The 72,089-nt window shown below is 46.4% G+C and overlaps 1 long non-coding RNA gene across 1 annotated transcript; it reads right to left on the bottom strand.

The window, feature by feature from the left end:
* Positions 1 to 34,378: 34,378 nt before the first annotated feature.
* On the bottom strand, positions 34,379 to 42,905 carry LOC125942603 (uncharacterized). The gene is made up of 3 exons (XR_007465252.1): positions 42,619 to 42,905; positions 42,457 to 42,549; positions 34,379 to 34,775 (listed from the first exon to the last, which is right to left on the bottom strand). It is a non-coding gene; the product is annotated as an uncharacterized LOC125942603 (long non-coding RNA).
* Positions 42,906 to 72,089: the final 29,184 nt, after the last annotated feature.

Below are 72,089 nucleotides of genomic sequence, written 5' to 3'. Positions count from 1 at the left end.
CATGTCCACAGCTCATAAAGTGTGCAGACTCATCACGAGGCGTAGGTATAGCCCATCAAGATGTAGGCATTGTTGCATTACTGCATAAACCATATCCATATCCCATCATTACTCAATCGAGCTTGCTCAGTCATATTCACCAAAATTCTACTTATCCGAGCTTGCTCTGACTCATATTCACCAAAATTGTACTTGGCCAAGCTTGATCTGACTAATATTCACAAAGATTCTACTCAGGCAAGCTTGCACGAGTCATATTCACCAAATATCTACTTAGCCAAGCTTGCTCCGACTTATATTCATCAAAATTCTACTCGGGTGAGCTTGCACTGAGTCATATTCACCAAAAATCTACTTGCCGAGCTTCCTTTGACTCACATTCACTAAAATTATACTTGGATCAGCTTTCCCTGACTACCACATGACAATATTCATTAAAAGTTTACTCAACTGAGCTTGCTCTTACTCGTATTCACCAAAATTCTACTCAGTCAGGCTCAAACAAACTCAGACTCACGGTTAGTTCGAAGTCTTAGTGAGCCGACGTTTGAGTGAGTTCACCGTGTTATGTATACATTACATTATGTGACCTGTGCGGTGAATAAGCAAACATTGTCTATGAGTACGTGTTGCATCGGGTGAAATAAGGACAACTGTAAACACTGCAGTTAGTTTTCTAGAGTTCAACTGACCGTTGCGTGAAAGCTTCGCCTCATGTCGATTCAAGCAAGTGCATTGGATCTGCATCATATTTTTTGCCAATCCTGCTGGCTGTCCTAGTCATTACTGGGTGGCCACATTTTGTACATTTCAACACAAAGTTTAATAAATGACTGTAGTGCAATATATTAAAAAAAAGATGCTTGCGTCACTGCACGTATAACAATCAGAACATGACACAAACACATGTACATAAGATGGACACAAATGATAAATACATAAACAGATGGAATCAGCTAGCCACCACCTATTGAAAAAAAAAAGAAAAAGCACAGGACTACGTATAACCATTCCCCTTGCCAGGTACATGGGCTATAGGAGAAACGCACGTGCAACCTAGAAGTTACCTCGAGGTAGCAGCTATGGATGCTTTTGCATTCGCAGCTGGCCACTCAACCACTCAAGTGTGTTCAGTGTGCACTTGTACTTAGGCACACTTTTTATTGTCTGTATCTCAAAAATTTAATGTGGCTCCTCAAAATTTTGAGAATGTTTGGATTCTGAGGCTTGCAAAGGTAAATATTTTTATTCCATTTTCGTTCAAGGTGAAGGCTCATACAAAAGATTAGAGATATTGTCAGTGCCCCTCACTTTCTCTCAGAACATAAGTGGTCTGTTATTGAAATTCTAGCAGCTTTTCAGCAGCAAGAAAGGGAATCAGCTTCCCCTGTTTTCAGCATTGGGTTAATGCAGGCAATTCAGGGAGGCATAAAGTTTTGCTAATACAATCGGTTCGGGAATACCAGATTAGTCTGTACCTTGACACTTTCCTTGCACTTTCTTATTTTGGTCAAATAACCCAGTTTGAAATGGCTCCAGTTAGCATGCTCTAACATTGGTCTAATATAGGTTAAGTACATGACTAGCTTAACAGATTGGGATGCTGGCTTTCATTTCCAGGAAAGGAACCATAGCGCCTGCTCTAGTTGCGCATGTTTTGGTTATCCGGGGTTTTCAGCCTCTTTTAGGATAATGTGCTCAAGCAGGTAGAAGCACATGTATGCTATTAGCGAATAGTTTCGATAGCTTCTTACTTTACACTTGCCACTATGAATACAAAATTTTAGCGTTCGATTTTGTTATTAAACAAACTTACTCCTAACAAGGTATTTTAATATTAGCCGTGTGGCTACGCGGCTGCGCTACGTACTGCAGCATATTAACTTAAGCTTCTTGATACAGATTCACAGCACACTAACAGCGCAAGAACCAGGACGAGAAAATAGACGACGCCCATGTCTGCCAGAATGATAGGATACTATGTACACTGGTGACTGCAGCTCCTAAAAAAAATGTGGTGTCGGCTTTTACGCCTTTCGAAATATTCAGAGAGCACTTGTATGAATAATTACAGCACAGGCGCCGAGACGGACGAGCCAGGCTGGCGCTAAGATAAACGTTCACAACACAAATTCCATTGCACGTTCAGTAATTACACACAGATCATTTGCGGCTTTGTTCAGGGGCAGACGTGAGCTTTTGGGTTGGTGCTTGCTGCTAAGTTTGGTGCAAGAATATTGCTAGGAGCAGGAACCGCTAATGCGCAATCACGAGCAATACACACACATCCGTTTTTCAGAAGCTGACGTTAATCACGGGTAGCGCGAGGGTCTCTGCGTTGACATGACGACTCCGCTGCAGCCGAATTCCGAATACTGCATATGCGATGACAACACCTATAGGGGCTTGTTGATAGGTCCTCTTGTAACTTGTTTAACCGCAGGTAGAACGACACAGGCATAAAACACACACGAGACAGCACACAACGCTGAACGACCACCTGCGAACAGCTGTTTACGTCCGCCATTTCTCCTCGTATTGAACTTCACAAACCGCTGCTGCGTACTCCAAAACAACTAAACTTTGAAGCGTTTTTAATGTACAAGATGCACGTATTATTTGGTCCTAATAAAGAGAGGTCAATTATATTATAACGCTTATAACGCGCACGTCTTTTTCATTACATTAAACGCATTTATGCGGCGTGTGCGTCAAAATCTGGCAGCAAGCAACTCTGGGCGTCGCATAATCGCATTGTTGACCTCGCACCATGTGAAATGGCCGTTGCGGAATTTCGCATCTGCGAAAATCGCAGCTGCAAAAATCGCAGTGCAAAATCGCACCATGTGAAACAGCCTTTGGCCGCTTTGCCGATTACGAGCAACCGGCTAACGCCTCCTTTATTATACTATGCCTGTCAGTTCCAGCGGCACGCATGGGACGGCCGCGGACGCCTCGGATCACGTGCCGCTCGCATCGCGGCGCTGCTAGCTGCCACTACGCCGCCTCTCAGAATGCTGCTGAAACATACGCGCCGTGCCCCGACTTGCGCTGCTCACGTTGGTTGTCGAGTTACATATTGCACTATATTTTATTTAGTTCGTCGAGTATGTTAACGAAACGCCGCTCAGACGCTCATATCTCAAATATTTAATTAATGTGATACAAGCGATACGATTGCGTGACATAGCCGCCGCGTTAGTCGTGAGCAGTTTCGTTTGTTCGTACAGATATTCCGATGTCGACTAGCCACTAGCCAAACACTTCAATTGTCACTCACTGAGCTCGGCAAAAACGTATAGCGTAATAGCCAGAAACTGTACTTGCCCTCGATTTTGTGATTTGCCCTGCTTTTTCAAAAGCCTTTCGTTCCCACGGCCCAAATTTTCTCACAAGTCAACCACATGGAACATTTAACAATCGAACATTTTGCAGTAATCTCAACATGTCAAGAATGCAACAGTTCACATGGCATGCTACAATTTCAGCAGCTTCCGCGACAATGGCTTCTTTGCATACAATTTGGCAACTGAATTCTTATCTGTAATATTAAAAGCATGGTTAGACAGCAGTGGTTTGATGAACTTGCGACACAAGAGTTCAAGGAACATCTTCCTGCGGCCAGGCTCTTTGTTCTTGCACATCAAAATGGGGACGTCCACAAGCACATCAACAGCATGTTCCACACTGGTTTCGAGCAGTTTAGAAATTGACTTCCCTGTGAAACATTATATCGACAAACCGCTTAAGACCTATTAAGACGGACACCAACTCTTTGGTTGGATATTTCAGTCCGCCACGGTCTTGGTATGCAATGAGCCCATCAACAAGGGCATTGGCCTTCAGTTTTTCTACAAGTTGAATATACAACTCTCGCAGCTCAGCCTTTCAGACAAGACTCTGGCTAGATATCCACCAATCAGGGCAATACTAGCCACTTCGGGGTTGGGGAGCCATGGTGTAGTGCATGGGTTCTCAAAGTGGGTTCCGCGGAACCTACGGGTTCCGCAGGCCCCTGCTCGGGGTTCCGCGAGCCACTGATAAATTTTCCCTGGTCCCGCTCTCGACAAGTGTCTAAAACGGCGAACACGAGGTACGCTTGATCCAAAGAACTTCCATTACCCATGTCCGAGTGTCAAAAAGCACATCACAGGCGCGTAACAGCAACGCGCGAACTGCGTAATAAATACGCAAGCAGCTTTTAGCCACCCAACCTCTGAGAACGGGCAGCGCGCCTAAGCTTTCGCACTTGAATCTCGGAGGCCGTAGCTTGCCGCCTTTCTCCTATTTGTAGGTAGGGTAGGTGCCGATGGCGTGCGCACTGACGTATACGTTGGCGGAATAATAATAAAAAAAATCCGCGGAGCACCGCAAATGCGCGCCGCAGAAGAGCAATAACGGCGTAGCGACCAACCGAAACGAAGCGGCGCAGTCCGCATCGCCGTGGCCCTCAGCGACAATCGTACGCGGCACGTGACTGACAGCAACGCCGAAGCGCTTCGTGCCTAATTGTGCCTTTAAAGCCTTTATTCTTGCGTTTATCGCCGCGCGTAACACAGTGTTGGCGGCTAGCCGCGTGCCTCCGTAAGTGTGTAGTCGCTATCTCTGATCGCGTCGATAACCACCGCAATTTCGTCCGCAGCGGTTGCGGCAAATAGTAGTTTCGTTTTCACTCGATGCGCGCGTCGGCTGCGTGCCTTCACAACTGCGTCGTCGCCTCCCATGGCAGCGTCGATAGCGACCACAGTTTCGTCCGCACTTCTTGCAGCTAATTGTAGTTTCGTTTTGACTTGGTGCGTGCGTCAGCCGCCTGCCTTAACAGTAAAGTCGCCGTCCATGATCGAGTCGATAGCGGCCGCGGTTTCATCCGCAGCGGTTGCGGCAAGCAGTAGTTTCGCTTTTACTCAGTGCAAAGCTCTCGAAGATAAAAAGCACCGGCTACATCGCGATGGACGGACAATTTGTTGGCGAGCAGCTGAGTGGCGAAAAAATAATCGGGATGTGCGCCCGTTGGTGCAAAGCGCGTCTCAGATGAAAACGCGCGCCGCGAAGGATGTCGCGAGGCCTTCGCCGCTGCTAGCGCTAATCAGTCATGCGATGAAGAGAATTTCAGCTTCCGCACTGGTCTTGTGCTAAATAGAAACAGGATTTGACAATTCATTGAGTAAATAAAAGCGTGTTGACGTAGTGAAGCATTTGTTTATTGTTTTCTTGATACCCTCGCTAATACGACATTCGGTTAATTCGGCGGGGGGGGGGGGGTTCCTTGGCACTTTATGGAGCTTAGCAGGGTTTCCTGGGATGAACGTAGTTGAGAACCCCTGGTGTAGTGCACAGGTCCCGCAATCTGTTCTTTGCAGCTGATGGGAAAAAACCCTTGCTTGTACAGCTGTGTTTCTGAGTGTCTCCATTGGAAACTGCTGCATCAGTACGGAATGAGGTTGAGCTGTTCACATTGCTTCGAATTGATGCAGATACAATACCAGTCTTTAACATCTTCTCAAGACCGCAGAGTACAGTCTTCACGTCCATGGCATCATTGCAACCTGCTGTCTTTCGAAGGAACCCGAACAGTGCCTCAATTGGATCACTCGAGAACTTTCGAGTCAAAACAAATATGAACTTCTTTTCCTTCAGAAGAAAACGAATGCACGCTACATTCGATGTTGTCGTCAGGAACGGTGCTCGGTACGTCTCACTGGTAAAGAAATTGTCAGGGCGGCTTTCCTTTCTCAGCTTTTCGATATAGTCAAGGAAATCTGTCTCCAGCCACTGCAACCTCATGTCGTCAACATCACTGAAATGCCGGCTGTCAGGGTCATTCCTGTGGATGTGCTGCTCTGTGTTTCTGACATCCATCAGCGTAAACCACTTGTGCATCACCGACATAAATTCCACAGTTGGGCCCACTGACCTGAACTCCAAGTCACAGGTGTGGCCAGCCTGGTCTTTCAGATACCGGAGTGCAGCAGTAACTGGTGGAGAGAAGATTTGCACTGCGTGTCTCACACTCATCTTCTCAATATTTGATGGATATAGGTGTTTTCGAGTTAAATATCTTATTGGCTTCACAGTTGAGCCTCACTGCATTCTGTACAGCTCTTTCAAAGGGGCTGACGAAATTTCCTTCTTGCCACCTATGTCCTTTGCAAGAAATTGTGATCTCACATTCTTAATAATGTGGGATTGGTCAAAAGCAAGGTAAAGGAGTCTTGAAGGATCTGCTGGATGTGGAGCAGATATTTTAGCCGTTCCCTTGCTTAATATGTCCATGGCAGCGACGTTTGTTTTGTGGTTGTCAGTGACGAGACGAACTATTTCAAAACCGAGTTCCTCTGTCTTCTTGACAACGTGACGAATGGTCTGCGCGAGCTTGATTCCTGTGCAGGCCTTAGTAAAAAAGTACCCGACAGGTATTTTAAAGCGTGTGGACAGGCCACAAAGCAAGAAACAGAGCAATGAATTTGCTAGCTGGTCGCTGTCACTTGGTATTAGGTGCTCCAGATCAATGCTCATATTGACATCACCAACAAAAGCATCTCTTTGTTTATTATATTCAAGCTTTTGCTTGATAAGCATTTCATCTACTACCAAACTGCACACTTTTGACTGTGATGCTGTTAGTCCCTGAAGCTCTGTTTTGAGCCTGCAGCGAACCAGAGGGCTGCAGCCAATTTCCCCAGTTGCCGATCCAATATACTTTTGCAAAGTGTTTCTGCATGGTAAACGCAGAAGATGTTCAGTCCGCACATACTCATAGGCCTTGGTCGAGAGATTCCTCACGATCACGAAGTACCTCACGGTAGTTTCAGACCACGTTGGTCTCTTCCTACCGTAATTGATAACTTGGTCCACAATGAATACAGCATTTGCCTTATTTTGGTGCGCATCGGCTACAACGTCCACAAAGGCACTCACATTGCAGTCCTCCTTCAGCTTGCGAAGTTGTTCTTTGTAACTGTCAACTGTCTGTTGCAGACCTGACGATCTGTAACCGAAGGGCTTTCTCTTTGGCTCTCTGTTTTTGGCGATCTACGAAACTGCTTGAACTTAGGGTCCTTTCCGTCTGAGTTGAAAATGTTCGCTTCGCAAACGCCGCTGTTCTGTGAGGTAACGCTTCGGTATGCACCGCCGTTGCTACAGCACATACTGTGCCACTCAAAGTAAGAGCTGCGTTCGAGCATGCTGGCCTGTTAGTCGGCGCGAAGGCTGGTCGCGCAACAGCTACTGACGTGACGCCAGGGCAGCCAGGGCAGCCAGGGTCTTCATTCTCGTCGAAGGTAGTAGCAGTTGCTGCTTTCCGTTTTTTGCTAGCCTTCTCCTGGCCGCAGTCGAGCTGCACAGCGCGCTTTCGACTACTTGCATCACTGCGTACCTTGGCAAGTGCAGGCTTCATATATGAGGGATAGCACGTGAACACGCTGGGCACCGCTCCCTTGTTTAGTTGTCGGATTTTGGTATTCTCCCTGAAGTCCGAGGCAACGAAGTGCTTACTGCAAACGACGGAGTAATTAGATGTTGTGTTCGGCTCCCAGTTCTTTCGCGAGATCACCTTTAGCCATCGTTGGCGCAACTCGAGGTCGGCAGGAATCTCATGGAATGATACTCCGGCGTCCTTCTTTCTTGCACTTGATGTGCACATAGGCACACAGCAGTACGTACCTCATGCTGAACACTGTCCGTACACAAAACAGAAGCAAACCAAACTTCAAGGCATCTTCCTACGTACGTCGACACCAGCGAACAAAAGATTGCTTTTCGAACGAGTCCCGCAAGCCTCCGCACGGCCGAGACGGACGGGACACTAGTGTTAAAGTCCCTATATAAGAAAAGTACCGCCATCTACTCTTTCCTCCGCCGCCTCCTCTCCTAAAGCGCTCTTTACTTTTTGCTTGCGAAAGCCGAGTCGACGGTGGCGCACCTAGAAAGCCCACATTGAAGCTTTCAGGCCGGGCGCGCACCGCCGCCGGCGCCGGCGGCTGCGCAGAGGACTTTCAACATGGCTCTGAGGCGGAAAAAAAGAAAATATAAAGAAGTGAAAAGCGCGCGCTAACATCGTCCAATCATAGATACAGGAGAGAGAGAAGCGGCGTTTATCAAAGGATGGCGGTACTTTTCTTATATGGGGAGTTTAACTAGTGTTAGGGTTCCTCGATGCGTGCGCCCCCCTCCACCGCCTTGGAGGGTGGAGACAACCGCGTCGTCTGCTACGGCGTCCGCCATTACGATGCCCTCTCCGCAGGCAGCCTATAGCCAGGATAGGCAGCAAGTGGTACTTTGCGCAGCTGCACATAAAGTTCGTTATGTAAAACGTGTGGCACTTTAACGATATGACGAGAACACAAAGTTTTCGCATCGGCAGTGTGAAGGTCTCCGATTTACGTTCTGTAATATTTATTTTTAGAGCGGAATTTGCAGCCGGTCTCACTGGCAGCGGAAGGCTACCATCCAAGCCAGCTGCGTAAACACCTTAAAAACGCGTCTTGTTGGGCTATATATTGGTTAAACGTGCGAAACACACGCACGCACGCACGCACGCACACACACGCACGCACGCACGCACGCACACACGCACACACGCACACACACACACACACACACACACACACACACACACAGAGTCCCATCGCATTTCGTTGTGTCTGTGTTTTGTGCCTTCAACGAAATTGTAAAAAAAAACATTCGTGTTTTCGAATCAGTCATCACTCATCAGCTACCCCATTTACGGACTGCATGCTGCAACGCAGGGTATTCTCAATTTTTTTATTTCGTTTACCGTCCTGTAAATGTGCTGATGGGTAAAACTTGTTGAATACATGTCAGATGATGTGGTGCTCTACATATGGCTTTGGTGGCATTAAACCATGGCTCTCATGCAGACATTGACTATGAAACCTTGTTGAGCATGTTTTCCGTAGCAATAAAGCGTAAACCGGTAATTGTTATAAAGCGGCCGGTCATCGATATCTTTAATATAAAGCGGCCACACGGCTTCTCAACGTAGAGGAAACAAAATGCATTCAATACATATAGCGATTACAAAATACAAAAGCGCACAACGTAGGCGCAGATCTTTACGCACTTGCAGCTCATGCACATCAAGCGTTTAAGAACGATATAAATACTACAATACGGACAAACGCTACGGGAAATAGCGTGCAAATGAACGACTATTATACACGATGCACTGGTGATTGCGATTAAGCCCGATCGGAATCTGATTTCTCAACAATGATCGGCTTCCTTCTGCAGCTTGCGCAAGGCAGCTGATCAGGATCGAGAAATTCGATCCGGATAAGGCTCGATCGCGACCAAAAGTGCCCGTGTCACACAGCTTTAAATCCCCAAACACAGAAAGGGCATAACTTATGCTGCACAAAGAGGAACGGTCCGTGGGTTGCCACTTGTCGCTCCTGATCTTTACCAGCCACAGGAGTCGCCTCTTCGGATCTTTCGGAAATCTGAACATCTTCCAGCCATTTCGCGAATGGTTTGTGCACTGTGGCACGCAACACCCGGGCATTTTGCCCTAGAAGACGCTGCACACGTGTCTCACTCAACCAGCCGCGACAATGCGTGGGGAGCGCAATGGCGGCCGCCGGTCTAAAGGCCGCATTCACCCCTTCACAGAATGACTCCACCCTCCACGGCGGCGGAGGGGGGCGCACGCATCGAGGAACCCTAACTAGTGTCAGCCGTCAGCGCCGCGAGCGGCAAGCGCTGGCATATGGGAGAGAGCGACAGGATAGGGTGTGATTGAGCAGGAGTAAAGCCACACTCTCCTCCTCCTTGTTTCTCCTCTCTTTCGCGCTCCTTTTTCGACCGTTGCGCCGCCTACACCGCTTGAAACACGTGCGCTTGTTTTATCTTTCGCCGCTGATCAGATTCGACGATCGCCGACTGCGTTCGCCGCTTTCGTTGTGCTCCTCGCCAGTCGGTAGACGCTGGGCGAAAATGGAGCGCGATCGTAAACAAACACAGGCCCGGCGGCGCGACGGTCCACGTGATGCCATTAGGCCAATACTGACGCGGCGTCGGCCTCGGACAGGGTGTGCGAGGAGGCGGCGGCATTCATCAAAGCGTGACGCTACTTTTTATATATAGGGGTTTTAAGCAGGAGGGGCTCTTTTGACAGGCATAGTTAATAAAGGAGGCGCTGAACTGACAATGCTCCGTGCCCGTCGCATTTGCGCACACCATCACCGTTAGTCTCTCCTTGCCTTTTTTCCTGCCGGAACAATCATCGCCTTGAAAAGTGATCGTCTTGTTGGGGAGCAGTTTGTAGTGCAGGGCCGTCTCATCCGCGTTAAAGATGTCGTCAAGCGAGTAGGAGGCAAGGCAATCCTTCAGCTCCCCAGAGAGCCATTCTCTGCATGGGCTGTGTCGATGTCTGCCTTCTCGCCGCAAACAGTCTTAAAAGTGAGCCCGTGGCGTTCCTTGAATCGTGCCAGCCACCCGTCCGTTGCTGAGAAGTCTTCAACAGCCATCTTTGTGGCGAACTCCCTCGCCTTGGCTGCAGTTAACGGCCCACTATGTGGGAGGTTCTGGCTACGAACTTGTCTGATCCACATGACAAGAGCGTCTTCAAGCTGGAGATGTGCTGATGTCCGCAGCCTCTTCCTCGATGGTTTGATTAGCTGCTTTTCTTATCCAGCAATGATGGACTCCCTGTTCTTGAGGTAGGTTGACAGAGTGTTCTTCGTGATATCATATTTCTTGGCGATTTCTGTCTTGCAAAGGTTTCTCAACTTCGTGCAAAATCTCCACTTTCGTTTTAAGGTCCTTTGGTGTGCGATACGGGCCCTGGCTCGCCATAACGCCTGCAAACCAAACTATCGCGCACCTTCCGAAGCCTAGCCAACACGTCGCACCTCACAGCACAAAAAATGACACGACTGCGCCTCCGCCGTTGCTAGGGTTGCCAGATGGCCCCAACAAAAAATAGCCAAATGATCTCAAGATGTAGCCCAAAGATAGCCAGACCCGAATTTTTAGTGACCCAAAAGTAGCCAAAAAGATAGCCAAATTTTGATGATGTTCTGCAGGTGTCTTACAGATGGTGCAGATGGTTCACCGCGTGTGTCCGGCTCCAAAGTTACTTCAGCCTCATGCAACCAGCCCAACAGTGGCCTCAAGATCTGCGCAAAGAATTCTAGTGAGAGCTGCCACTCAGACGTGGATTTGGACACCACTTACTGTTATGAGGCGAAGGATTTCGTTTCCGATTGATTCATGACGTTATCAGTATTTACTGAGCCACGTTGTGAGCTAACTTTAGTTCACGCCTCGCTTTACTCAAGGGATTTGTCTGTAAGTGTCGCGCAAAATACTGCCAGCTCCAGTCTCTAGGATCAGCTTCGGCTGGTCACGATCAAGTGCCCAAGAGGCGGCCTGAGCTCAATGCATTTTCGAATAGTGATGCCTTTCCTAAGCTTGATTCATAAAAGAAGCATGTTATTTCTATCCCACTCTCTCTTTTTCTCTCTCTCAATTTTGTATTTTGTACTGAAACATAAAATGTGAAACATTCTCACATTTTCCTCGTGCGAAGAAAGGACAGTTGTGACTGCAATTCGCCTTTGAGTGCAAAAACGGAACGACCTGCTGACCCGTAGCAGAAGAGGTGAATTAAATTAAAGCTTACAGTTTCAATTGCCACCTAGATTACGGCGCTGACAATAACCCAGGTGGTATTAGTATCGAAGTGTTGAACTGTGCAATTTTTCTGCAGGGATTCCCTGGCAAGATTCGTTCAATCTGAAAACGTCTGCGTAAGTTTCTGTGAATGCAGGAACGAATGCGTGTGCTGCCAAATTTCCGAGGGAGGCTATGTACCTTACCTTCAGTGTGACTTGAAAAAAATAAAGAAATGTAATTCCACTAGGGAACACGTACGCGCGCGGCGACGCTGTTAGCGCGTTTGGACTTTAAACGCAACCTCACTGCGACGACCATGACCACGGTAGAAATGCGCTTGGAGTCCCCATATAATTTCTATTGCAATAAAAGAAAATACGTCTTGCTCAGTTACCTGTTATTTTATCATAGACAATCACTATTATTAAACGTAGTGAAAGCATTCTCACGTTCCAAAAATACTCATTTTTCGGGTGGTCAACCCGCCGGGGCAGACAACAGTAAAGGAAACGAGCCCGCGCACTCTGATAACCCGTTGTTCACGAACACAATCTGCTCGACCAGGCTGGCGTACCCTCCGTTACCGTCACTACGTCACACTAACTGAAAATGGCGCACGTGCGTTCTTGGTTCTGCAAAAAGGACACGCATTAAATATCCTATTGCGCATTCGATTATCCTTTCTTTAATAAAGCTGGTGGGCTGGCAATATCTGTGTGTTTACAAAGACTAGAACGGCAAGAGGGGACGGAACGGCAGCGCTCCTCCACGCGCACTGTGCCGTGGCTACCGATCTTGAGATAACGGCAGACGACGAGTGAGTACAAAGTGCGTCCAGCAAGTACGAAGTGCGACAGTGCGCTCGTGCCTGTGCCGAAGTTCGTGATCATGTGGGAGCCTCACGCAAGACCTTGACCTTTCCCTAAACCTTCCTCATTCTCAACTGCAATATTTTAAATTCTGAATGGCTTTAAATTTTGCAGATGCAATAGTTACCTTCCAATGCGGAATGAATTTCGGAAATTTTGTAATAGAGTAAGACATTTGCCGGATTTTCTTACTCCATTTCGAAACAACGCACCACCAGACGCTTTTAAAACCAAATATGCGCACAAAGTAAAATTTACCTTTGAAAGAGGGGTCCTTCTCCAATTCCTTCTTATATACACGTCTGCATTTCGCCTGACCATGCTTAGTTTTGAGAACGGTTTTCTTACTGAACCACGCGTGAAGCGGCAGCAGATGGCGCCGAAACCAAAACAAAAAGAGAGAATAGCCTGGAAAGACGCGTAAACACGGCAGCGACGACTTAACGCCATCCACTCAGCGCCGACATTGCCTAAAAACACAGCCTTCGAGATTGCCTAGATAACTTTTTCACAGCAATGAGCTTTGGGTTGTCATAAACTGGCGTTCCCAAATTTTGTCAGTGCTGACGTAGTCCCCGGGACCCGGAAGTCCTTAATACAAAAATAGCCCAAATATAGCCATGTAGCCAACTTGGAATTTTCGACGCCAAGCCGCGTAAAAAGTTGCTCAATTTGGCTATTAATAGCCGAATCTGGCAACTCTAGCTGTTGCTTGCTTCGCTCTGTGCTGGTACGGTGGCTAGATACATGCGTTTCGCAGCAGATCGGCTGGACCCGGTGAACAATAGATGCTCTGACGTAACACCAGATATTTCCTCCCTAGGTTGTCCCCAGAATTTTTTTCCCCTATGTGCGTTCCTCATGACGCTGTGAAGTACCTGGCGCGTCACGTGAACATGAAAACATGGCCGGCGTGCTTGGAGGGAGATCGGAAAGTTCACACGAGAGTTGAGATATGGGTCAACGGCTAAGTGCGTCAGCCATCGCCGCGTGTTTTAGAGCAAACACTTCACTCAACGCAAGAACATCTGAGATCACTGCAAGAATCATGTGGAGGGGTGACAAATGCGGCATGCGGTGACGTCCCTTCGTTGGAAAGTGTTTTGAAATTTGAGACCGAAAAAATCGCAGCGTGAAGACGTACAAGTTCCCGAGTACGTGGATTTGTCGTTAGAAAACGTGAAAGGTAAAAATTACGCTGTTTAATGGGGTTCGTTAATTGTCTTTCTTGTTTTTTCAGATATTCTACGAGAACGCACAAAACCGTGAGCCGAGGGTTTCGGCCGATGACTGTATACGAGGTGTTTAAAATCGTCTGTAATGTGAATAAATGTGTGGTGGGCGCTGTTAAACGTTTGCAGCTTCTCTTGAGTGAATTACCGTGAATTACCACTGCGGTGTTGCAGACTGTGTAGCAAACCGAAATTAACTAGTACTCGTGTTTAGTTAAATCGAATGTTGTTGCATTGAATGACAAAAATGTTGAGTGCTAAATATTTCCCGCTGATAAAATCCGAACACGGCATGCCTAAGTTTGTGCACCAGAAGTTCCCAGTGCAGCAGTGCAACCATGTTTTTGTTAATCCAAATGTTAGCATGTCCTTGGTCCTTCAGATGACTCACATTTATACCACAGCCAGTCTTGGGGATATCTGCGGAATAGTATAGATGTAGTACATTGGAGTCGGGCTAAAATTTGTCCAATATAGTGCAGTAATAGGTTAACAGGCGTCACAGTACAAAAGATTGTCAACCAGATAATGGTTACACTGAGCTGTAACACAGACGTTGCCCTTATATGGACAAGATCTCATGAGGGTGATCTCAACATCATTTGCTTTCAAAATTTGAGAGGCATTTGCAATATTCGTTAACTAATATGACTACATAGTCAGCATATACTCTTTAATTGTGCATGCTTACACCCTCACAATCAAAAACTATTTTGCTGTTTGTGGCTACCATGCAGAAAGGGCTGCTGATACTCAAGTATCTAGTAGTGCATAAAATGGAAAGCCAATTCAGTGATGTTAAAGCTCTTTTACAAACTACTTACACGAGGGGAACAAAGAGAGGTCAGGACTTTTATTCATCACATGCAGAATCCGATCTCTGGTCCTCTTAAGCTGTTGTGCTCCCCACTGAATTTTGTTGAGTAAACATTGTAAATGGCTTAAGTTCTTCATGCTTACATGCAGCACAAATGATGAGGACAAAATTACTTATTTTAATACAGCCAATGAGCTGTTTCTCAATAGAGAAGCCCTTCTTAAAAACATTTTCCTGCTGTACCTCAGTTAATCATGTCACATAGTTAGTTAGTGATAGATTTTTATGGCGCAAGGGCAACTGTGGCCAAAGAGCGCCAAACACAAGGTTGATGGTCGACTCAGGTTAGTGGGCAGTAAAAGAGAAGGATAAGAAACATTGGTGTATAGGGCCTAAAATAATTGAGTAATGGTTACATTTTATGATTATGGGCAAAGCGTATGACATTTACAAGGTCACGCAGCCTCAGCAACAGTCCTTGTCAGGACAAGGAGTGCGGAGCGCCTGACATGTGAGATAAAAAATCTCAGCCATTTCTTCAGGAATGAGACAAGGCTGAGTTCAATGGAAATATGAAATCGCACGTAGGAAGCCTACAGTCGCTAAAAACTTAAAAACTCTTTTTAATGAAAACATTTGGTAGTCGCCAAGAAAGAAGGGCGGGTGCGGAGGTATTTGGTTTCTGTACAGTTCTGGGAAGTGACGTCTCCTATCTGGTTCTAGCCTCTTGCACATGATTAGAACATGAGTGACGGACAGTCGATCACCACATTTTCGACAGTGTGGTGCTGGAGAACTGTTTAGCAGATTTGAATGTGTTGCATGTGTGTGTCCTATTCTAAGCCTGCATAGTGCAACCTTTTTATGTCTGTTGCGTTTCTCGGTAGCATATCTTCCTATTAATGGCTTTATTGTGTGCAGTTTGTTTTCAATTGCTCCATCCCATTATTCTTGCCATTGCCTACTGATTCTGTTTCTAATCTGTGGCCTGAGGTCCTCGTAGGGTATATTATCTATGTCAATAGAATTACGGAGAGCAGCTGACTGCGCAAGTCTGTCAGCTACCTCATTTCCAGCTATGTTGCAGTGCCCCGGTACCCAGCACAGTGTGATTTTAAGTTTAGATTTGTGAGCCGACATGAGACATTTTAGAAGGAAATGAGTTATTGGATTTTTATGCTTTTTACCGGATGACAACGCAGTCACTGCACTAAGGGAGTCTGTATATACGATGGAGGCTGGTTGTTTATTCTGTAGGATGTGCTTTACGGCTAGGAGGATGCCACAGCATTCTGCAGTAAATATGCTTGTATGTTCGTTCATTGTTTTCGATTCGGAGAATTGAGGGCCATGTGCGGCACATGCGACAGCTGAAGACTTAGAGGTGTCAGTGTAATACTCTGCACACCTGTATTTTGCCTGCAAGTACATAAAGTGCTGATTTATTTCGAGCGGATGCCCATGTTTGCCCACCTCAAGAAATGACATATCACAGTGAACAGCGTGTATTTCCCAGGGCGCAATGGCGTCTTTGTGGGACACCACCTGGAGGTTGGAGGCCGGTATCTGCAGGCTTTCAATGTGTTACGCGACTCTAACGGGATATGGTGGCGTTGCTGATGGTCGTCTCAAGAACAACTGGGTGTTGCTTGTGTCCCGCAAGAGTTCACCAGATGGATGCTCTGCATAAGAGAGCACCTTAGTGGCATACACTATGCTTGTGCACTGCCTTCGTCGTTCCAGTGACCATCTGTTCGCCTCAACATACAGGCTGGCTATTGGGCTAGTTCTGAAAGCACCAGTGGCCAGACGAAGCCCAAGGTGGTACACGGGGTCAAGCATCTTTAGCGCAGACTTTGATGCTGATTCGTACACTACCGAGCCATAGTCAATACGTGATAGGACAATGCTATTCAGAAGGTTCAGTAGACAGTCACGGTCTGTACCCCATGACTGATGGGAAAGGATCTTTAGTAAGTTCAATGCTTTCAAGCATTTCAATCGCAACTGCTTGATATGTGGAACAAAGGTGAGCTTTTTATCTACCACAACGCCTAGGAATTTGTGATCTTGTTTAACGGCTATGGTCTTCCCGTTCAGTGTGATGTTGGGGTCTGGCCTAATGCCACGCTGCTGAGAAAAAGGTAAACAGACGGTTTTGCCACAGTTGAATTTAAACCCATTTTCATCTGCCCAGATTGAGAGTTTATTTACCCCCAACTGAATTTGCCGTTCACAGATGGCCAAGTTGCAGGATTTGAAACTGATCTGGACATCGTCAACGTAAACAGAGTAAGAGATAGTTTTGGGCAACACACTGCTTAGAGAGTTCATTTTAACTATGAAAAGCGTGCAGCTGAGACCGACACCTTGGGGAACGCCATTCTCCTGTATGAACCGCTTCGATAGAGCATTTCCAAGACGAACCACGAAGGTGTGTTCGCAGAGGTAGCTTTCTATAGTATTGAGCATGTTTCCCGAGACTCCAAGAGAATGCAGATCACGGAGAATGCCATAACGCCAGGTCGTGTCATAAGCTTTTCCAGGTCAAAGAATACAGAAAGACAATGTTGTTTGTGGATAAAGGCATCCCTGACATAAGATTCAAATGCTACAAGCTGGTCAGTTGTCGACCGACCAGACCTGAATCCAGCTTGACGTTGGCCAAGAAGGCCGTTGTATTCAAGGAAATAAACGAGGCGGCGGTTTATCATTTTTTCAAACACCTTGCACAAGCAACTAGTCAAGGCAATGGGCCTGTAACTTGCTGCAAGCGTGGCTTCCTTTCCTTGTTTGAGGATTGGTATGATAACAGCCTCTTTCCAGGCTTTGAGTAGGCGCCCAAATGACCATATCTTATTAAACAGAAAGAGGATGCTTATAAGGGTGTGTTCATGTATGTGCTTGAGCATGCCATAAGTAATCCTGTCTGGGCCTGCTGCTGAGTTGCCACATGTTCCCAGAGCCGCCTTCAATTCCTCCATAGTGAAAGGGCTATTGTACCCTCCTGTGGATGGCCTTTTATCACGGATAGGTTTCCGCTCCTCCGCTAGCTTGTGTCGCATGAAGGAGTCTGTATAATGTGCTGAGCTGAAAATATATTCAAAATGTTGACCTATTGCATCTGTTTGGTGTTCCAGTGTATCACCAGCAGTGCTGACCAGAGGAACTGGGTGAGCACTGCGCCCTTGAAGTGCTCTAAGTCTGTTGTACACTTTATGTGTATCTGTGTAGGAGTTTACAGATGAGAGGAATGACTGCCAGCTTTCCCGTTTGGATGCACGTCGGATACGCCTGCCATTTGCTTTAGCACGCTTGAAGTCTATTAAATTGTTAACTGTAGGATACCTGCGGAATTTCGGCTTTGTTTTGGTTCTCACGGGCATTCTTGCACTCCGCATTCCACCATGGCCTACGTTTGTTTTGTGTCTTATTTGATGTCTGTGGGATTGACTTCTGTGCGGCTTCTATAATATGCAGAGTGATCATGGATTGTAATTCGTCTATCCCTAGGTCTACGATTGGAGAACTGGGCAGTTTTGAGAGTTCTCAGAACTTCTTCCAATCAGCAGCCTGTTCTTTAAATTTCCTATGATTATTTACAACCATATTTATGTTTCCTGTGTGTTTTAAGCAAACAGGAAAATGGTCGCTTCTGTACAGATTGTCGATAACAGCCCACTCAGTGGTTGCCAAGAGCACCGGAGAGCCAATAGCAAGGTCTATTGCTGTGTATGAGTTATGTGCTAAATTAAAATATGTTGGGTCTTTTTTATTAAATATACAGGAACCGGAGGACAATAGAAATTTTTCGATTAGTGCACCTCGGGAATCAACTCTTGAACATCCCCATAGTGGGTGGTGTGCATTGAAATCTCCAACCAACATGAATGGATCCGGGAGCTGGTCAATAAGTTTTTCAAATTCTTGGACGGATAGGTGATGGTCCGGAGGAATATATAGGGAGCATACAGTTATTATTCTACCAAAAGTTAGAGCCCGTATTGCCACTGCCTCTAAATCGGTAACTAGTGTGATACTCTGACAGGGAATTGTGTTCTGCACAACAATAGCGACGCCACCCGATGAGTGGGCAGTGCCTTGCCTGTCTTTCCGGTATACTGCATATTCTTTGAGAAAGTTTGTGCGTGTTGGGTTTAAGTGTGTTTCCTGTAGGCAAAGTATGTTTGGTTGGTATTGTGCAAGTATTTCATATATGTCATCCAGATTCCTGAGTAGCCCTCGGCAGTTCCAGTGTATAATGCTCTCAGCAGCCATTTTTGCGAGTGATAAGGGGACGGGTTATTCAAGTGTCACCGCCTTTGTTAGGCGGCTTGACTGGCGGATGTTTTTTCTGTTTGAGGCGGTCTAGAAAACTCCGCCTCTTTTTGGGGGACTCTCTCAGCGTCGGAGACACCGAGGATCCTGGGGTCACTTCCATTGCTTCCGGCGGAGACTCGGAAGCGGATGAGGGTTTGTCAAGAAGGGTAGACTCCCTCTCAGTTGTCTGTGTTGTTCCAGAGGAGTGTGAGAAGTTGACCTCTGGAACTTGGAAGGTTGGTGCAGCCGATGGATGCTTGCTGGGGGGCCGAGAAAGGCGCGCATCAGCAAAGCTGTACTGCGTGGCCACCGTAACTAGACGCCACCCGGCCCCCCGGCGCGCTGCGTCAACGTAGGATCTTGCGGAGAGAAGCGAGAGCTTCTTCCAGGCTTCAGGGAATGTTATGTTTTCGGTTACCTTGATGTGAATTATTTTTTTCTCATTTTGGAACATTTCACAGGTTCGCGAGTACGCAGCGTGCGGCCCATGGCAGTTGGGACATTCTGTTTGAGTGGCACTGCAACTTTCGGTTGGATGCTCGTGAGCACCACACTTTGCACAGGTGAGTTTTCCGCGACATGTGTTGGATCCGTGTCCGTACTTTTGGTACTTGAAGCATCTTCTCGGGTTTGGGCCATAGGGGCGGACTTTGCAGTGAATGAACTCTGCTTTCACAGCATCTGGTAGACGGGAACGATTAAACGCCAAGACGATATGGGGTGTCACTACATCTTCACCGTTTCGCCTTATGGTGATGCGGCGTAGGGCGATGACACCTTGATCTCTGAAACCATCGAGGAGGTCAGAGTCTGTTTCGCAGATCAGATCACGTTCTGATATGACGCCTTGAACTGTGTTTAGACTGCGATGGGGGTAACGGACACCTGTAAGTGGGCGAACTGCTTTTGCTTAAGGAGGATGTCGGAATGATCTTTCTTTGACACTTCAACAAAAGATCACCGGATGACAGTTTCTTTGCTTCATAGTTTTTGCCTATCAGCTTCTCAAGGGTTCTAGCGATAACAAAAACGGACATTGCAGCAACGGAGTCATTGTCTACAAGAGAGTGTATAATCAGGAAGCGTGTGAAGTGATCACATTGAGTTCGAGTTTTGTCTAACATGTCTTCGGTGCGGCCCCTTTTCAGGGACCGATCGGGTTTTTTGGAAGAAAAAGTACTCATGCGATATGGGTATGCCGACGGTTCCTAGAATGTCACCTGTGTTTCACCGTCTTATTCACAGGAAGGTCCCGGGGCTCGCCGCCTGGTACACAGACGAAGAGCCCATCGGCCGGACCTTGACCATAGCCCCGACTGCCACCGTTCATGGTTTCTACCCTTCACCTAAAAACCTTTCGCCACGGTGCGGATGACAGCTTCGGTATGGGGGCTAAGGGTCCGTGGTGGCGCCAAGCACCATCACCTTGATACTCAAGGTGCCCTTGCGGGGATCATGTCACATGGGTTTGATTCTTTTGAGCAACTAATGTGATCAGGATATCTTAAACTCGAATATTCTTCACTCTGTTTACAACAAAGGTCTTCATTTTTTCTTGGCTTGAATTATTCCACTGAAAAACTGGTGATAAATCCAACAGAAACCATGTGTCATAGACACCTGCAAGTTCCTTCCAGTGGCATCAGTTGGGCTACTCTCGCAGTTCCAAGAAGTTCCAGTTGCATAAGTGTCAGCATTTTCACATCTGCTAGTTAGTTTGACCTTGTACATATAACATTGCCGCAAGGCAGTTTGTATAACGATTTTTTTTGTCCTGTGCAGTGCTCTCAAAGTTGTGCATGGTATATATATATATATATATATATATATATATGCAAAGCACGCAAATATTTTCATGTTATTAGAAGAAAGTAGGGCGTGCACACACAGATAAAAGAAGATGGAGACAGACAACTCAAGTTTTGCAGGGCAGTGCGTTGGGCGAGTTGGTGCAAAGCTAAACACATGAATTGTGGTGCAAGGTTGAAAAAAAAAGTAAAGCCAAAAAGGAGACAGGATAGGGCGCCAAACTTTCAACTAGTTTTATTTCCAACACATCACCGAAATATATCTATTTCCAAAAAAATATGCGCACAAAGACATGGCGCAGCACGTGTCACAAGCTACCTCACTGCGCTATCTGAAAACGAACATTCACTTTTGTAGAAGTCAACAAAGGGCACACTGATACAACCATCACCCTTCCTCCTTATGTGATACGCCTCGAGCAATTCACGTGCTAACACTACTCTGCTTCTTCCTACCACACGTGTCGTCGAACCGTGAAGCACAGCCATGCGAGGCACAATGGAACGGCAGGTGTGAACCCACACCATTCTTAATCGATAAAACATGCTCTTTTAGGTGGTCACTAACACAGCGGCCTGTTTGGCCTATATAATACTTGCCACAGCTCAACGGAATTTCATATACGACGCCCACCATGCAACGCAGTACGGGCGGTTTTCTCGGCCCCTCATAAGTTGACTAAGCTTTGCGCCCGCATTTCTTCCCAAAAGCCCAAGCTTCCGTGCGGAAAGAAGCATGCCAGTAAGCCAGAGTAAGTAAGCTTCTTTAGTATTGCTTAAACTGGGCATTAGATGAGCTGTGGATAGGTGTAAACATCTGTGTTGCAATCTCGTATTTTCCTTGTATTCCTTTGGGTGGTTGGTTGGTTATTCACTTTCTTACTTTCTGCAATTACTCTGGGCTTCAGACCTCTGTCTTCAGTACTTCAAGTTATACTTTCATGTGGCAGGTATTCTCCATAGCTATAGCTGTTCACAACAAGGTGCTACCTATACTTGGCATGTGGCAACTGAAGATCTGACGCGTATGCTCATAAATATTTTTCTGCAATGTCCGAGTATACCTTTACTGTTTGCTAAAGTAAAGTTTAAGTGAAGTAAATGAGTAATTGGCAGACTGGAATTTGTTTTCAGTCTGTGAAGCCACTGATGGTGAGTTTTCCTACACACTTGTGAGAGAGGGGGGGGGGATGGTGACTGAAACTCTATAAACCGTTTCCCGTGGTTGAAATTGCCAATGTTAAGTCGCTGCTTGTTGCATAGAGACTCCACATAGAGATCCTAAGGATGCGACTCTTAAAAACTGCAGTCAAATTCAACAATTCGTAGCTTGGCTGTCTTGACTGTAGGTCCGACACATTAGTGGAAGCAACCATGTTCTAAATTTCTATATGGCAATACTTCTGAGTTTGTTAGACAAAAGGACTCTAGGTAGCTCTTTATTGATTACTTTTCTGCTTTGAAATTGTCATTGCCTGTCTGTTCTATGACATTGTTAATAAAGCTGTTGCGAAGCGGGCTCTTTCCTTTCAAAGGGGCAGAATTAATGTCTTGCACTTCACGAACAGCTTCACACAAGAGCAACATATTGTTGATGTCATTCATGACTTTCAAGCAGCTCGGGCTTGTCCCTGCTTTCTCCTGCATGGATTCATTTGATGAAGGCCTTGAATGCAGAATTATTGTGGTACATGATTGAAAGTGTGTCAGTTCTTCAGGTAGAGAAGCCGGTAGGTATGGCACATCCATTCCCCAAACCGGGATATGCTGGCATTCATCAGTTTTGTCCAGCATTGCCTACAGATTTTGGGGAAAATAATATGCGAGATTTCTCACTGATTTTGTTTGTATTCATAGTGCTGGGGATTTCAGTATATAACTGGTGTTGGTCTGAAGTACCGATTGACACAAATTGTGTGATTGCATTATGTGCGCTGTGGCAAATAACTAAACTGTTAATTAGTGCTTGATTAAGCACTACAAGCAAGTACTGTGCCTTGAAGTTATGATCTGCACTGAAAATTACATAGTCTGCATAACATCTACAATACCTTATGTATTATTATATTGGGAAAAACGTACTTAATCTGTTTTATGTGTAAAATGCGCATCATTTTACTTTTACTTTTTTATCATACTTCTGAGCACGAAGCGGCGGCCGCATCGCCATGGACACTAGTGAGCAAAATACGGTAATGGCGGCAACGCAACGTCGGACTGAAGTGTAAAGTGAGGTTTCTTTTCAGTGTTTTTATGCATTCTCTAAACTTGTGAACGTGTTTTAACACGTGTGCAAGTGCAGCGGCTTATTCCGCTACTGGTTTTTGTATGAATATTGCTTTGACAGGCAATGCTTGTCCACTGCGTCTGGTTTATTATTCTATGACTGGGTCAGGTAAGACATGCTCCGAGCAATCTGCAAAATTTGTGTTCTAAGCTTGTTGAATGAAGCGAGAATGCTTCGCGAAATCTGCGGATACGATAAAGTGTGGTCAAGAAAACGACTGCTTGTCGATGTATGCATTCGAGGCAATTGAAGAGGCTGATGGGCGACTGCTTTCCCGTGGACATCTGACGAGTGCTACGCTTCTGCTGCTGTTAAAAATACGACTATGCACTGTCCATGAATTTCCTCATGCGATATGAGCACCTGAGAATACGTGTCGTCAACTGACGCTTAGCCCTCCTACCGTTTTGCCTGTTGAATGGACTTCACGGAGTTTCCACACTCACGTAAGCACTTGTATCAATGGTGGGCCTACTTCGTTTGTAAACTTATGTACATAAGCTAAATGGCTGTATTCTGTTGCTACTTATGATACTGGCAGGTGCATGGAAAACTAAAAAGTCGATGATATTGCGGTCACGGATGTAATCGACATTGGGAGGCCGTAGATCTGCAGCGAATAAATTGCCAAACGTACGCGAAGAGACTTGCTTTTCAGTTTCGGTATTTCACTTTATTCCCTGGAGTACTTTCTTGGCCTTATCCAAGTCCTACCATTCGAATGTCGAGATTTTATAGAATACGTCGTTCTTCCACCAGGCCAGACTCAAGGCTGCGGTGTGCTTACAATCTCGCAGCTTTGCCCTACTGCTATCCACTTGAAACCAACACACACAATTGTCACCACACTTTTCACTAAAATTATCACCACAACCAGCTTCCGTATGTAGAATAATATTCTTTGTAATGCTGACTCGTTAAGTGTATTCAGTTGTTCATGCACTTGCACAGTAGAACCTGGCAAGTACACATTACACTAAAGCTACGTCTGCATCACATTAGCTTCTCGGGCTCCATTCTATTTGAGAGCATTCTGAAAGGCTCCAGTGCTCTATGAGAATCACTGGATAGGAAGCTTTGATGTAGATGCTTGCGCTTATGCTAAATGTGTTGTGTCATGTAATGTTGCATCGTAGATACTATTTTGTTAAGTATACGCTATGCTAATGCCAAGAATGTGTTCAAGCAATACACGATAATGAATTAAGCTTTCTTTATTTATTGATTGAAATTAAAGTCACTGCTTCACATTTGAGCATATCCATACTCGCAACTGCTTCCAACTCACTAAATACCGAGAGGTTGTTGGTGTCACAGTGCAAATAGAATTGTAAGCATGAGTGTATGTACTAAGTATGAAATGTACCGTTTGAATTTTAACATGTCGAAAACTCTTTGCATAGACACAATCGAGTCCACCTTCCAACCAAGATTTGGTAAATATCTTTTAGGGTCCCACTGACCTACAAGAATAAACTCCCATATGTTGACGTCACAGCTGTTCTTTGTGCTTGCCTTCTCTGTGCCACAGTTGTGCAAGAGATTACTTATGTCTACTTAGCACCAAACCTGGAGAAGGAAGCTAGGTCCACTTACTACACCTGTACAGCTGTAATGCTATAGCATTATCATGGTCCGACGGTGTTATGAATCACATTTGAACTCCTGCAAGGGTACAGCATGCTCTGGTATAGGTTGACATGTTCATAAGTACACTCACTCATTTCACACTTGTGAGAGTGAGTGATGACAGGCGTGAGTATATGTAAGTGCCAACAAGTGGGAGTGGAAGTATAATGGTTAGCTAGCTAGTAGACGTTTGTGAGTGAGCACCCGTGAGTATATGGGCAAGGGTGAGTGCTAGTTGACTTAAAAATGCAAGTGAAGGTGAATAAATTTTCGCATTCACACACGTGAATGGGTGCCTGCCAGGAAGTGCTAGTGGAAGAAAGTACGAATGCAAGTGAGTAGGAACGAGAACGCTGATGAGTGTGCTTGTGTATTCTGAAAAATTTCGTGTGTCCACTTATTCTGCTGACCTCCGTGCTCTAATGTTAATATCGGCCCACAAAGTCACCATCTTTGACTACGGAGTCTCCTTTACTATTACATCGTTTCTGGGTCGGCTTGCTTCACTTGGGAGACAGGTGACAGCGCTCCAAATCCCAGAGGAGTAGGCACAGTTTATCTCCTGTATACAAGCACAACTCGTCCACACGCTTTGCACACCTGCTACCATAGAGGAGCCGAGCTTTTCTACAGTAAAAAGGGCTAATTTATCTTGCAATCTAGGCATGTCCATGCCTCTGGTTCTATTTTTTTTCATCGCAGATGGTTCTACAATAAATCGAAATTATTGCAGAAGTATTTTTAAAGTTGAGAATGAATAATTGTTGTTTTCATTGTCAGGTGCCACATGTGACTGGAACTTGCCGTGAAGAAAGTGGGCCATTATTGAAGTTTCTTACTCTGAAACTTAGTTCGAAAGTGGCAGCGATATTGCTGATCTGAATTTTATCTTCGAATCCTCCTATAAAGAAGATATTTCAGACAATAGATGCAAGTTGATGTAAACAATCTGCTATGTTTGCCTCTACAAGGCCATTTTCAGCGCAATTATTTTGTCCAAAAGGGCAGGTATGCAAATCACTCGCATTTGAATTTCCTCATGGATGTTGTGAAAGCATTGATTTCTGGTAACTTTGACAAGAGAGGCCTGCCAAAAGGGGAAGATATTCTGACAATCTAGTTGCATGCTTCATCGCCAGTCTCTTCCCTCGGACACTTTAGTGCCAGACGCCTACAAAGCACTTCTTCGTGTGCTCGTGCTCATAAAGGTCGGACAATGAGAGCAATAGAAAAAACTCCCCAAAATTAGTGCAAAGACTTTGGAATGGCACTTGGTGTAATACTTTGTTAAAAATTGCTTATGTCACTCCCAGGCAGCACATCACATGGGGCCAACTAGGGCCGATGATGGTTTTCAGCCGGCACTGGCTGGGCCGCGAAGGCCCGCCGTTGCCTCCGTAATGCCAGTGCTGGCAAAGCCACTGTAACAGACATCCAGCGATGGCCCTGCTTTGCCGGTGAAAGCCCTTTAAAGGCTAGGCCGGGCGTCGCAACTGGCTATCCCGGGCCTGCTTTGCCGTAAGAATGCCGTCATTGGCTGTACATCTTTAAACATTGGTTAAGAACGTCCGTTCAAAGCTATAGGCATAGCCACATTGTTTAGCAGTTCTGATAGACCCGTAAATATTGGCCTGTCAAACAGAACGGCATTTCAATATTACTTTTCACGCAGCATTCGCTGGCCATTCCCGATTATATATGTTTACACCATGCAATTTTTATTTGAATTTTTCACCACGCACGCCAACTGCAACGAGATCACTCTGTTATTTTTTTTCTTACTAAGTTATTATGTAAGTTCTGCATATTTTTTTCGTTTTATTACAAAGGCTGTTAACTTTCGCGTAATTGTATTTATTGTGTTGAATCATACGATCGGACATTGTTAACAAGTGGCACAAGGGCACTCCATTATAATGCGTCAATGCGCGCATGCCGTGTGCATTCTCGATAGGCGCAATAACAAATTCAAGGGGGTATATAATTAAAAAGTATGTGCGCTTAGATGTGCGTCGTTTAAGTAGTGTTGCAGGTAGTGAATTGCAAAATACTGCATAACTTTATGGTGCAATCATCTGTACCGCTTGCCAGTAATGCCGTCGCTAGCTCATTTTATGTAGCGGCTGTAAATTTTATTGCCAGTAAAATACAAGGCATTTTAGATGACTGCTCGCTATATTATTTTTCTGCATAGAGAGCCTATCGAACTGTGCACTGGTGTCTCCTGTGGCCAGCTTCATTGTAATCTTAGGTGCCTTTCCCGGAAAACTCTGTCGTGCGTGTTTTTTTTTTGTTTTTTTTTTTTGATGCCAGGTGATTTTTTTCAGACCAACTGGCACAGTAGGCGTAAATTCCTTCCCGCAGAAAGAACCGGGGAAAAAAAGAAATTGCGCCATGTTGAAAAAGAGGTTTCTGCTGGGCTATTGGTGCATATTTCTAAAACAAAAAACAGCCAATAGAAGAGTCAAGAATGTGAGACAAGCCCAACGCTAACTTACAATGAAATGCTTATTTTGCACGACGCCAAATATATCTACACTGAAAAGAAAGGGGAAGGCGGAGAACAGAGACAACGCCACAAGAGATATACGGGGGTGGGAGGGGGGGAGTGAAGAGAAAAGGTTTGGTCAGACGACCAAGACGACTACACAAGGCGCTCTCGTTGGAAGGGAACAAAAAATAAAGAAAAATAAAAAAATAACAGGAATGTTTGTGGCCCGCCACGCCATTCCGAACCTTGACGGATGGCTGAAAGAGTTGAAGTTACCGACCTAGGACTGAGAACGAAGAACGAGGCTAAGATTAAGGAGAATACAGGAATATAGAATGGAAAAAAAGAACGCTACTGGATAAAAATGTAAGCTACTGAATAAAATTAATTTCTGATTAAAAAGTGGAGCTAGCATAAAGAAAAAAAACTACTAAAATATATATACATTTTTCAAGTAGGTGAACTCTTTTTGTGAGAGCAACACAGATTTGAATAAATATTTTGCTGACGTTTGCATCTTATATGAGCTAATAAATAAATCTATCGTTGTTTTGACTTTGCAAGGAGGCATACATAAGCTTCCTTATTCCTTATTAAATTCAGGCTCCCACTTGCACCCTCAACGACACACCTCTGGTAACTTCTTCCTCTTGTAGATAAATATCTCGGTATACACATCACACACAACATTTTTGGAATATGTATATTGAGTTTTCAATTTACCAATGCCAACCACATGTTTGGTTTCTTGCTCCAAAATTTTCTTCATGGGAAGCTTTTATTTTATAAATCTATGGTGGGGTCTCAGATCTTTGAGTACACCAGTTCTGTCTCGCAACTCTCGAAAGTGTCCAAAACCTTGCCGTCCTTGTTTTGTTACATACAATTACTCACGTGTAGCCAGTGCGGCTTCTACAAAATCATCGCTTGGTTTACCTTGTCGCCGTATGCGATCTCGCTTGTGTTTGTTTATTACGATTTATTTTATTACTCCGGCTGCTTAAAGGACATATTTTTCAACCTCCCACCTACGTTTCTTCTCGCAGCGGCCACGTTTGAAGTTTCCTGTTTATGAAAAAAAAAGACTACCCGCTTTTTTTATGTAAAGCCTTCGGGCTTTGGCACTATACTAACACAATTAAGTAAATTAATATGGCGAACTTGAACTCGCTTTTTGGGCTTCACTTATATGTTATGCGCCGCGTAATGTATTGTCGCGATGTTTCTTAGATACGGCTGCCGCTCCTATGTGTCTATCATTTTTTTTTTCGAAGGGGAGGTTGTATTATTTAACTAGAAGCAAGAAATCCATGGGGGCATGTGAGCAAGTGATGCTGTGCGCCGGACTACCCCTTTGCGCACACGTTGTCTTGCTCTACCGTTCTCCTGGGATAAGCAGTGCCAAAAAATAACAATGACCACATTCATTGATCACTTTGAGTTGTTTTACAGGTCCATTTGTCATGTTTTACATTTCAGCTATAATATATAATAAAATCAGCACAAGTGCTACTGCTCCTTCAGCCGCAGCAGCTTTTGTAAAAATAAAAATAAATAAATAGATAAAAGAATAAAAAAACGTGCGCGTGTCGTTCTTCACTACTATCAGGCGAAGTGACGTCAAAGCCCCAAGAATGCGTTTCATTCTCACCACGTTTTCCCTGCGTTCCCTCGCTTTGCAGTGTCGAAGGTATGCACGGTCTATAATGCGCACAACCGAGCCTGCGTTGCTAATCAGAACCGGATGGGCGCACAAAGAAGCGTGAATAATTGTCAAATATGTTGCTCCCTGCGCGGACCTCGCCCGCTTCCAAAGAAACGTGGTGACTCTCGGAGGACGAGGGACCCGTACACATTCTGCTTCTGCCTGTGAGCTGTCGTAGCCCATATTTCTTTCACCATGTTTTGCTTGCGAAGCATGCATCAACTTGTCCAGCAACGTGTTCAGTACCAGCGGCTTGAGCTTCGCCACTACAAGCTTGGTTCCACATTGCTATTGGGTGAAACATTATCAACTAGCCAAACGTTGGAAAACTGTATTTACTGCGAAATAAACTCAATTATCGCAAGGTAAGTACAATTGTCTTATTTTTATTCTCAAGTATAGTGTTTCAACTAAGTGCATTGCCTAATACGTGTGTTTTCTTTTTTTTTTACAGAGATAATGTACGGCCACTTTTTACTATGTACGTAGACGGTGCTGCACCGCTTCAGCGTCAGATGAAACGCACTGTCTGTTTGAAAACACGCAGCACGGCACATTTCGGCTAGTACACTCGAGAAGACCAAAGTTGGATTGTCGTAATTCCTTACTCAGGAAGTACATTCTGCGAGCTGACTGGTGTTCAGAACTTCCTGCAAGAGTATAATCTGTTGTATTGCAGCTTGCTTAGGTGTTTATCATGAAACAAAGCACCCTTTCTTTGCTACCTCTTTTCTAAAAGCTTACGCATTGCCAAAGGCTAAGCACAGCAACCCACAAGCACTTACGAGAAGTCTTGTGATGAAGCCATAATTCATCATAATTGGCTAGTTAGAACAAAAATCGCATATTTTGATGCAGCGGCATTTCCTACCTAATTTTTTCGTATTTCTGCTTCTTTTTTTCAGCTTCAACAACTTGTTTGCATGGAGAAATCATATCTGTGGGAGATTGCCTTCAATATATTGAACGCCATCATGGACCATGCAGCTGAACTGCCGTACAGCATGCATGGAAATAAAAGCAAGAGACTGTTTAACACGCGGCTATGCAGAGTGGGAACAGGTGATACGCATTTAATTTCTCAGTTTTGTACCTTTTGCTTATATTATGCACTGCTGACAGCGTTGTGATAATAAAAGTATATGTATTGTATGCAGATGGTGCCTGAGAGACGCAGACGTCGACATCAACCAAGCGCAAGACTTCATAAGAATGTGGCTGCCGGCTCCGTCGACTATTGCAGAAGGCGGCGTTACGCCGAAGCGGCTCAACCCCCCGTAGCGTCATAAACAAAGCTTTCGTAGGTGGCCCACAGGATTGGGGATACGAGCGACAATCTGTATCAACCTATTTTAAGACCAATAAAGAAATTGTGTATATTATTTGGTGATTTTATAGTAGTTCATGACATGTTGCATCGAGCTATGCAATATTTGCGTAATTTAAAATCGTAGGAAATAACGGCATCGCCCACATACATCACAATCTGCCAATATGGCCATACCAGTGGGTAATGCGGGAGAATAAATTGACTAAAAGCGGCGGAGCCGTCTATTGACCAATACCGGCGCTGCCAGTAGACAAGGTGGGACACAATGGCAATGAACGGCAGAGCCGGCTATCTGCCTGTATTGGCGCTGCCACGCGATGGCCAAAATAGGCCCTTTAGTGGCATGGCCGCGCTGGGCCATTCTTGACGCGGGTAGCGCTGCCGGTTTCGGGCCTATATTTGTGCCGGTGTTTACCGTGATACTGCCGTGCTGGGGCCAGCCTGGTTGTGCTGCCTGGGCTGACCTTGGCCAAAATAAAAATGATGTTTTGGGATCCATATGGATCCCTTGTTAGCATATATTTCTGGCGGCGTCTCAAGCAGCACAAAAATGTCGCCAAAGGCCACACACAGTTACAAATGCCCTCACAGAGCATGCCGAGACGACGAGTCAGAAGATAAACTAGTACAACGCCCGCATCGTGGCCACAGAGAAGAAATGGACAATGAGGCTCCATCTCGAATCACTAATAATTCAAACAAGTAAAACAATCTAACATTTTAAACCACGTGTCCTTCCGAACTTTGCATCATGCACTCAGTGCTACTTAAGAACCATCAAGAACCTTCTTAGCAGACATTCCTTTATGAACAAGCGATTCCTGTGGATACCGAAACGCTATTTTATTTTTGTTTCGGCCGTGGTCAATGACTTCGTCATTACCACTTGAAAAAAAACTAAATTCTGGCAGAGCAGCGAGACCAAATTTCTCCTGCACTACATATTTTTTGTGTATGCTCTCCAATAAGCATACCATTTTGAACATGTTTGTGGCATTTATTCAGTATAGCAATTCCGTCAATCGGTTTCTAAAATTAGGCACATTGCTAAAAATTGAGCCCAAGCTCTCGGGTCAGAATCGTTGACTTGCAGTAATCTGTGTCTGCTGCCCGCTCAAATAATAGGAGTGGCGGATAGCAGTGTGGGCATTTCTGGTGAAAAAAAAACTGCATAAGCTAACCAGTGTGATTAAGGCATCTTGTAAAAAATTAACAATGCCTGATGCAAAAGATTTCAACATTCCTCGTTAATATGGCAATTTGAGTACTTGGCGTTAGTTCATGCTTGAACAGGTATAAAGCGCTTGTGTAGCGTTCGTTTTTTTTTTGCACTTTTCACCCACTGCAACAGCCACACTCCTCCTTGACGGCAGTCTTTGAGATCTTGAGTGACCAGAAAAAGGTTGCCCCCATAAGTGGTTGTATGTGAACACATTCTTCAGCTTGCATTCGGTGTTTCTGAACAGCTTTCAAAAATTTTTAAGTACAACTTATGCCCTGAAACAAATATTTAAAAAATCATTGCATAACAAGTTATATTAACTAAGTGCTGTGCAAAAAGCTATTCTGAGAAGCCTGTTTCCAAAAATGTATGCAATGCCTTTTTTGATTGTTGCATGAAATGTCCTGTACAGGTGCAAGGCACATTAAATTTTTTGCAGATCCCGAAATTCACTTGCTTGCCAACACAAAGTTAACTGCACTGCCGTCATAACTCATAAATGTTCTCCACCTTGTCAATTGCATTTGGTGGCTGAAGTGCACTTTGTCTACTTCAGTGCACTGAAAACAATGATTTGATTCCTTAGAAGTTTCAAACTTGCATTCTGAATTAATGAGCTTGAATTGTCCAAACTTTTTCTGTGCTGTAATACAGCCCTGCATGTTTTTTATATCAAGAATGTGTTCATATGCACGTCTAGAAGAAAAAAAAATGACAGTTTGCAGTGGTCAAATGCTTTTATTCTGAACACTGACATTGCACGAAACATAGTACACATGAAGTCGAGCTGCAAGAAAGTTGCTTGCTAATTTCAAAACATGTGTTACTACAGTAGGGATGGTAATATCGATGAACGGATTAATCGACTAATTTAATTTAATCGGTTTAATCAATTAAAGCAGTTTGATTAATCGTTTTCCAGACAGTGAGTAAAGTGGTGTGAAAATTTTGAAATCGTACTATAGAATTCGGAGTATACGAGCAACGACAGCGCAGCTGCGAAGACCGAGAGCGACTGTCGACTGTATTCCCGAGTCCTGTCGAGCTGGGCAAGCACTTCCCCGCTTTACGCCCACGTCACACAGGCTGCCTGGGGCTGGAGAGAGGCCGCCCCCTGAAGGAAAAAATAAACTAGGAGTGAGTATTACGTGAGGCAGCAAGTCTTGGAAAACGAACTCACCGTCAAGCCATTTCCTTCGCTTTTTACCTCGCAGTATAGGGTCAGCATCTGACCCTGAGAGAGAATGTATTGGCCGTTAATGTTTGGTTCGCAGTAGTTTCAAATCGGTGCGCACCCGTTCAGCTGCGCTGCTGCCCTGCACCCGGCAGCATTAAACCTACCGCGCGCTCCGATGTGGCGATCATGTGTTGCGCCGTTACTTCTTGATGTCAGTCGTGCTGCGATGCTCTCTTATAATTTTTCCTTCCTCCACGCCCACCCTCCTCAGTAAGTGCCATTTTTAACATACAGGGTGTTAAGTTTTACAGAATTTTTAGAAATCGCCTGTGGCAGGTAGCATAATTCTTATCATTGAGCTGGGTTATTCGATGAGGCGGACATTAGCACGAGAAATCGAAACACATATTCAACTAATTAACAAAAATCACTAATTAACTTTAGTTAGTTACTTTACGACACATGTAGCAATTTACAAATTGTAGCCGGTGAGCTTGTCAGGCGTATTCACTTGGAATGAATTTCTAGGATGACACCAGTTTGGAGATATATGCGCCATAATACTCACCCTAAAAATTCACTGTTGTTCCACTTACTTTTTTACCAAAATGCATTGAAGCCCAAAAGTAACTGGAACACCCATGTATTTCGTCCCACACTTTGAGAAATAATATCCCGAAACTGGTGTCATCCTGGAAATTCATTTCATGTAGATGCATCTTGCAAACTCACCGGGTACAATTCGTAAATTGCAATATGTCTCGTAAAGTAATTAACAAAAAAGTTGATTAGCAATTTTTGTTAATTGGTTGGATATGTCTCTCGATTTCATGTCCACCTCTTCGAATAACCCAGAATAACAGGCGATTTTTAAAAAAATTTTTGTAAAACTTAAATATTGTCTCGTAGTAGTGACGGTGAAGAAAACTGTCGCAAAACTGTGAATGACTAAACGGATTTTTTATTGGGCGAACCTGTGCCCACAAAAGCAAGTTGCACTCGAAGCGCGGCGAACACAGTCCGCGATCGTCGAAATCTGATCAGCGACGAAACCCGTCGGCCTTTATACATGAGTCATCAAAGGTTCCAGAGTAATCCATGGGTGCCTGCGTGTCTTCCAGAAAGTACTAGACCGTTCGCGTCAATTATACAATCAGATTACATAAGCGTCTGTGACAATAGACAACGGATAGAAGCATCGATAACGTTCGAGAAACTTCCAATACATGCAGGCGCTTCCTGCGCCTTGCGATAACGTTTAACATTTGATTAAAAATTAAATGATGGGGTTGTACATGCCAAAACCACCATCTGATTATGAGGCACGCCGTAGTGGGGGACTCCGGAAATGTGGACCAACTGGGGTTCTTTAACGTGCACCTAAATATAAGTACAGCGGTCGTTTAACATTTGTTAGCCGGTGAAAAGTGATCACCGGGGAAATTTAACAAGTACACGTGTCAATACGAACACCCTGTATATTGCTTATTCTTCATTAGTCACTAGTGGCAATTATAGTTGACCTCTAACAAATTAAACATCATTGTTTATCAAACTTTATACGCTTGTATTTCTCATCCTGGTTCCACCTTTCAAACCTTAAAATATGTACTTACATGAGTAGATAACTGTATTTCAGCCTTTTTAAATCACCCGAAAAAAAAAGTTGATTAATCAATGAAAACCCCCGCATCGAAAGCCATTAATCGATTTTATGCTAAACCGACGAATGATTAATCGTTAATCGATTCAAAAATTTAATCGCCCATCCCTACACTACAGCTAGTGGGATTTATGCTTGCCACCATTGGAAAGTGACAGATTATCGTCCACGAGTACTGCTAATGGTTTTTTTTTCTGTATGGGAGAACTAATTACCTGGAAATAATTGCCATGTGCTATTTTTCCAAAGAGTGGCTGCAGTAAATTCATCAGAATGTAATGGCTTAAGATAGCTGGGATCACATCAGCAAATGCCGACGCAAGGGCACTCAACTAATGGGATAGGCCCGACTGTTTCAAGCAAGCATGTGCACCGGATGTTGGGTTTCTTTTCCACACATGCATCATACAAGAGATTCACAGCCTTGCATCCAGTGAAAATGCTGATGAAATCATTAAATCCGTCACAACCCACTGCATATGCTGTCTGAGGTGCCTCACGTGGTTGACTTTATTCCGCTGTGCTGTTTCATTGAAAGCACTGGTCGTTACAGAGTGGGCATGGTATCCATTGGCTGTTCAGATGCACCTAAGTGGGTGAAAAAAAAGGCGGTTAAAGCCATATAACTTGCAGCTCATGCTGTGTGCATTCAATAGGGTGTACACACGAATGGCAGCGACCGGGCAGCACGTCTTGTTGGTGCACTCCGTAGCGAGGACAAGAATACGCATACTGTTGCAAGTGTGCACCAAATAAATGGTCTCATACACTGTCGTGTGTTGCTGCAACCCTTCCAGAGTAAGAGAAGGTAAGCTAAAGACGAAGTAGCGGAGTTCTGTCAGCATTTTCCAAGGTGTGAACGCGCATGCCCGATAAAACCAGGGAACTTTAGAACAGTGACAACACAATGGATTTCCCGTATCAACCTGCACAGAACGCAGTGGATCTTTACAAATTCAAGTTTTGTTCTCGGCTCTTTTTAGCGAGTATGTCAACCATCGGTCATTTGACTATGCCTATTTGTCTCGTGCAAGCGTGTCAGATCACGTTGCACAAATGTAGCACATTGTTTACATAAAATCTGCGCTAGTATCACTTCTAGCTTGTGCGTGTCACTGCGTAGTCTTTAATTTGGAACCACAGTGTGCAAACAAGGCTCCACTTCACTGCATTTTCGTGTTGTAGGCCACCTGTAAGAACTATGCGATCTCCACGACCTCTTGCTTAGCAGCAGAACACCACATCCATGGAGCCAGCATAGGGGGGTCACAATTATATTTTGTCTAGTGGATTACTTCCCAAGCTCAAGGCATATTCAATTTCAATGGGCGGTTTGTATCGACCCAAAGTTACAGTTCATTATCAGCAGATAATAGAGCAAGCAGTGGAAATGAACAATTTCAAGGTGGAGCCGAATTCTACACATGGCACATGCCTTATTGACCGAAGCATGCTTGCTACAAGACAATCCTTTTTGCTTAAAAAATATGAAAAAATTTTCCATTACTTCAGAGCTCCTATAGCTTCATGGTTGTTTGGAACCGCAAACACAAAAAGAACAGTCTGAACGAGACAATGAGTGCAAGTTCTTCATTGTGCATTTGCGCTTTCAAACAACAGATGAACCTATACCAACTGGCCCAGTTATGCACTTTCCTGCTATAGCTTGTGTTCAATAAGAATGGTGGCGGCACACATGTAGATAGCAAACACAATGGCAGGCTTCTAAGATTAACTGCATGAAAACCTAGTCCATCATAAAATTTACCCATGAAAGTTGCAGTTTTACAGGCACTTTTGCAGTCATAGTAATAAGACTATGGCTAAAGTACTATCGATCAAAAAAGTTTACGGACTCTCAGAAAATGCCTAATATCCGAGCAGCCTTTAAAGGTAGCCAGTAAAACCGCACATCACAATGTTGTTCACATATACCAGTAGAGGAAGGAAATGGGAATACCAGGCTGCGGAGATATTCAGCTTTTTGTCAGGTCCCTTGGTCCGTAAACTTTTTTGGTCGATAGTACATTGTGGTGTGTTCTCAAGGCCACTATCGTCATCGTTTGAAGGTTTAGGCATATCAAAAATGGCCACAAGAGATATTTTGTATGCCTAACCTTTCAAGCAATGCATGAACCCTTACCAGCTTGCTCAGCTTTCTGTTCTAAGTTGCATTGTTTTGCTTGCATCTGGACTAAATGTGGTCCCACAGCCCTATGACCCTGCTTAGCACCAAAAATGACGCAAAATTAATACATGTAAGCCGATTACTCTATGGTGGCAACACTCAGGGATGCGCTTATGTTCTTGCTGTAAACGTAAGAGAGTTTTAGGACGCAAGCGGCACTGCGCACCTGCAGGACCTAACATGTGTTTGGTTCTTTGCAGTGGCCGACTTAAAATAAATATTGCTGAAACATTGCAAACTGAGACGAAGCAAGCCAAGACATGCTTTCATAAAACAATCGGCGCTGAACAGGCCGACACGATCCGATTTTTCAAACTGATGACAGCATTTCACAATGCATGTTGACGTCATCTTCCGAGAAATGAAGGCGACAAAATGCTGGTCGTAATAAATTGGATGACAGTGCACTTCCACAGCAAACATCCTGTACCAGACGGCAAAATTTCTAGCCTTTGGGATTGGTTTGGCTCAGCTTTAATTGCCACCTATGCATGTATACATTGTTTGCTTCCTGTCAAAGATCTTTAGCATGAGTTAAGTTTCTTCTCCTCCAGGTGTTCCAGGCAGACGATTCTTCAGAGAGTCCTCATAGTCGTCCGGTGACACTTTGCCCTCAGGGAGGCCAACTTAGGAATACATCGGTTTATTGTAGGAGAAAGTAGCATACATCGACGAGCGGCGGCTGTTTATCGGCTCGCTCCTTCCCTCTTCATCTCTACACACTTTTTTTGAATACTCTTGTGAATTGGGGTGGTACCCTTGTTTTAAGTCTCCTCGCTCACATTCTACCAATCAGTTCTTTTCGAAGAAGGTGGGATCATCAACAATACACGCTGTACCCAGCCCCATTTTCCAGTCCGGTTTTTCGAACACGCAGACCAACATCACTTAAACAAACGCCACATGGCCCTCTTGCTCGAAGTTCACACGCCTCATTGCAGTTGCCCCGGTGCAATGGCAAGCCCCGCGAACACATAAATCACCCCTCGAGCCACTAACCCTGGACATGCCGCAGAATCATACTCGAACACGTCATTGCCGTCAGGTTTCCCGTTACATATGTATGCTCGACGGCGTAAACTGTCTCCCACACCGCAAAGGGAATGCCGCCACCCCAGGCAGTGCCTGTGTTTATGTTAGCCCCCAAGAACGCGCCTATATGCCGCTTAGTGATATGTGCGCGGTGAGGTGGCTGCTTCGCTTCTCGTTACGTACACTTCTCTGTTAGATGTTCGTATATCTTGGGCACCGCCGTGGAAGTGCGCTATCCCCAGCGGTCCTGGTCGCTGTTCTAAGAACCCAAACGACGTCGGCTGTGAAAGAATAAACAACCTGCGCGAGTGTCATGCATGTGGCCCCCGGGCTCCAACTTGGGTGACGTTCAATGCATGCAAGGCTGATTGTATCAGCCAACTTAACTGCATGTAGATAAACTATTTTTATGAAACAATTGTCTTTTTATTTGCAATTCTATGGTTAGCTTTATATATTAAAAAATGCTAACACCACCTTGACTACGTGCTGCGAGTGCGTGTGACTTGCATTTGGGGATGCAAAGCTATAATGCTTTTTTGCTTGGGCACGCAACCACAGACATACTAAAAGGTAAGGACTCCTGAATGCTTCGAAAGCGCAATCTAAAGCTCTCATTTATGTTACTGCATAATCTTATGTGATATGTACTATAACAATGGCATAACAGCAAAGCACATGGCTTTTGATACATGCTCCACATGCGCAGATAGGAGGCTTTGGCACCACAGCGCTTGAAAAAGGTATCCTTCACAGGACACATTCGGGGAGTTATGCCCCCACCTACTCGATATACATGGGTCTAGCCGACAACGAGACCAACAAGGTGACAGTAGCATGGTGGGCCGTCATGCTAGCTGGGAGGACTTCGGTCCGAGGATGACTTGACGTGAATGGGTACAGGATTTGTAACGACCTGGTCATGGATGGTGGTTCTGCAAGCCAGCATGTGGTGCTGCACCCAGTTGGATCACAGTGCAATGGCAATGGCACTCCTGGGCAAGGTGCTCAGCGGATCTGTTTGGCAGGACACATGTATTGCAGCGGTGGCGAAATGGTCGAGCGTCGTCCTCGTATGCGGGGAGGTACTTGGATAGAATCCCAGTGCCACTGGGAACCTATCAGATTTTTATTGGATAGAGATGTCCTCCGACCTGGCGCTCAGTTGTTTGTAGGAGTTTTCATGTCGAAAGGGGCGCTATAGAGATTTGAAAGGTGCCCCTTGTCTCACCACAGCAATGGTGACCCAGACGAGCATTTGCCACTGCTGTGGGAGGCTGAGTAGCGCTGTCGCCTGGTACCCACCGGTAAAATAGGTATAACTGTGCTTCCGGTCAGGTGCTCAGTCATTACGGGATACTTGGAAAGGGGTGTTTCTTTCCAATCCAAGGGCATCCCCACCTAACAGCTGCATTAGGATGCCACACAGAAAACTGCTGCCATGGAAGCAGCCCAGACCCATTTTCTTTAATCCCTAGAGGGCCCCTTGCAAGATGAGAACTCGTAGAAGGTGCCGAGCACTGGGCCAGGGGACATCTATACCCATTAGAACTGGCGAGTTTCTGGCGGTGAACAGCAGATGATAAGAGTGGTATAGAATCGAACGGAAGGAATAATCTATATTATACTGGCCCAAGGGGGGGGGGAGGGGTATTTTGTAAGAGTCCACCTAGTGGACTGTCCATTTCGGCTGTCGCCATTAGTGCCAGCTTCACGAGCGCGAAGGTGCCAGCCAGTCTCCTTCACGCTCGTGAAGCTGGAGCCAATGGCGACAGCTGAATTGGACAGTCCAGGTGGACTCTTATAGAATACCCCCCTAGATCTCAATTATTATGAAGATATCAGCAACACGGATTCTTTATTACAGACAGATTTGACTGTCAGGTTTTCCACTAGTGTCGTTGCTGACACAAATGAAATGTATCATATAGATCCTGAAACACTTATGATTAGCATTGTGTGGCAAGTTTGAATAACATGTGCAAACTGTTTCAGGAAAATGTGTGGGAAGGTAGACGGTTGGGTGTTCTTGCTAGGTGCCAGTATGTTATTGTTTGTAGCGGCCGGGTTCACATTAAAGGTTTTTCACAGTGTCATGCACCAGGCACAATTTAAAATATATATGCTACGTCCATGCTAATTCCAAGTGAACTCGGGTTGCACCAGAGGTAACAAATATAAAGCAATGAATAAGATGGCCACACCATTTAAGGTGTCAAAACATTGCTTAAATAAAAATGCGCTGAGATTTTCCTGCGTTATTTTGTTTTCCACTGCCCCAACACTACAAGATCTTACATCTGAAATATGTTGGACTAATTGTGCGATAAACTAGGGCACATTATTCAACTTGTAAAAAAAATAATGAAGAAATTGAGAAGTTCTTCACTTCCCATTTAAGATCAAATAGAGACAAGCAAGCATGCGTTCAATATTCAATTTGTCTTCATGTTGCCTTCACTCAATGCTATGCACATCTCATTGGTTATACTTTCAGACTGAGCCACAATTCTACAGCACTGCCTTATCGCGTTCATGTGTGGTCAGGGTCGGTATTTTGTAGCGATGCCTTTCCGGTAATAATGCTCTTTCGCGCTTTGTCAGTGGTCAGAGCGACGGTCCGCTCGCGTTATCAACGGGATCGGCCGGCCGTGAGCGGTGGATGATAAGACTATTATAGAATAAGTGATAAGGCATTGCTACAAAATCGCGGCCCTGAGCAACACGCTGTCACTCTGACCACTCACGAATGCAAAAAGCAATTAATACTGCAAAAGGAATCGCTACAAAATCTTATCCCTGAATTGTATAAATACTGCCACATGCCTGAGATTCTACAGCACATTTTTGCGACATCTGTTATTAGTTGCAAGAGCAGCAGATGGTGCCCTGTGTGCTCGCAAGCAACAAAGGCAAAGATTATCAGAAGCTGAAATTCTGGGTGCTTACCGTGACAGCATTGCAGCAAGAAATAGTTAAGAGTGCTGTTCTAGACTATTTGCAGAACACAGGACTATACTAGAGGTTTAGAGAGACCACTGCGTTATGCGATTATTGTGCACATATGATCCTTTTTTTCCTCAACACCTTTAAACACTTTTTTCCCCTTTCCATCAACAGAAAAAGCCCAAATAAATGTGTTACTGCGGAAAGCGTACAAACAAGCCCTCGGCCTTCCTCCAGGAACCGGAACAACGAAACTTCTATCCCTGGGCATCCACAACACATTAGAAGAACTAATTGAAGCACACCGACATGCGCAAATCACGCGCCTCAACCTCACTAGAACAGGCAGAGCAACACTTCGAAGGTTGCAATACCCTGTGGCGACAACCAACAATCAAGAAGTACTCCGCAAGTCCCTACACGAGCAAATAATGGTGGCGCCTGTTCCGCGTAACATGCACCCGGAATATCACTTGGGCAGGAGAAAAGCACGAGCGATAACAATAGAAAGGAGATACGGCACTCTCTCCACTGCTCGCTGGACAGATGCGGCCATGTACCCGAATGGAGAGGGCATGGTAATCAGCGTGGCTGGACACAGACAGCAAGAACTGGTATCCGCCTCCGTTCGTACGCAGAACGTCGCCGCAGCCGAAGAGGCCGCTATTGCCCTCGCCATCTCGGCATCGAGACAAAACGAAGAACTATATATTCTTACAGACTGTCAATCAGCATGTCGAGCCTACGCGAACGGCCATCTACATAAAATCGCATGCGATATTCTACATCGCCTCAACGAAATACCCCGCACCACGATAATTTGGACACCGGGACATGAAGGCGTCAGCGGAAACCATCGTGCACACACGATAGCCCGAGGTCACTGCAACCGGGCACTGCAAGAGACGCCAGAAGACCCAAGTCCAGACACACTACAAACTTACTACGATATACTGCAGCACTACCGCCTTTCGAGAAGAACGATGCCGCCACCCCACCCATCCCTCACCAGAGCTGAAGCCACGACCTGGAGGCAACTCCAGACCAACACCTATCCTCACCTCACGCTCCTTCACGCTATGTACCCCACCCTTTATCAGCCCCTTTGTCCTTTCTGTACAGAGCGAGCTACCCTCTACCACACCACATGGGCATGCCAAAATATCCCCAATAACTCCCCAAATCGAAACGCAACGCACGAGCAGTGGGAGATGGTGCTGACCAGCTCGGCACTGGAGGATCAGCGAAAGCTTATCGCCAGAGCCGAAAGTGCTGCCACCGCCGCTGGGGCCCTGGACTGAAGGCTCCACCCACCACGGAGATCGACGCTTCTCCGTGCGTCATCAAAATAAAGTTTTGTCTCTCACTCCCCTTTCCAACTTCCCCTTAGCAGAGTAGCGGGCAAGAACATACTAGTTCAGGCTCACCTCTGCTTTTCATTCCTATGAAAGAAATTTTCCCTCTTGCTTGTCAGCTATGAGAACATGGTTATTTGGTACAAATATCTGCACCCCTGTAGCAGCTGCTGTTCATGATCAATTTGGGTGCAAGATTATTTACTGTCGTCTGGTAACATATTACATGTAATGTAAACTGTTTCTGCATACATTTCTGGCTCGTAAGCCGCTGTGAAGCGGGCAGGTGTAGTAGAATATGAAAACTAATCGGCCAGTATGTTTTTTTTTTGTTTTTTTCCAAGTGCACGTAAGACGATTTCAAGTGCTCGTAAGATCGTATTAAAAGTAATTCAGATTTTCCAAAGGACATATCTGCAGCTTTTTTCTTTTTAATGAAATCAATGACCAAGGTAAACAGTAAATCATTCAATGCAGCGTGCATACATCAGCGGCGTATACACTTTCGCATTGTTTACGTGTCATTAAGGACACGAACTTGCGCTCACATCAAGAGATGCGCTAGCACTTACAAATTTGAAAAACATGTTAGCTCGCGACGATTGGGTGTTGCAGAAGATAACAATGCGAGGGCCACGAAGTCACGATCGCAGTCTTTACTTCAATCGCATGCCGCAAAAAAAAAAAAGGTATGGGTCGCATGCACGCGAATTGGCAACGTAAATAAGCGATGGTTTTTCCAACTCACCATTGCATCTGCATTTTCAGGGTCGAAGCAGCTTACGTATCTTGAAAGTGAAATAGCAGGGCTCACGTCGCGCTACAGCTGAAGGAGCAAGGCCTAAAATTAAAAAAAAAAAGAAAATGCATCGCCGCTTTATGTCACAAGTTGCAGTTTCGGCAGACGTACCTTGAGGTCGCAGTCCTTCGTGGGTTGGCGGTAATGCGGTCGACGACGTTCTCACCGCGAATTCTTGGCGGCGGCGTCTTGCATGCGGCCGCTCCCGCGCAAGGTGCATGCTTGTGTTGGGGCAGCGGGTGCTTCTAGGCACACAGGGACTGGGGACATGGCAGGCATGGCTGAGGAATCATTCCCTAGCTACTTTCACGCCTATCTAGGGGCAGGGAGTACCTCGCTGACCCCACGTGATATCCGGTTTCGACCCAAACCGGGTACAGCCGCGCTGCGGCGATACGCTTCTGGCTAGATGGGTAGGTGTGCCGACCGAGTGTAGTTCCCCACTTCTCCGCATCATGACGCAGAAGTGGCGCTGCGGACAGTATAACGGTAGGGTGCCTCGATGCCCAGCGCCGCCGTCCAGGGTGGAGACAACCCCGCTGGCGCCGCCATATTGAGTCACACGACCTGAGACTCAGCTACGCTTGCGTTCATAAATAGTGTTACTCGCGGCGCACTTCCAAGTGCTTTGCCTTGATGAGGATTTTTTTATCGGTATCGCATCTGCACATCTTTATAACCAATAGCCGTTAACACGTCGAAGGTCCAAGACGTAAATGTATGGCGCCGGGAACATGCCCCAAGTTGCCTAATTCAACTTACATTTAACATGTTTAACGTACATGATTCAAGATGGCGTCGCAGCGAGAAAGCGGCGGCGCGGGCGTGCGTCTAAAAATGTCGTACAAAAATCCCTCACGTGACTCGATCCTAGGCACCTAGGGACACGATCATTTAGGGACTTTTGAGAAGGCGCGATGGCGGCGCCAAGCGACGACGGCATGGGATGGCGTGTTCGTTCTCGGCGTGATCGTTCTCTGGTCCGCGCCGACCGCGCGTTGTTCAACATTGCGTGTGTGATTGTGCTTGCGTTGCTTGGCGGAAAGCCGTGAGTAGTGCTTGTGTGGCAGTGCGGCTTTGGCCTCGGTGAGCTCTGGCAATGTATTGTGTCAACGTCTTTTTAGGAGGCGTTGGTTGTGTGATCCGTGTTCCTTGACAATGCGGAGGTGGTGACGATTGCAATGTCGAAGTGGCGTAACGCCTCGGCAGCGCAGTTCAGCGAACCGCGTCCGCCTTTGCATAACGGACGTCGAGAGATGTGCTGCTCTCTACAAGTCATAAAAATGTGACTGCGTCGACCGCCCACGGTTCAGCGCTGAATGCGTGGTTCAAGTACTGTGCTTGAAACGAATGGCGCAGCTGTGGTGGCAGACCGCCGTGAAATCCGTGCTGTGCAGACGCTCGAAATATCCAATTCACGTCGGCGTCTTGGCAACGGCCAGTTCGCGAACCGGCGCCCTGGAGCGGCGCCTCTGTGCCCGCCCTATTAGGTAGCGTCGACGCAATATTATTTACGTAACCAGTCCTTGCTTGACAGACGCCGATGGCGAAGGTGCTGCGATATGCTGCCGGCCAGCTTTGCAGTTTTTCTCACATTAAAAACATGTAGCATATATACATGCCTAGCATGTGTTATAAGACAATCTCTACCATGAGAAGATTGTCAGGAGTGCCCCAGTACTGCTCCCAATCTGGCATTCCACGCTTTGCATGCCCTCAGTAAGCATGATGACAATATGGGCCCATTTTATTCAAAGTGAGCTGCTATTCTGTTTGCAAAATTGATGAGAAATTCTTGGCAGTGTTCTTTTAAGGTGCTTTTAAAAGATGTTAAGCCTACCAAAAAACTGCACCATTGGCAGTGTTCTTTGGTGGTGACAGAAAAGTGAATGTGCAGACGACTAAGTTGGTCATGCCCGCATTTTTGGAAAATTTGAGAGCAATATCGGCACCCACAACCATACAACTGTGATTGAGCTATGGATGGCCACATGCTTTCTGCACAAATTATAGGCCCTTACGCAACATCAGTGAAGAGCCAACAGGCCAACGTACTGTGTTCCCTTTGACCTAGGCAGTCTACAGTTCATTGTTGTCGCAACAGCTGATCGCGCCGCAAGTTCACAGCCTGTGCCTTCTGCTGCTACTACGGTCAACTCGTCACCCGTGCACAACACTTCTAGTTGCCCTAGTGGTAGTGCCGTTGCTTCTAAATATTGAGTAACCACACATTGTAGGCTACAAGGGCATTGGTGCACTGCATCTCATCTCCATGTGTGTTGTGTTGCTGTTTGCATACATGTCCTTGTTTGATAAGTGCTCTGAAATTTTTTCACTACTGCAATGTCTTGACTGCACTGTGGCAGTGTTGTATGCACTATCGATTAACCTCCATATACACAAGTGCTTTGATCATCAATCTTCAAAAATGCAACCTTCATGCTGCTCCTTCCTTCACAAGAAAGCTTGCATATCAAACATTATTCTTGCCCCAACTAGAATTGGCAGGCTCAATTTGGTCACCTCACCAGGCATATCTAATCCGCATTCTTGAGTATAGCCAAAACTGTGCTGCACGTTTAATCACCAGGGGTTGCAACCAATATTTGAGCGTATCTAACATTATGTTGTCATTGTCACTACCATCCTTGGAATCATGCCAGAATGTAGTGTCGCTTTGTCTGCTACATAAAATCATTCATAGTGAGCAGTCGTCCACCTTGCCTCTTGTTTGTCCATCCCACACATCTAGGTGCTTGCACAATCGCCTTAGCGTCCAGCACATTTTTGTCGAACTAATGCCTTTGACTTGTCTGCTTTGGCACGTGCCATTAGGCATTGGAATGGTCTTCTCGATAACATTGCTGACATTAACAATACTGTAACCTTCAGACAAAAAATCAGTATGTTTGGGTAGTGTTCAAGTGTTTCTATTTCTGGTGTATGTAACTTTTTTATGTAATTATGCAATCGTACTATTCACTGTATAACCCAGCTTTCTAATGGTAGAATTTTACTTCATGATTTTATAATTTCTCTTCTTTTCAATTTATTGCGTTGATCTTGGGTCGCTGTTTATATTTATAACGTTGTATAACTTTTTCGCTCCTTTGTTATGCGATGCTCTCCCCCCTCCACGCAATACTCCTTCTGGAGCCTGTGACGTAGATGAATACATAAACCAGATGGCACTACTGCTTCTTGTGAAATCAAAATTGTGTATATTGTTGTGGTTTTACCAATAGAAGCTCTAAATTGTAAATTGTTCTCCTGCAATGCCAGCAATGTATATATAACAGGTCAGTTGTGTATATTGCCTAGAATTAGCATTCTTTGACCCTGAAAAGTGGAATATCCTATCTTCCTGCCCGTCTGGGTCTTTATCCATTTTTTCGTTAACTTGGGTCACTGTGTAATCCATGATATAATGGGTAGAGTACTGGGGCTGCTGTGCTGAGGACACCCAGTTTGAAACAAAAATAGGTCACGAGGTATGGGCCGCTCATCAATGACAAAAAAATTGCAGTGGCTTAGCTCGGCTATGCCAGGATATACGTAGCGTTAGCAAAGGTTCAGCTGATTATTCTTAGCTTTCCTTGTTGTCTCCTACGCTCAACCGCTAATTGCCAGGCAACTACTTCGGGATCCGATGAGTCAAGCTTCTCCGTTCTTCTGCGCTGTTGAGCATCATTTGCGCTCTCCTTCTCCATGGCTATACCACACTGGCAAACGCCAGTCAGAAGCGCAGCGGCTCCAGCGCAGTGTCAGACGGCGACTGCACAGCGAGCGCGCGCCGGCGCCAGTGCGTCTACCACGGCTACGACGTCACTCCTCTGGAATGCGCAGACCGGCGGCGGTGAGTCGCGCGCGGCGGCGGCGGAGTGCGCGAGAGGTGCCGGCTCCGGTGGCTCCGGTGCGCAAGCCGTGTGACATCACTGATCCTTGCGCATGCGCAGCACGGCTCTTGATGTGCCGCGCGAAACGGGCTTGGCTAGGCCAGTGTAGCTAACGCTACAAAAAGTTTCTTAGGTGCTGGGCAGGTTCGAATCGAATGTCAAGCACTGACTTAGTGGCAGCCCTGCTAACAGGTGTAGCATGTCCAGAGGGACTCGTGAGAGAGGAGCCCGGCTCATACATGACTGATCTCTGTGGTGGCAATATAATGTCTCTACATTGTTTCAATGCTATCGTATTAGCGTCGGCATCATCGTGAAATGGGTTGTGCCAGCATTTTTTTTCTTCCTAAATTTATTCCCCTGTACCTATGTGCCACAGCTGCGCTCCTATCTCAACATTAGTCGATCTCACGTGAAGTAATGTATATATAGCCTTAGCTATAATTTCTAATGAGCATGACTGATTCTCACCAAGAGTAACAGCCGCTTCAATTCCTTCACAATCTGCACCTGCATTATCAAATATGTTATAATGAATCTGAGAAGTCTGCCACAACTGAGGATCGAACATGTTTTCAGTTTCAAGCAAACCATGCCAGTCAATTTCATGAAAGTGGCATTACAGAATTCACAGGCATTCAATTGCACAATGCATGCTTATAGGCAATTTTATATTCAGTTCATGGCAGTTGCCATGTTGGGCTGTCGTAATCTAAATTTTGTGCATAGTAACGTCAAGTTTACTTAATCCTGGAACGTTAAAAACACCTGTGCACTGACTCTAGGTTGTTACAGCCAGAAAAAGGGGCATGTGAGCAGCCATGGTGAGGGCGCCCCAAAGCTCCAGTAAATAGGGTGCCTGCATGCGCTCACCCCCCCCCCCCCTTCACCATTCAGTGAAGAGTAGCGACAACTGCGTCATTTGCAACTGAACAGAAGTTACAAAAAAATAGTTCCATAGAAAAATTTACTTTATTTTTCATTAATTGTACATAATGACAGGAGTCTTAAATCAGGCAATCCACTCACTAAGGCACATGGAAACAAAAATGAGTAGCTCATGAAAAATTAAGCCCTCGAACATGCAATATACATCCATCACCTGTGCACCATCAGCCCGATCAGTGGCGTAGCCAGGGGGGGGGGGGGGTTGGGGGGGTTCAAACCGCCCCCCCCCCGAATTTTTTTGCACCCCCCCCCACTAACCCACCCTTTTCTCTCGTCGCTTCGCGCTGACATATTTCAAGAAACCGGTGCTACTTTCACACTTTCATTCCTGGGCGCTTCCGCTTGGGTTGGTAATTTACAGCGAATCATGTCTGCATATGGAAAAAAACTGTCACGGTGTTTGTCAAGGCCTTGACACTCTGTGAGGTTTTGGGCGCGAATGTGGCGGCCGCATTCTGAAACAACAAATGCGCAACAAATGAAGCAACAAATGCGGCAGCCGCATTTTAGATGAAGGCGAAAATACTCGAGGTCCGTTTACTTAGATTTAGGTGCACGTTAAAGTCCCCAGGTGGTCGAAATTTCCGGTATACATTTCCACCGCTTCCCTTCAGGTGCTGGTTAGGCCGCGTTCGCGTAGGAACTTGGTCTCGAAGCTGTCGGAAGCGGTAAAATCTTGCAAAAATCCGCCCGCTTAGGCGGCAAAACAGGCAGAAAAACAGGCGGCGAGCCAAATTGGTCTCGGACCGATTTTTTCGCCATGGCGAAGCGGAAACGCGGCGGAAAGTCGTTCTGCTCGACCGGAAGCTACACTAGCATGTAAACTTCCGGTCGTAACATTGAACATGGCACCAAAAGTGTACGCTGTAATGCTGATTGACGCGATCAAGAACCACCCCTTGCTCTACGACAAGAGTGGCACTCAAACGTACTGTCAGCAATACTCGCGATAGTATTCAACGTCGCGCGACAGGAGGTGCGGCAACGAAGCCTCGGCGTGACCCAACTTCTTACACTTTTGCAAAGCCAGGCGAACCCACCACTGCCGTTTCCGAGGTTTTCTTGTCTTCCGTTTATTCATTGTCCATTTCTAGAAAACAAGTAGGAAGAAGTATAAAAGCCATTTCTTCTTCCACTTCCATGGAAGACAATAGTTAGGCAGATTCCTCGTTGGCGCTCCATAATTCTCCTCGCACGTGCACGGTATGTTGCAGAAGTCGCGGGGTGCTTTTCTCGTCGCGACGATAGATTGGGAGCGTAGGTCTCACGTAGGACGCGCAGGCTTCGGCGAGCCTCAACACAAGGGCCAGCCCGGGTTTTAGCTTTGGTTTTGCCGTTGCCGCTTTCGTGTCCTGGAGGCGCCGAAAATAATACGAAATGATGAAATGTTATTACAACTTGTAAATAAAAGCTATTAAAGAAATATAATCACGCAGCAACCTGTGACACAGCGCTACCGCGCCCGTGTGAGGACAATTACAGAACGCCAACGAGGAACTTACCGAAGGTCGCAGATGACACGCGAAATTGCGCAAGATGATCACTTTTGATGACGGGTGGGTCAGTGAATGAACATACCGCTCGAAATGATGCGATAATGAGCGCCACCACGCCGACAAACGTACGCAGACTAGATGGATGTGGAAGAAAGCGGCAGCGCGGCCGCGGTGGTAGCAAAACAAATGTGAACTTGGACATGCGCGGAAAAGATTTTCCGGCCGCTTTGGCCTCTCCACTCGCTTGCCGCTTCCCAAATGTGAACGTAGCCATAGTCTGCAGCGCAAAACGTCTCTCGTTTGCGATTGCGCCCCTACGGAAGGCTGGTAGTTACTGTTGTGTTGCTGAATCCCAAACCAGCAATTACGAGAGGCTGGTAGTTGCTGTTGTGTTGTGGAATCCCAAACCAGCAATGTACACACGAAAGGGTTGATGCCAGCAGTGAAATTCCACCGACTCGCAACAGAATGCACGAAACAGACAGCCGACAAGCATGGATTACTGCTGTGCGCAGTACAGCGTAAGTAAACTCTTGTTGCAGGCGCTGACAGTTCTCGTCGGAGTTCACGCGTCCTGAGAAATTGATTATGTGCACTATGCACTGAACAAGACCGGAGTTCATTCCTGCATCACTAGTACACCAATCAGTCGAGATTCTGTGAGGTACAAGGCCACTTCCTGTTTGCACCGGCCTAAGTGAAGCAGAAATGACTCGCACACACTACTTAAAATGCGTACACATGCCATAATTATGCAGTGCGGTGAAATATTCTGTACAATTCTGAATCTGTTGACGTAAAGGCAAATGACGGCTGCACGCTCGCACACAGCGGAAGACACAGCGGCCCATGCACTTGCCGCAGGAAATGCAAGGCGACGAAAGCTTCGTAAAAAAAGCATTACTCGTTTTTGCGCGTATTTAAGTTTTCTAGCGCAAAGACGCAGCGAACAAGCTATTGCTATGGGAGTAGGTATAGCCTGGTAACACGAGAATTTTCACATGTATAGCCGTCCTTGACCTGTGAAACGCACTTCGCCCCGACGAGGACGACGCCATCTACGCTTAACGGAGATTAACAATTAATGATGTCTTCTCCGATCGGGCGGGTCGTCTCAATGATGCGTTTTCGAAGACTGGTCCATTCAGTGGCGCGATGAGAGACGGTTGCTCCAAACGCCCACTGTACCTGTCGTACTTACTGTATTTTACTTAGCTTACATTACTTTTTACTTAATGTCTTCACAAGCACACAGTGCCACACACACACGCGAGGGGGGGGGGGTCCCATGTCTTTGATATACATGCATAGAGTGTGCTTAAACTACCGATACTTATTATCGATCACGTCACGTAGTGGAAAGCAGACGCTTGCCCCCCCCCCCCCCCCCCGACGAAAATTTCTGGCTACGCCCCTGAGCCCGATTACAACTTTTCTATTACTGTGCAAATATAGCTGTAGTTGCCTTTGCACACTCAACTTCTTTCAGTGGTTTATGTGTTCAGTTCTTTAGATATCTTTAGTGGCACACCTAATTATTTTTTTGAGAAACTCAATCACCACGTACCTGTGATGCTTTGTTTCCCAAGCACCAAATAATGCCAGCAACCTCATCACGTTATCATGGCAATCTCTTAAAAGTCGCAATTTTATTTGGTCGTTTTGACAAGATTGCCAAGCTGATTAAACATGAATTGCACTGAATCCTTCTATATAATCTCAACTCTTTCCTTGATCGGCACCAGTATATCAAGCTTTAAGTTGACAACTTGAAGCATCACTTTATATTCTTCAGGATAGGTAGGTTATGTTTATGTTTGCTTGGATTGTTACACATATTTGATGGAAAGCGCCATGAACACTTTCAGATTTTGCGAGAACTTTCATTTTTCAACTTCTATTTCATCAGTGACTCCACCACACCTACCGGTGTGATAGTTTTCTTTACATACAAGGAGTATGTTATACTTTCACAAGCATTCACCAGACATGGTAAAGCAACATTTGGCGGCAGTTGCAGCAAATAGAGCAATGTAACAGTCAGAAAAACAACGAAGCTGCCATTGTACCGAAAAATCCCATTTTTGCAGCTTCTCTGACGCCATTGCTGTAATATGTAGAAAACAGACAGCCTAAGCTAATGATCAAAGAACCGCTCAGTGGCAACAGAAATTCAGACGTGATCAAACAACCGTTCAGTGATCCACAGATCCAGACGTGATGCTGCAGCAACTGTGGAATTCCTTTCACGTGTTTTCACAGTAAACCCATGTGCACAAGAAATCTAACACTATAGGGTATACCATTTGGGCAGCTGCTTTGGTGCTGCTACCACTGCCCAAGTCCTGCACCCCTCAGTCAGTCAATGGGCACTGAAAGTACTGGATTTGCATGTAACACGACCACAAATATGATGCAACGAGCGGCTTTTGGTCTCTCCTAAAGAAACATTTATTGTGATTATATGTGTCACGAACCCGAATATAATGCGAGGCGCGTCCTGAGGCTAGAAGTTTAAAGGAAAGAAAGGCAATATCCGTGAAAGTGAGCCATCAGGTATAGGGTGTGTCCTTCTACATTGAGCTTATTCCAATGACAAAATTCAGTGAGGCACCTGACACAGCCACCAACTCCACACCCCCTCACCACACATTCGTGCTGCATGAGCCCCAACCCACACGATGGACTCCCATGTCTCATGTGAGCAGTGAGTGATAATCCTAACAACATGCAGCTTGTTTGAAAGCAGAAACAAACATAAGGGTTCTGCAAACGCCACATTCGAGTTGAGGCTATATTCACAGCATAGCTGCAGTGCACGCTTGCTTGCTGTAGAGACTACCATCATAATAAACATGCACGGCATTGTTGACATTGTAGCATCGCCTCAGCGGGTTAAGATACGATTTGTTGCCCTTTTTGCACAAAAGCACGCGTCTCAATTGTGCGAAATTAGGGCACCACAGCTGCACCACTCGTTTCAAGCACAGTACTCAAACCACACATTCAGCGCTGAACCGTGGGCGGTCGACGCAGTCATATTTTTGTGACTTGTAGTGAGCAGCACATCCCTCGACGTCCGTTATGCAAAGGCGGACACGGCGACGCCACATCGCGGTTCGCTGAACTACGCTGCCGAGGCGCTACGCCACTTCGACATTTCAATCGTCACCACCTCCGCATTGTCAAGGAACACGGATCACATAACGCAGGTTCTGTATGTCAGAGCTCACCGAGGCCAAAGCCGCACTGCCACACAAGCTCTACTCACGGCTTTCCGCCAAGTTACACAGAACCTACAACCAATACACAAGCAACCACGCATTCAGCGCTGAACCGTGGGCGGTCGACGCAGTCACATTTTTATGACTTGTAGAGAGCAGCAAATCTCTCGACGTCCGTTATGCAAAGGCGGACGCGGTTCGCTGAACTGCGCTGCCGAGGCGTTACGCCACTTCGACATTGCAATCGTCACCACCTCCGCATTGTCAAGGAACACGGATCACACAACCAACGCCTCCTAAAAAGACGTTGACACAATACATTGCCAGAGCTCACCGAGGCCAAAGCCGCACTGCCACACAAGCACTACTCACGGCTTTCCGCCAAGCAACGCAAGCACAATCACACACGCAATGTTGAACAACGCACGGTCGGCGCGGGCCAGAGAACGATCACGCCGAGAACGAACACGCCATCCCATGCCGTCGTCACTTGGCGCCACCATCGCGCCTTCTCAAAAGTCCCTAAATGATCGTGTCCCTAGGTGCCTAGGATCGAGTCACGTGAGGGATTTTTGTACGACATTTAGACGCACGCGCGGCGCGGGGGCGCTCAAAGGATGGCACCACCCTGAACGGTAGCGCTGGCATCGAGGCACCCTAATTTGGCGCGGTGCTGTGAGCATTGTTGGAGCGCGGTATGCTCGAATTAACCGTCGCAAGTGCTTGGGCGTTCGAATTACCGGGCGTTTTCGCCCATTGGAATGCACATAACTTTGACGGGACCGCAGCACCAGTTCTAATTAACCGGCAGTTCGAATTAAGCGTGTTTGAATTAACGAGATTCGACTATACATATAGCAGGCATGGCGGCGCAATAAATGCGGGACTCCTAGCAAAGCAAGATTGTTACCATCTGCAAGAAATATTAGCAAACATCTTGACCACATCGATTGTATTCCTCTTCAAGCGAGGCACAATGTTATGAAAGGACGTCGGTGTGAAAGTGTGAAAGGGCGCAGAGTGGTACATCGGCATTAAAGTCCGCAGAGCGGTACGAATCCTCTGGATTCGTACCGCTCTGCGGACTGTAATGCGATGCGTGCAGTGATGCTTCCAATGTCAGAAACGCAAACATTGACATAAGGTGCTTTAATGAAAAGCACCATTGAGCATCTGCGGAAGTCATGAAATGCCCAACGCTGAGCATAATACCGAAGTTGAAGGAAACAGTAGCCTTAGATACTTATGATCAGTTATGCCCCTACAGCACTAAGAATGTCTACTTCTTTTTCCACATATACTTAGCACAGAAGAAAAAACGGCTACTGACCCAGCAACACAGTCGCAGTATCCTTGGACGACGCGTGAGTCCACTTTCTGCAGAGCAAGAAGTTGTCCGTAGAGTCCGGGCTTCATTGAGCATAGGCATATACTTCGCAAGAGTGGTGATTTTTCAGGTAGCGCATGCAAACGGCCCTGCTTGCAAACAAGATGATCCACTCACATCGTTTTCCTCGGAAGCTTTGTGGTGACCAGCGATGCTGTCAGTGGTGGAGACCACTTCCTGTGTATCCTCCATCGGGCTATCCACCAGAGTCCCTGGCGACTCCCGAGGGAGTCAAAGTCCCCATAAGGTCTCCATTGGCTGCAAGTCAACTAGGGCTTCTGCTGAGCAACCCTCCGGAGCCGGTTCATGCTCTAGCTGCGTGGAGGAGGACACCAGTGACATTGTCAAGTCGTTGTCAAAAAGTAGAACACATAAATTTCTTACATGGTTGCTGAAGTACATATCCATCGTTGTCGTCAGAATCAATTGCAGGCTCAAGGGGTTTCACTTGAGCAAGAGAGGCGACACACCATGTCAGGTCGTGAGGATGGATAGGCATCGGAAAGGCAGACTTATTTATAGAAGAAGGGATCATCATAATAATGGCCAGAGTACGGAGCGCAGTACATGGTAGCACGTCAGCGCTACTGAATCTCAACAGGCTACTTCGTTCTGGGAGAGCACTGTCTACATGACAGAGAAGATGGGAGAGCACCCTAGATGAGCCGCAAACGTATGCTTCAATGCTCTCTGTCCTCCCTAGATCCCCAGGCCAGGGAAACCTCCGGGCACACCTTCCTCCAACCAAAAAGTCCAAATTCACCAAAGGCTCCGCCTTGAGGGCGAGGCTAACACATAATCACTCCGGCGCCTTTATTCCCCGAACACACCCGGAAAGGTAGCCTTGGATGGCCCGTAGACAGCGGTTGTCACGCTTGACCCAGTGTGGTGCGTCTTGAATCCTGTGATGGCCCAGCCATTAGCGGTTTCATCTGTCGAATGGCCTTGGCGGCTAGCTGCGACCATGGGGAAGCATCGCACGCACTTTTTCGGGCATTCCTTGGTCCCAGAATCGTGCTCGGCGGCGGGATGACATTCACCACCTCATAGCGTGTCTCGCCTTGGTGTGGCTGCTGGTCTGCAAGATGCGACGTATTGTGGGCCTCACCATGCTGATTCGTCTCGGGAAATCGGAAAGTGACTCGAAGATTTCTCCCCCGCTGGCCAATCGTAACAATATGCAGTCTGAGTAATATAAGACAGCTCAGGCATGCAGTTGTGTCATTTTGTTAAGTGTCCTATGGTTTTCGCAGGCGTCTCCCGCTCGTCCCCTGCTGCTGGTTTTGAAGTTTGAAGTTTATTGAATACTTAGTGCAGATACAAAAGTATAGATATTTGGTACAGAAAAAGGTCCCATAGTGTAAACACTGTAGGGGGACCTTTTATAATGTTAAAAAAACACAAATACTACTTAACAGCAGAAAAGCAGCGAAATATAAAAATACAAAAATACAACTGCAAATGCAAATACACATTGAGGCGAAACAGTAGTACAATTGAAACTATAAAACGATAGGGATAAGGCATAAGCTGAAGTAGAAAACGAAGCAAACAGTATTCAAAACGACAGATTGGAATTTCAGTTTAAAGGTGCTATAGGTTAAACATGAAATTGCGAAGCTGATGACGATATAGAAAAGGCACACTTAATGTTATAAGGCAAAGAATTCCAAAGTTTTATTAAAACAAATGCTACTCTTTGAGAACCATAGTTAGTTCGTACCTTGGGGAGTATAAAATTGTTATTGGAGGCAAAGCGCGTAATATTTGAATTAGTAAGGTGTTGGATAAGAACAAATTTCAGAAGACTAGGGTCTTTAACTGCTTGATAAGCAAATGTGCAGACATTAAATTTGATTAGATTGTCAATATTCAGTATGTGTAGTTCCCAGTACAGATCAGTACTTGCGAACGTCGGTTGCTCCAGGTGAGAATGCGAATGGCTTGATTCTGTACATGTTGGAGGGAAGAAAGGTGGCAATGATATGTTTGACCCCAGGAAGAAATACAATAATTTAGATGACTGTGAATGAATGCATAATATAAGGTGATCAAAGTAGTCAAGTCAAAGTAACATCTAGCTTTTAGTAATACCCTAATACCGTAGGAAGTTTTCCTCTGCAGCTCATTAATATGCAAATTAAATTTTAAGCGGGAATCAAGCTTGATACCAAGGAAGGAACAATGATCTGATAGATGAATTGGATGTTTGTTTATAAAGAGGGGCATGACTTGCGCGTTATTTATCGACCTGGAATTAAAAATTAAAAACTTACTTTTGGAGGGATTTATCAAGAGCTTGTTTTTAGCACACCATGCACTAACGTTAATAAGTTCTGCATTAAGGGTTGTTGTACGGCTGCTTAGAGAATTACTCGAACATAAGAGAGTCGTGTCGTCAGCATATAACATGCATTCTGATAGTGTGGTTAGACACTGTGGAAGGTCATTAATGTATAGTAGAAATAAAAGGGGCAACAATGCACGACAGCAAAGCATCCACTTCAGCACGGCTCGGAACGTTCACCGCGTTGACGGTGCAGTAGGCACATTCGGTGCACGACACAGACACTCGTCAGTATTGTGCTATAGTTCTCGAAGAACAACCACAGGTCGTAGCTGTCCGTTTCGAGGTTACGAAGCGCGGACAGGGCCCATAGCACGGAGTGCAGGTCCTCGGGTTGCAGTCCCAGCACACGCACCGAGCTTTGCGTTTCCAAGAGCAGCTCCTCGAGTTCCGGAAGACCAGCTGTCATGTTTGATAAATGTGTTTCTAGAGGCATCGTTTGCCAGACGCCCGCATCTCCTTGTGAGCCTAGTGCACCAATACTCGCGTGCAAAAACTTGAGGTTGACATCAGCGACGGCAATCAGTATAACGCTGAAGCTCTTGTAATTTCTATACACTGTTCCGGAATCTGCTGGCTATGTAATTACCACATTCTTCGCATCCATGGCTTCAACTCAGTTTGGAAAATTCAATTTTTTATTGAAACCTGTGATTACCTCTTTCCATTCCTCTTCAGTTCGTGGCCTTTTCAGGTAGTCATTCTTCAACTCTTCATAAATTACCGTACACATTTGGTGGATAATGTTTACACTCAATTGGTCCAAACTGAAATCGGCGACTCACAGAGTGGTGGCTCTCTCCTGCATATAGGAGAAAAAAAGAAAACCGTACTGTCAGTAATTCGCAGACAAATTCCAAGGCAAGCCACTTATACATCAATGATAGCCAAGCTGTATAAGAAGGCTCTTGCAGCCTTCGGAAGCCCTAATATATAGTATTTTGCTACTGCCTCAAATATACTGACGCTTTGCAGGTGCTTCACAATATACGGTGCAATTCCTTCTCTACACGTAAGCATTTTCAAACTGCGGGCGTAGTTTAAACCCAGCAGTCTCGGACACAACGCATGGGAGTAGTGCTTTCAGTGGAAATGCACAGATGTGAGGTACTTGCCTGGAGCGAGGTAACTTAGCGTCACCTGTAGCCTTGTTTTCGCTGGTATTGCTCGTGGCATCACGGTGTCCTGCCTTCCTATATGAGGTCCCACACGCGACCTTTCCTTTCTCGTGTGTCGGTGGTCTGGCTTTTGCTCACGTCTATGCTGTGGGTATGCTTATCCAGTGTTTCTGTCGGTATTACCCATGCTAACGAATTTTTCGCTATGGCATTGTTGCAAAAAGGACGAGGCAGATGCACATTAAACTATTTATAGGATGATTTACAGTGGCGGTTGCGGCGCTAATCAGTTCAGCTCATAGCCCGAGCCAATATCATTTCGTCTTCTTCGTCGGGCGACAGCGCGCATTGTCCAAGCAACCAGCTAATAATGATGTAGTGCTATTTAAAAGTCGTTGTGCTCCTGCACAAATTTCGCGTCTTTATGGAAACCCAATAAGATATCGGTGCTTTAAAAAATGTTCAAAGTGCTTTCCTTCCACAGCAACGCAAAACATAAACTTCTCTCACACTGACTGGGTAACTCTGCACAGTACTTCTGGTCGGATGCTTGCGCAGGCAGATATTATCCTGTCCTTCATGTCATTAATGTCAGTTGGCTCTGTTGCAAACACTCGATCTTTTGTGCAGCCCCAAAGAAAAAGGTTCAGCGGAGAAAGGTCAGGGGATCTTGGGGGGAAAACATTGCTTCTGCGTGCCCAATCCACTATCGCGGAAAATGATTGTCCAACCAGCTCTTTGCGGAGGTGGAGAAATGAGGTGGGGCTCCGTCATGCTGGAACCATACTTTGTGCAGGTAGTTCAGGGGGAGATCAGAGGCAAAGTTGTCGACGGCAACACCAAGTATTTCTTGCGTGTAGTTTTTACTGTCGAGGTTGCCGTCAGAAAAATAGGGTTCAATGATCCTGTCCCCGAGTATGCCAAACCACATTACTGTCTACATTACTCGTAGGAAGTCATTGTCTTCATCAATCTTGATGAGGCCACAATTGCACAAATTCAGCCGCCTTTCGAAGTTTGCCGCACTTAGGTCCTGGTGAAGGCAAACATGGTATGTATGGAACCTATGCTTTTTTAGCACTCTTGCGACGGTTCCAAAGCTGCGTCCTGACTCGGCAATCTGACGGAGGCTGATTTCTGGCATCGACGTTACACATGCAAGAACGTCAATTTCGAAGTCTTCATTGACGATTGCCTCTCTCTTCTGTCGCTGATGGTGGACAGAGCCCGTTGTGCAAAATCGCTGAAACGTGGTTATGAACGTTGACCTAGATGGAAGTGGATGGTACAGGTGGCGAGCCGCGTACAGCTGCGTTGCTAAACAGGATGTTTGCATTCGTCGTGGCCATTGCAAGTACCACGTAAATTGTTTTTCTGTTGAATACCTTATTCCGGTGGAGGCAGCCATGGGAACACAGTGGGTTCCAACGCTTTCGTTGATTGTCGTTTGATGGGCAGCACTATTTCAGGAGCAGTCAACAGCAATGAAGCTAACACGTTGACAAGATAATGATCGACTGTAACCTCATAAAGCGTACTGCGTACATCACGCCACGCTGTTGTTCCTTGATTTCGCCAGCTGAGAGTCAGAGAGGGGCAGTTATCAATTTTGCCTATGCCTCCACCCCGTTATCAAACTAAACACTGTACACAGCAGGCACGTCACAAAAGGGAGGAGCTTTGCGCCGGTCCTCACTGTCTTGCATGCGTAGTCATGCAAAGGGCTAATAAACTTCGCAGTTTGATATCTGGGACCACGGATGCACTGGAAGAATTCTGCCAAATGAAACTGTAAAAACACGATTGCGTCCAACTTTTCAATACAAACATGCCTGCGCACTGCAGCCACTAAACAGTTAATTATTCAATTTTAGTTAAGCCACCGAGATCAATAAATACTACCTCATTCTGTGTCTCCCTGGGCGCATAACCTTACTGTAGAGATGGTCTTCACGTATATCTAAGCATCTAACTTTTAAAATAAACCTGTCGACTTAACTTTGATCACACTGTACATAAATATATATTGTTAGGCGCCGTACACGGAAAGGAACGCAGGGGCACGCGGCGACGGCGGCCGGCCGGAAGTCAAAGACATAGACTGTATTGAGGCGAATAACCTTGTATTCCAAAAAACAACCGCTTATATAGCCACAATTGGCTACGAGAAAGCCCCCTGGGGGCGGATGACCTTGGTTTGGAAGCCGATACCGTCATATAAGAGATATATTCCACTCGCCACGCATACAGTTGTCCGATATGCAAAGCGAGAGCAACTACCTGCACTTTTCACACGTTAGAGCCCTGAGAAATGCACGGTTTTTGAATACTGATAATCACCAGCACAAGTGCCCATGGTTGTCCTAGTAAAAGAGGGTGTCCGTTTCCATCTGTGAACCCATCAAATTCATTTATGTGCCCATTAAAGTCACCCACAATGATGATCTATCTGCCGCGAATGTTTTCGCGTCTCTGAGGATGCACTTCACCAGCTGAGTATTCACAGTATGTTACTTTCTGCCGACTGACACATACATCACACACACAGCAGTAGGCCTGCCCAGAACATCCCCCAGGGCCCAGAAATGATCCACACTGTCATCATCTACACCTTGTCACTGTATATCTTACACTATAGTAGTTTTAACGCTGCCACCCTTCCGGTCACCTCCAGTTCGATTCTTGCCTGCCACGTGCCATCCGAGATGCACAGGGTGGTGCGCTCCAGATCACAGCTGTCTTGCTGTACCTGCATAGAGTGAGATATCTACTACATTTAGAGCAACATATAACTCTATCTTTCTGTTCCCGGGAGGCGCCATTCATAATCAGGAAGCCGACTCTGAAGCTCTATTTGCGTTTGCAACAGCCATGGTGTCCAGTACTGGCCACTACTTAGTGTCCGGGGGGGGGGGGGACGTACTTGTTTGACCCGAAACTTTGGTCCTGCCATTTAAAGGATTACATGTCCAAGGGGAGTCATAAATGGAGGTACTTCTGACGTGTTCATCCGCGATTGGTGCTGGGCAGAGTGGGCTGGACGAAGGCCTAAAAAAGCTAACCATCTACAGCCCAGACACTATCCCATTTCTTCCGCCGTGGTCTGGCTATATACCAGGCCCTGATGGCTGACTTAAGCCATGTGTGGTGCACTAACAAATTCCACACACGGACCCGTTTCTGTGCACGCACGTTTAACGTGATCGTTACACTTTCTACTCTTCTCGTACAAGGCCTCTTCGACGGACACTTCAGGTATCCCGTATACCACAAAGAGGTGCTTCTCTGCTCTCACTTTCCAAGTCGAGATTGTACTACTGAGTTTATGTGCCATCTCTTCTATAGGTGCGCTGCTGTGAATAATGTTGTGGCGGCCTCACGGTCGCACAGCAGCAGCCAGACACCTTTTCCCATCTTTGGCTCGGTAAAATCTTATCGCGTTGTGTGCGGGAAAGGGAAGTGGTGCAAGGGTGCGCAACCGAGCCGTAAAGGCTGTACGATTACAAATTAAAGTTAGTTGTTGCTTGTTCTTCAGGAACGCACTACTCGTTCTATCTGCTGATTTCCAGCCACGCTCGCGTCCCACACAACATTGGTGACCCGGACGAGCAGCAAGGGCTATGGACACACCTCAAGGCACCGAAATTCCGACACTCTCCGGCGTCGACGTCAAACTGCCTCCGTTTTGGACTGCGGATCCTGAATTGTTCGTTCAGGTAGAATCACAATTCGCTGCACGTCGCATCACAGCAGATTTGAGTGGGCACAGGAGTGGCGCTACAGCCGAACGCCAGGCCGGGGTACGCTTGAACCCTTTTGAACCAGTGGGTGCCCGGCGGCGGTGGAAATCGAACCCACAGCCTCCCGCAGCCGAGGGGGGCGTTCTACCACTAGGCCACGGCTGCAACCGTTCCTTCCACTTCATACAGGCCGTGACTTGGTTCGTGGGATTCCTTGGCCATGGTGTCGGTTCTGCGAGTACCCCCGCCGCCTACCTGCTTGTGCCTAAAGTGGTCCGCCCCTCGCTGATCACCGACGCCACTGGAAGCACTTTCCTCGGCCAAACTGGGACAGCCCCATCGACAAGAAGATCAGTTGCAACCGAACTTATAAAAGGCCCCGCACTACAGTCCGGCTTCAGTGGGCACAGGAGTGGCGCTACAGCCAACATGACTGACATTCGTTCCTTCCACTTCATACAGGTCTGTAATGACACTTCCCTTTATGCTAAACGTTCTAGCAATCGATGTCTTCTGCTACTCCCGTGCCCCAAAGTGTTGTGTGATTTGAGTGATGAATGCTTTTTCGTAATATGCCAATTGCTTTGTTGTGGTGACATTGAAACCAATCCTGGCCCTGACGACAACTCGCAAAAAGAAATCTTAGAGCTTTTAAAAGACTTGAAACGCCAGACGAGCAGTCTAACTCAGGGGCAGGCGGATCTGTTGACCGCCGTAAACGAAGTCAAGGAGGCTCAGAAATCGCAAGAAGATAAGTTTGCCTTGATGGGGGAAAGGTTGCTGAAAGTCGAGGCCAGAACTGGTACCATTGACAGTATTGAAAATGCTGTACATGTCGAGCCGAAATCTATTTCCGATATAACGCGACAAGATAACGACATCAACTTTCGCCTAAATAAGCTTGAGGACAGGTCTCGCCGCAACAACCTTGTTTTCTTTGGTGTAGCTGATAATAATGAATCATGGAGCAAAAGTGAAGAAAAGATAATCGGCCTTCTAACACAACACATTGATAGCAATTTAACCTCAGACGCAATTGAACGAGCACACCGCTTAGGTGGACCCTACCAGGAAAATAAGTTCAGACCGCTCATTGTCAGGTTTTACAACTTTAAAACTCGACAAAACATTCTCTTTCAGCGTTCGAAACTCAGGTCGTGTAACGTATCCGTAACCGAAGATTTCTCGTTTGCTACTCGTCAGGCTCGCAAATGTTTGATTAATTTTGCTAAAGCATTACCTGAGTCGCCTGCTTACCACCTTCGATATGATAAACTGTTTGTCAATGACACGTGCTATACCTATGATCGCAGTAGCAGTAGCGTGCGTGAACGAAGTCGCAATCCTGTTTCAAACGACAGCAGTGATTATGCAAATAGTGATACCAATGGACCTGCCTCTAACACACGCGCTCGCTCACACCATGGCAATTCGCAAAAACGCCATCCCTCGCGTACACTGAAATAACAATTGACGAGGGGAAGTGGTGGCTTGTCTTCTTCATGTTTATCGGTTCCGTTTTTATTTACTAATGCTAGGAGCATCATGAAACATCGTGATGAACTTGACATTGGTATATCCTCCTGTGATGCAGATTTAATCGTGCTAACGGAAACATGGCTGAACCCGCGAGTGCGCAGTACCGAACTTTTCCAGTCGAACAAGTCCTATGATGTATATCGCTGTGACAGGGAAGATCCGCAGGGCGGCGGTGTTTTGATAGCAGTAGCGCAAGGCATCCCGTCGTTTCGTGTGGACACTGAATCAAATCTAGAAATAGTGTGGGCGTGTCTTACGCTAAATAAAAATACTCGAATCGTATTAGGAGCCTGCTATCGCCCCCCCCCCCCAATGCCGCGTCAAGTTTCGTTGATGACCTACATGATGTCGTAAATGTTATTGTTAGCCGGTATCCTTCCTCTCCAATCATTCTTGTAGGGGACTTTAATTATCCGAACATCACGTGGTCGGATGGACTTCCACTACTTAACCCATTCTCGTCGCACTGTCAGGATTTCTTAGACATGTGTGCATGCTTTAATTTCACGCAGATGGTAACGAAGCCTACCAGAATTACCGCAGATACATCTAGTACATTAGACCTTATTTTGTCTACACACCCACTTCTCATCTCAACACTCACGCACTTGCCTGGTTTTAGCGACCATTCGCTGCTCCACTTCGACATTAACATGTCTTTTTCCCGACAGAAATAAGAAAAGAAATTTATCCGTGACTACAAAAGAGCAAATTTTGATATTACTAATCATGAACTGTGCACATATTTTGATGCTTACGTCATTGATTTTGATACACAGAATGTCGAAGAAAATTGGCTTCTATTTCGAAATAAAGTCGCGCAGCTTATCACTACATACGTTCCACTGAGACGCATTCAGTGCAATAAAGCGTCACCTTGGTTTAACAAAGAGCTAAAGCGTCTGTCCAATAAAAAAAAGCGCCTGTTTCGTTCAGCAAAGTTACGAAGAACAGGAAATCACTGGGAAGCATATAGCAATGTTGAAGTCGAGTACCGCACAGCACTCTGTCACGCCAAAGATTATTACTTTACTAATACTCTCCCAGCCCTCTTATTAGGTAATCCTAAAGCATTTTGGAGAAGCGTAAATGTGATGGAAACTAGTGTTATTTCTCTTAATAATTCTGAAAATGAGCCGATACCACCCGAAGAATGCGCCTCAGTGTTTAACAATGTTTTTTCGCACAATTTTTCTTCATGTCGAGTTGGCGGTGTTATGTGTCACATCATGATTATCCTTTGATGTCCGCTATCATGTTCGAGCACTCTGGGATAGTACACCTAATCGACTCGCTAAAGATTTCTTCGTCTTGTGAAACTGACAGTATCAACTCTAAATTTCTAAAACAAACTAAACATTCCTCATCTTTTTTCTTGGTTAAACTCTTCCAGCAGTCGCTCGATACTGGTATCCTTCCTTTAGATTGGAAGATTGGGAAGGTGGTTCCTGTTCATAAATCAGGCAGCAAACATTCTTCATTAAATTATCGGCCCATTTCGCTAACAAGTATCCCTTGCAAACTGATGGAGCACGTGTTGTACAGTCATATCTTTAACTTTTTGGAATAAAATTCTTTCTTTACGTGATCACAACATGGCTTCAGGCGTTCGTTTTCTTGTGAAACTCAATTACTTCTTTTCACTCACTGCTTGCACTCTATACTAGAGAATTCCCGAATCGATTGCGCCTTTCTAGACTTCTCGAAGGCTTTTGATAAGGTTACTCACGTGCTGTTTATGCAGAAACGTTCCTCTTTAAACCTGGACCATAATGTACTTACCTGGCTTGAATACTTCATAATCAATCACCGACAGTATGTTTTTGTCAACGGTCATGATTCACCCTTAATTAACGTAGCATCAGGAGTTCCGCAGGGCTCTGTTTTAGGTCCATTACTTTTTCTAATATACATTAACGACTTGCCCGATTGTGTGTCATCTTCAGTTCACTTATACGCCGATGACTGTGTACTGTATCGTGAAATTCGTGATGATAAAGACCAGGAAATTCTACAGACTGATCTAAATAACATCGCCGCTTGGTGTAAAAACTGGCACATGGAACTAAACCCCAAGAAGTGCAAGCTGATGACTGTTACAGGACGCAACGTGTGTGTGCCTGCATATATGCTTAACCACTTCCAGCTAGAACATGTTTCATCCTACCATTATTTAGGTGTAACTATATCATCTGACTTATCCTGGAAATGTCACATCGACTCCATAATAAATAACGCAAATCGTATGTTAGGCTACTTGCGGCGAAACTTTAACAAATCCCCTTCATCAATGAAACTACTATTGTATAAAACACTAGTCCGATCTAAGCTGGAATACGCTGCTGTCATTTGGGACCCTTACAATGCTACTCTTGTTAATTCTCTTGAAATGGTTCAGAATAATTCCACTCGTTTCATTCACTCAAACTACGATCGTACTTCTAGCATAACTCTTATGAAAAGCAACTTGTGTCTGCCTTCTTTATCACTGCGCAGAAAGGCTTTTCGCTTATGCCTTTTTCATAAAGTATTTCATCATCATATTCTTAGCAATGAGCTCATTTTAGCACCTACTTAACTGTCATGTCGAGTTTATCACCGTCATAAAGTAAGGCACTTTTTGTCACAAAAACAGGTTTTTATATTCATTTATTCCCCTTAAAACGAACTATTAAAGTTTTACATCCATCCATCCAACCTCACAACGAACGACTGGAACCACCTTCCTGATGCTATCGTGTCAATCGAAGACAGCGCACTTTTCCGCCGAGCATTGTTAGCTTTTTTTCAACTGTGACCATGCACGTGGCCACATGCGCTGTATTTGCGCAAGCGCTGTCGCGCCGTATTTTTTTTATTTTGTTCCGTTCATATGTCGCTATATTTATATAATTTGAATATCATAGTATTCTTGTTATTTGATTTCTTAGTGATTCCGTCCACTGCACATGTCGCTTGCATTATATAAATCCGTAGTAATCATTGTTATTGTTATTCGCATGTATCCCACTCCCCTCTATAATGCCTTGGCGCTTGAGGGTATGTGAAATAAATAAATAAATAAATAAATTCCACGAAATACCATTATGTGGTGAGCAGTCTGCCCCCATCAACCGCTAGCGAACTTCGAGACCTGTTGCTTTCCCCACCAGCAGACAACGTTTACGAGGCGTTGAAGGTAACACTCATTCTCAGGATCACGCCCTCCGAAAGCCAACGGCTACAACAGCTTCTTCATGAAGCCAACCTCGGCGACAGAACGCCAAGCCAGCTGCTGCGTCATATGCAGCAATTATTGGGCAGGAAAGTGGACGGTGTAGACAGCCTGCTGCTCCGAGAAATATTTCTAGAGAAAATCCCCCCGAACGTCAGAATGGTCTTGAAATGAGAACGATCTATCCAAACTGGCCGAGTTAGCCGACAAGCTCATGGCGGTAGCTCCCACATCTGTCGCGGCCGTCACAAGCGAACCGTCTCCACATGAGCAGCTTCAAGAGATGAAGAACGAAATCTCGCGTCTCGTGGATTCCGTGGCCGCCCTCCATACCGCGTCACGGTCAACCAGTCAGTGCTCCGCAGTCGCCTATGAAACGCCAAAAACAATGTTGGTACCATCGAAAGTTCAGCAATGCTGCACGTAAATGCGTACCACCCTGCGAGCTCTCGGGAAACGCCCCGGGCAGGCGCAGAGGGCGACCAGCGCATCTGCCATGCAAGAACGTCGCTCATCAGTCTTTTTCCTAACCGACCGCAACAGCGGCCTCCACTTCCTCGTCGACACAGACGCCGAAGTAAGCGTACTCCCAGCATCGCCTGCGGACCGCAAGCGCCCGAACACATTGCCTCTGCAAGCAGTCAGTAACACGGCCATCGCCACGTACGGAAACCGCTCCCTAACCGTCAGTCTGGGCTTGCAGAGAACGCTACGATGGATCTTCATAGTAGCAGTCGTGAAATTCGCCATCTTCGGGGCGGATTTTCTGCGCCACTTCGGACTGTTAGTCGACGTGCGTAACCAGAGGCTACAGGACCCTGTGTCACAAAGCGATGTAAAAGGCAAGCCTTCAAGACATACGCCGCTCAGCCCTACGTAGATCAAGCCAGCAAGCCCTCTTCGTTTCACTTCCATACTGAGCGAATTTTCTGACCTAACACACCAGCGCCAAGTGGGATCCCCAGTAAAACACGACGTGTTTCAACACATCACCACAACTGGACCACCGGTTCACGCTCAACCACGTCGATTGTCGCCTGAAAAACTAGTTGTGGCACGACAGGAATTCGACCATATGTTGGAGTTGGGAATCATCCAACCTTCTTCCAGTCCTTGGGCATCTCCCCTTCACATGGTTCCTAAGGGATCATCGGGTGACTGGCGTCCTTGCGGGGACTATCGAGCGCTGAACAATGTCACAACGCCCGACAGGTACCCCGTGCCACATATTCACGACATACTGGCAGGTCTGCATGGGGCCAAAATTTTTCAAAAATTGATCTCGTGCGCGCATACCAGCAGATGCCTGTGTCACCGGAAGACGTCCCCAAGACTGCTATCACTACACCCTTTGGTCTATTCGAATTTCTGCGCATGCCATTCGGCCTTCGCAACGCGGGTCAAAGGTTCCAAAGGTTTATCGACGGTGTTCTACGGGGCCTCAATTTTTGTCACGCCTACCTGGACGACTTGCTTATCGCGAGCGCCACCCCGGAAGAACACGAAGCGCACCTGCAGATTGTTTTCCGGCCCCTATCTGAGCACGGCGTTATCGTCAACGCGGCCAAGAGTGAACTCGGCGTGCCTGAGTTATCATTTCTGGGCCACATCATTTCGAACTCGGGAGTACGGCCACACCCATCTAAAGTGCAGGCCATACAAGATTTTTCCACTGCCAACCACGAAGCGCCAACTACGTGAATTTCTCGGATTGCTAAACTTCTACCGCCGCTTCGTGCCTAAATGCGCACATATCATACAACCACTTCATGGACTGCTGAAGGCAACGCAAGGATCTTCGAATGACCTGCGTTGGTGCGAAGAAGCGAAAAGGGCTTTCGACCAAAGCAAGCAGGCCTTGGCAAACGCGGCTCTCCTGGCATACCTATGGCCAAGAATTCCCCAGTGTTTAAGGGTCGATGCCTCGGACATAGCCATCGGCGCCGTGTTGCAACAGCTGAGCGACGGCACATGGCACCCAACTGCATTCTTCTCGAAGAAGCTGACCGCTACTGAGCGCCGCTACAGCACCTTCGGGCGTGAACTGCTAGCCGTCTACTCAAGTATACGCAACTTCCGGCATTTCTTGGAAGGCGTCGAGTTCATTTTAACCGACCATAAGCCGCTGACCTATGCTCTCCGTTCTATGCCTTCGGACGGTGGCACGCACACGGCCCGTGAACTTCGGCAACTGGCATACATCTCCGAGTTCACGACAGACATCTGCCCCGTAAAAGGGAGCGACAACGTCGTTGCCGACGCCCTGTCGCGGAGCGCTATAAACGTCGTCAACGATCCAGAAGGAGTTAACTTCGACGTGCTGGCGGCAGCCCAAAGAGAAGACGAAGAGCTTAAAAGCCTCCTAACAACAAAAACGGCCCTCAAGCTACAGTGGATGCAGATTCCGGGATCAGGCGACCAGATTTGCTGTGACACCTCCACGGGCAACCCTCGCCCCTTCGTGCCTGCCAATCTACGTCGCCGCATTTTTCTTTCTGTTCACAAACTATCGCATCCGGCAATCAAAGCTACGCAAAAGTTGCTCACAGCAAGGTTCATCTGGCCAGGTATCAACCGAGACGTGCGTTGCTGGGCAAGAGGGTGCATACCATGTCAGCGTTCCAAAATTCATCGACAGACTGTGACCCCGTTGGCAAAGTTCGCGCCTCCAGACGCGCGTTTCGACCACCTACATACCTCGACATTGTCGAACCTCTGCCACCTTGCCAAGAGCATGCCTATTTACTGACGTGCATTGACAGATTCACGCGCTGGGCGGAGGCCATACCTATGGCGGATATCACTGCTGACACGGTTGCCCGCGCCTTTTTGCACCACTGGGTTGCTTGTTTAGGTGCACTATCCATAGTAACAACGGACCGTGGAAGGCAGTTCTAATCATCACTTTTCGCCAGCATTACACATTTCATTGGTGCTTCTCGCATCGATCAGAACAACCGCCTACCACCCGATTAGCAACGGCATTGTGGAGCGTTTCCATCGCCAGCTCAAGTCTGCGCTCGCCGCAACGGAAGAGCGCAACTGGATGGAGGCACTGCCACTCATTCTCTTGGGAATTCGGACAGCTGTCAAGACAGACATCGGCTGCAGCGCGGCCGAACTGGTCTACGGAACGACACTACGCCTTCCAGGAGAATTCTTCCCGGGCAGTCCGCAAGATGGTTGTACAGCTACCGCAGCCTACGCACTTAGGCTACGAGACATAATGGAAAACCTTCGCACTACGCCACCGCGACGGGCAGCGCCACGTGCGGTGTACGTACCATCAGAACTCGCTTCGTGCACACACGTGTTTGTGCGCCATGACGCAGTTCATCGGCCACTCCAACCACCATATAACGGGCCATTCAGAGTGCTGCATCGAGGTAACCAGCAATTCACTATCGACGTGCGCGGTCGTCATGAAGTGATGTCACTCGATCGGCTGAAGCCAGCGCACATTGAAGATGCAGACACCGTTCCACATGCAACGTCATCTGTGACACAACTCTCCAAGGCTCTACCCGTTCAAGCACGCCAAGTTACAAGGACACGCAGTGGACGAGTCTCCAGGGCGTCCCGTCGTATGGCCTTGTGAACAATTTAAATCGTCCTATGAACGTTCACTAACTCACTAGGAGGGGAAGTGATGTGGCGGCCTCACGGTCGCACAGCAGCAGCCAGACACCCTTTCCCATCTTTGGCTCGGTGAAATCTTATCGCGTTGTGTGCGAGAAAGGGAAGTGGTGCGAGGGTGCGCAACCAAGCCGTAGAGGCTGTACGATTACAAAATAAAGTTAGTTGTTGCTTGTTCTTCAGGGACGCACTACTCGCTTCTATCTGCTGATTTCCAGCCACGCTCGCGCCCCACATAACAATGTCTTGGAGGCCAGCATGGATGATAATCGCCTCTGGTGCGCTTCAAATATCATCCGCCTGCATCCGCCTCTGTCATAACTTTCTGTAACGTAGCATGTCTCTGTGTACAGAATTTCCCCAGCCTGCTCCTCTTTATAATCCGCGAAACCGCATACTTCATTCGGGATGCGTTTCCGTTGCCTGAAACAAATGCATGTCGAGGTACTATTGCCTGCAGGCAAGCCATGGTGTTGGTGCTCGCTTGGGAAGGAACAGGATTTTTGGCAGACATCACAGTAGACAGGTTCTGGCGCAACTGGTTTCATTTGTTCTTGTCTAAGTGAACCTTCCACCCTGTTCATTCTCGAGATCATGACTTTCCTTTCTCGTGTGTTGGTGGTCTGGCTTTTGCTCACGTCTATGCTGCGAGTATGCTTATCCAGCATTTCAGCTGTGGAAGACCCAGCACTCTATCCTGTGTAGATCCCGTCATTGCCGTCGCCGGGGCATTGTCGGACGGTGTTTGGTCGCACCGTGCAGTATTATCGCGGCCTTGGAAGATCCGTTGTAATTCTTGCATTTAAATGAGTCTCTGGAGCAACTTGCTTGTCCTTTCCTTCAGTGAGCTCCGTGAGCAGTGCCCGCCTTACAGTGGCAGCCTTGTCACTTTCGTTCTTGCATCTTGCTATTTATTCTCCAAGTCTAGGTGCCACTTCTCAGTATCGCGCTTCATCAATAGCATGAACTCTTCCCTCATTGTCCTATAAGTGCTTCGCATTTGTTATACAGTGCAGTCCACTTATAACGATATCAAGAACGAAAAATCTCATCGTTATAACCGATCATCGCTATACCTGGACTGCCGTTTAAAAAAAACAGTAAAAAATCGATGTTGCAGAAAGTAGGCTGTGAAAATAAAACTGTAAAGGGGTGTACTGAACAATTCAGATGGTAGCGTCTGTTCGTAACCGAAAAGGCAGGTGACGCAGAGCAGAAACAGCTGGTTGCCCGAACGGCTCACACTCGTGCTAAACACTGGCGATCCGGCTGGCCCACTGGTTGCACTGCAGGCATTGAACAGACGATCAGGCTGGCCTTGTCCTTGTGCTCTTATTCATTACAATTACCCCCGGTGCAAAAGCGGAGCCACCCTGACGACTTACGACGTGGAGACGAGCGGGTCATAGAGTTGTGTCAGGCGGTGAACGTGAACAACATCCCGTCCGCGGCGGCGCTTGTCGGATGCCGGTGTAAGCGGCTATATGACATAGTTGACCGGAGAGGTGCGTACGACGATGCAGTATGGTCTATCGTACTTCAACAGAAGTTTTGTCGAAAGTCCAGGCGTGGTACAAGGCACGGACAACAAGTGTGCCGAGAGCGAAGCTCGGATTCGTAGCGTCGCCATCACGATTGTCTTTTTGTCGTTGTTGGTCGTAGGAGGTGAAATGTCGGGCTAATTGACGGCATTACTCGGTATATCGGGCGACGGCTGAAACGGGAGCACATTGTGACGCGTCTGGTGTATAAGGCAAAACCGTATCGATGGTATGGGACGGATCGCGACCGTAGATGAGGAAGTACGGGGAAAATCCTGTAGTACTTTGGGTAGCGGTATTGTATGCGTACGTGACAAATGGGAAGATGATGTCCCAGTTTGTATGCTTCGATGAAACGTACATGGCGAGCATATCACCAAGGGTTCGATTGAAACGCTCCGTTAGCCCGTTAGTTTGAGGATCGTACGCCGTGGTGGTCCGGTGAACTATGCGGCATTGAGCAAGCAGAGCTTCAACCACCTGCGACAAAAACACGCGGCCTCTATCGCTCGGTAGTTCCCGAGGTGGGCCATGACGAAGAATGAAACGATGGAGCAGAAAGGATGCAACGTCACTGGCGGTTGCAGCAGGTAGAGCGGCGGTTTCAGCATAGCGTGTAAGGTGATCAACTGCGACAATAATCCATCGTTTGCCAGCAGGTGTTAGCGGTAGCGGCCCGTACAGGTCAATTCCCACACAGTTGAAGGCACGAGCAGGGCACAGAAGCGGCTGCAATAAACCGTGGGCCGGATGAGGCGGAGATTTGCGGCGTTGGCAATGCGGGCATGAGCGGACAAACTTTTGCATAAAAGTAAACATTCCTCGCCAGTAGTAACGTTGCCGCAGGCGCTCATACGTCTTCAAAACGTCAGCGTGTGCACATTTTGGGTCAGTATGGAAAGACGCGCACATGTCGGAACACAAAGACCTAGGGATAACTAGGAGCCACTTGCGACCATCGGGCTGGTAGTTGCGTCGATACAAGAGGTTATCCCGGACAGCAAAATGGGCAGCCTGGCGACACAGGGAGCGGGAGATGGGAGATGCTGGCGAGCCAGAAAGGAGATCCAAAAGAGAGGCCACCCAAGAATCCTTGCGCTGTTCTTATGCGAAAATGTCGATGTCGACCAACGACACCGTCTCAAAGGTGGAGAAGGAGGCAGTGTCGGCTGATAGCGGAGAGCGGGACAGAGCGTCAGTGTGCTTGCGGCCTGAGCGGTAGATGACTTGTATGTCGTATTCTTGAATGCGAAGAGCCCAGCGAGCAAGGCGTCCAGACGGGTCTTTTAAAGAGGATAACCAAAAAAGGGCGTGATGGTCAGTAACCACATTGAAAGGGCTGCCGTATAAATAAGGGCGAAACTTCCCGAGTGCCCAAACAATGGCCAAGCATTCTTTTTCTGTGACGCTGTGATTGCAATCCGCTTTGGTCAACGCACGACTGGCGTAAGCAACGACGTACTCGGAGTCGCCAGGCTTGCGCTGCGCAAGGACAG

Source organism: Dermacentor silvarum, chromosome 1 (genome assembly GCF_013339745.2).
Source record: "Dermacentor silvarum isolate Dsil-2018 chromosome 1, BIME_Dsil_1.4, whole genome shotgun sequence".
Lineage (NCBI taxonomy): Eukaryota > Metazoa > Arthropoda > Arachnida > Ixodida > Ixodidae > Dermacentor > Dermacentor silvarum.
The sequence above is the reverse complement of the archived record's forward strand: the minus strand, read 5'-3'. Positions and strand labels throughout refer to the sequence as shown.